The 72089-nt window shown below is 33.9% G+C and overlaps 5 protein-coding genes across 38 annotated transcripts in view; 2 read left to right on the top strand and 3 right to left on the bottom strand.

The window, feature by feature from the left end:
* Window positions 1-16158, top strand: part of LOC148228469 (tubulin alpha-3 chain-like) — an 18211-nt gene extending 2053 nt beyond the window's left edge. The window contains exons 2-9 of one of the 2 annotated variants that reach the window (XM_088200821.1): window positions 3809-3918; window positions 8466-8688; window positions 13091-13263; window positions 13573-13701; window positions 13833-14003; window positions 14079-14338; window positions 15294-15503; window positions 15680-16158. In XM_088200821.1, the coding sequence (XP_088056947.1) occupies window positions 3913-3918; window positions 8466-8688; window positions 13091-13263; window positions 13573-13701; window positions 13833-14003; window positions 14079-14338; window positions 15294-15503; window positions 15680-15863 (1356 nt within the window). In that variant the 5' untranslated portion in view covers window positions 3809-3912 and the 3' untranslated portion in view covers window positions 15864-16158. The remainder of the gene's footprint in view (window positions 1-3808; window positions 3919-8465; window positions 8689-13090; window positions 13264-13572; window positions 13702-13832; window positions 14004-14078; window positions 14339-15293; window positions 15504-15679) is intronic. The other variant, XM_088200823.1, reaches the window with a different exon arrangement.
* LOC148228470 (palmitoyltransferase ZDHHC6-like) lies at window positions 16144-19503 on the bottom strand. Of its 2 annotated transcripts, XR_015811749.1 has the most exons (9): window positions 19379-19503; window positions 18956-19137; window positions 18809-18893; window positions 18626-18753; window positions 18383-18553; window positions 18099-18314; window positions 17837-18024; window positions 16500-17473; window positions 16144-16384 (listed from the first exon to the last, which is right to left on the bottom strand). XR_015811749.1 is itself a non-coding variant. In XM_088200824.1 (8 exons), exons 1-8 carry the CDS (start codon window positions 19422-19424, stop codon window positions 17314-17316), a joined length of 1176 nt encoding a protein of 391 aa, XP_088056950.1. In that variant the 5' UTR covers window positions 19425-19503; the 3' UTR covers window positions 16144-17313. The 2 variants fall into 2 exon arrangements, 1 of the variants encoding a protein (XP_088056950.1); XM_088200824.1 differs by having other exon boundaries at window positions 16144-17473.
* A 1643-nt stretch (window positions 19504-21146) lies between these two features.
* LOC148228471 (small ribosomal subunit protein uS11) lies at window positions 21147-22077 on the top strand. Its single transcript, XM_088199605.1, has 3 exons — window positions 21147-21190; window positions 21487-21723; window positions 21794-22077. The coding sequence occupies exons 2-3, from the start codon at window positions 21487-21489 to the stop codon at window positions 22010-22012; spliced, it is 456 nt and encodes a 151-aa protein (XP_088055731.1). The 5' UTR covers window positions 21147-21190; the 3' UTR covers window positions 22013-22077.
* Window positions 22078-25297: 3220 nt separating this feature from the next.
* On the bottom strand, window positions 25298-56844 carry LOC148228472 (uncharacterized). Of its 32 annotated transcripts, none has more exons than XM_088199413.1 (44): window positions 56435-56844; window positions 56195-56338; window positions 52090-52308; window positions 51732-52017; window positions 51422-51656; window positions 51187-51359; window positions 50932-51122; window positions 50725-50864; window positions 50570-50658; window positions 50246-50504; window positions 50014-50174; window positions 49115-49367; window positions 48884-49043; window positions 48537-48817; window positions 48371-48433; window positions 48052-48291; window positions 47713-47975; window positions 47377-47653; window positions 47015-47303; window positions 46751-46950; window positions 46475-46677; window positions 45927-46031; window positions 43469-43610; window positions 42680-43381; window positions 42462-42611; window positions 42224-42397; window positions 41826-42013; window positions 41556-41752; window positions 40827-41472; window positions 40539-40761; window positions 40321-40463; window positions 37844-38023; window positions 37579-37770; window positions 36837-36995; window positions 35581-36750; window positions 35334-35511; window positions 35165-35265; window positions 34747-35098; window positions 28086-34669; window positions 27725-28016; window positions 27355-27661; window positions 27146-27275; window positions 26237-26419; window positions 25298-26155 (listed from the first exon to the last, which is right to left on the bottom strand). In XM_088199413.1, the coding sequence occupies exons 1-44, from the start codon at window positions 56716-56718 to the stop codon at window positions 26063-26065; spliced, it is 17001 nt and encodes a 5666-aa protein (XP_088055539.1). In that variant the 5' UTR covers window positions 56719-56844; the 3' UTR covers window positions 25298-26062. The 32 variants fall into 32 exon arrangements, with proteins under 32 accessions (XP_088055539.1, XP_088055534.1, XP_088055528.1 ...); XM_088199408.1 differs by having other exon boundaries at window positions 47713-47990; XM_088199402.1 differs by having other exon boundaries at window positions 48371-48466.
* Window positions 56845-62966: 6122 nt separating this feature from the next.
* On the bottom strand, window positions 62967-64246 carry LOC148228473 (uncharacterized). Its single transcript, XM_088199960.1, has 5 exons — window positions 63970-64246; window positions 63695-63900; window positions 63547-63620; window positions 63329-63479; window positions 62967-63255 (listed from the first exon to the last, which is right to left on the bottom strand). The coding sequence occupies exons 1-5, from the start codon at window positions 64128-64130 to the stop codon at window positions 63182-63184; spliced, it is 666 nt and encodes a 221-aa protein (XP_088056086.1). The 5' UTR covers window positions 64131-64246; the 3' UTR covers window positions 62967-63181.
* Window positions 64247-72089: the final 7843 nt, after the last annotated feature.

The following is a 72089-nucleotide window of genomic DNA, read 5'->3' on the forward strand; positions in this document are numbered from 1 at the left end:
AAATTTCCAACTGAAGACTTCCTTTAAATAATTAACATAAAATTATAATATGTTTATTTAAATTAAATTACACTCTTATCTTCATCTTATTATCTTATCTGATTACATGTTAGTATTTTTTTTAATTGTTAATTAAATCTATTTGCTTGTTTTAACATATTTATACAATAGACTAGCAAGATAGACGAGTTGTATTAGAACTGAAAGATTTGATTTTTTAAATTGATGACGTGTCTGGGAGATTAGAATTAATAATTATTATTTAATTATATTTCCAATCGATTATCACAGATCAGGTTTACCTAGGGTTTCCTAATCTCTCGGGTAAATTGTGATCATTAATTAAAATCGAGGTCGTACATGTTATGTATTGAAAATGAGCTACTTCAGCTCATAAAGAATATCTTTTTATTAAAATAAAAATAAAATAATAAAAATACACGTTTAACTCCACGTATTTTATTAGATTATTTGCCAATATGTTAGGATGAATTTTGAGTTTGTTCAAATATTATTAACTTATCTTTTTAATTGTTTATTTTACACTAACACAGTTCCAATCACATAAAATATACAGGTCACACTTTAAAATTGATCTCCATAAGTACTCGTCATTTTTTTATAGTGTTACATATTTTGTTTTTCAATGATGAGCCTGAATTTGATCCTGTGAGCCAATACAGCCTGCGAAGTTGAAGTTCAAATATGAATTTTCCATGTCATTTTTCTGTCGAAATGAATCCCAAGAGTTCTTTTGTGGTATCCATTTCATGATAGGGAATACTGGAGGATAACTATATTTGTTTAGCGTAAATCTAGCATGGATTGATTCAGTTTCATTGACTCTAATTCGAAATTTAAAGAGCCAAGCTTTGACTTTTGAGAGATGATCTTGCAGTCTCTTCGATGTTATTTTTGGGTCAATATCAGACGACATTATTGTTATGTCGTTGGCAAATGTAGTTTTGTTTTTATGGAAAGCAATCTCTTAATTTTGTAGAGAAGTCTAGAGTACCATACATTGTCAAAAGCCTGAGTTATATCTAAGAATAATGCTAAGCAATATTTTTTTATTTTTTATTTCTTCATTGATATATTTTGATATAAATGTTTATTTCTAAAGGCAAATTGATGCTTTTGAAAGAGATTAAGTTCCATTATTATCGGTTTGATTTTTTTAAATAGTAATATTTTTGACATACTTATCGGTCAAACACTAATTTAATATTTAAAATATAATTGTATTGTAACACAGCTTTTTTTACATATTAACTCTACAAATATGTTTTTTTCACGTATATATTATAAAAATGTAGGTATATGTATAGTATAAAATAAAAAGAGTGTGGGACCAATTTTAACTAACTATAATTGTTGTGTGAAATATAAATAATTAAACAGTGCAAAATACACGTCGCTATTTACACAAATTAAAGCATGACATTTGCATACCTCAAAAGAAAATTGCTTTGTTAGATCTATAATTTACCTATTTTATATGTATACAAAAATTAAAAATCTCATGTTATTCATCACATACTAATTACGTAAAATGAATCGTATATTTCGATCTGACAATTTATTTTTTAATATAGCGATATTTTTATATTAAATACATATCATTGTTAATCTATTGTAATTGAAAAAACATTATCAAAACGACTTAAAATAATTATAGAAAAATTATTTATTTATTTAAGTTACATAGATCACACGATTCTGTACAATTCTATACATTTTATTTAATATATAGATTCCGTTGTATATGTTTTGAATAAAATATACACGTTTATTACATATATTACATATGTTATACCCAATCACGTAATAAAAATATAATCGAAAGAAATTGAGCCCGCATTGCGGTACAAAATTTAATTCAATCTTTAGCAATACATCGTTTCAAGTGGACTAATATGATGTATATTGATTTTTTGACACTACGTACAGCCCGTGAATTTTTATTAATTGTTAAGCTCGGTTGACATGTGTCGAAAACTGACCTTATTTTCTACACACGTGAAAATTGCTATTCATGCTACTTTTATCATCTACTCCAGCGACATATTTATTACACAGGCCCCCAGAAAGGTTTACGTAACTTTTATTAATATAATTCGCAATGAAGAATAAATGATAAAGCTTTTTTAACATTGGCCTCAAAAATTTTAGCGTATAAAAAATATGTCAGTACTGAATCGGAGCTTTAACCGCGCATCAAAACATAGAAAAGCCTGATTTATAATGTTGCGAACTGTATTATAACGTGAATGATTCTAATTTGAAGTTTATAACAATATTTTTACTTCCGATGTAGTTTAAACGTTCAACTTTTCCAATTTAGCGAAATTGTCTTTTCTAAATTTGCTATATAGATTTCGTAGTTTTTGGCATAGATATATGCATCCAAAGTAAATGTATTAAAAAAATCACTGTTATGTCATACTATAGTATAAGTAATTATCTTTAGCATTATAATGATTTAATTAGATTATTTTTTAATTATATTAACTATTACAGTATGTGTAAGGTTAGTTTAAAAATGATTTTGGACATATTTGCATATATTTACTCGTTTTTAAGATATCTAAAAATGTATCTATTATAAATAATTAGAAGTGCACAAATATAAATATATAAATATAAATAATACTATATCGTTGAATTGACAATAATATTTTATAAAGCGCATTGACACGTATCGTGTAATTTTTTTTCAATATCTGTATAAGATCGATCGTCCTTTAGATGGCTATTATTGTTAGTTTATTATAATTTAGAATACTTCACACAAATAATTATCGTTTGAAGATATATTTGTATAATAGCAATTTCAACAAAACTGTAACTTTTCTTATATAAATTATATTATTTCGTATATTTATGTTATTTTAAAATATTTTTTTTATTATGATATATATAGAACTTTTTTATTTTTTTGTAATTTTTCAGATACTTTTCACGTGAATTTCTTGAGCTGAACTGCATTCTAGTTTAATCCAGTTAAATTATTTTATAATTCTGTTTTTCCAAAGTTAGCTATCGTTTTTATAGTCACATTTATATATCGCTCACATTAAACCTTATTACGTGAATTAACTTATACACATTCCGTTTCGTTCGTGTCACATAAAAGCGACATGATTGATCGCCTATGACTATTTTCACGTAACTCTTCTTTATTTTCCGGTTTATAATCAAGATTTTCGCATTCATGTATGGTACAATACGTTGCCTTGCGCAATTTTTTCATACGTCCAAACGTGACAAATGAGCTAGCTTTTCAAAGTTTTTTTTTCGGAATCGATCATGACAGGATTTCAGGAGTATTTCACCTTTCGTACCAGGCACCGATATCACTTGTTTGTTATCTGTGCATTATTGTGTTTTACTGATAGGTACCGAGGTCGATATCAGTTTACATGCCCTGTCATTATTCAAAAGCTGTTTCAGACACGAAATTACTGTATTTAATAAAAATTTTGATCCAATTGCGATAATAATAAAATTACATTCGCCCTAATTCTTGGAAACATTATTGTACAACCTTGATAAAAAAAAACTTATTTTAGTGTAATGTAAATATTACGTATACGTTACTCTATCTATAATATAGGCATATGAGGAAATGTGTTAAACAAAGCCTATCGTTATTGCACTTAATCGCTTCAAATATAATATTTATGAACAAGGCAAGCTTATTGTCAGTGTATATATTTTATTTTATTATTTAATGTTTTTAACGGAGTTTAACTCCATTTTTGTATTATTTATGTTAATGTTTTTTTATTTGTTTTTGTTTTTGCAGAGTCTTGCAAAAAACTTGTGATCAGCTATTTAATTATTTTTTCGTACAAAAATAATAAGATTTATTCGTTTCTATTTAGAAAACAGTGACTAGAATTTTCCATAATGCCTGTAAGTATAATAAAATATGTTTTTTTATTTATTTATTTGTATTTTTATATGTGTTTAAATTATAATTTATGTTAAATTATAAAACTTATAATAATAATATGCACGACTCAATAATAATAATAAATAAAATAAAATGCGAAAACGTATTTTAAAATATAAATACACAACATTTCCACTGGTGTTTCGCCTAGTTTATAACTAATATATGTATGTGACTTTTAATGACTTATAATTTATTTTTAATATAATTTAGTTATATTAATAATTATTTTTTCTAATATAATTATATTAATATATAATTATATTAGAAAAAAAATAATATAAAAAATAACAGTTTATAAGAGAAAATATTTAAAAGTCAGTACGTTTAATATAAAAGTATTAACTACTATTATATAGTATTGAAACAACTGGGGAAAAACAAAAAAGTTTGAGAAACGGGTGCCGCACGTACTGCACGCCCTATTTAAAACCATCACGGTACGATGAAATCAATGCACATATGTTTACGTTCCTTAACCTTAGTTATAAGCCTAAGTAATATTCTTTTCAACAATACTTTCTCTAAAATTTCTTGAAAAATGCAAATATTTTTATTTCCGTCATTTACAAAAAGAGAGTATTTTTAACATCTCAAAATATATTTAATTATTTATATAAATATAGCTGTAAGTCAATGCACTCAGTACAGAAAGAAACAATACATATCAATAAAACAATAACAATTAAAATATATGATATATAATAATGGCTAGACCACCATTCGTCCACTAACTGTGAGTATCTGAATGAAAAGAACTTAATGCTATCTGACAGACGTTTAAAAAGTCAAATAGTTGTCCTTTAAAAAATATTCGGAGCTGGTAATTAGGTGGCATATAAAAAATCAACAACTTCAAAAAGTGCTTTCATGAGTACACATGTTGACGCGAAAAGTCGTGGTACAATTAAGTTTAGTTAAATTTAAAAATAAGAATAACTTAATAAGGCAAAACTGTGGATAGATTTTATATTAGGATTATTTTATTATTTTTTTGCTTTTTTTAAAAAAAAATGATAATTAATATGAAAATTTTGAATGGGGCTGCATTCCGGTTTGCTCCGATTTATTTTAAACCCTCTTAAGATCATATATTGTATCACCTTCTATAAAACCAGCAAACAAGATTCATTGATTTATGTTTTAAACACAATCACAATCTAAGCCGCCAAACCGCAAACGGCACAAACTGTCCGACTTTTCTCTAAACTTTGCCAGAATATACTTGTAGTAGGTTGGTTGAACCGAATCACGTGACCTCACCTATGCGTTCATAGGTAGTATAGCCACTTTATCCGGGTTGATCAAGCGATTCGGCTGAAAGTACGCAAAAGTTACCCTCGAAACGTGGCATTATCATATTATCAACACGCCAGCTAGAAGCCCGGGGATATGGAGCATGAGAAGTTCACCACAAAATTATGGCTTCCTATCCGAACAACCTCAATTTTCATGCATAAATACGTCGGCTGTGGTATTACTAATCTCTGGCGGGGAAGATTTACAACCAAACCGACAATCATTATGGATAATTCGTTCGGATCGAACGGTTTTTTGTGATTGGTGGTTATCTACGGTGGGTGGTTCTCTATGATAGGTAGAATCTTTAGAAAAAAAGAAATCAATGTGGGCACGACATTTGATTGGATATTTATTGCTTAAGTATATAAATATTAGTTTAATAGATTATAAATATTTTCGTAAGGTTAAATATGATTGTTTAACTGAGGTTTTGCGCAATGAGAGAGAGAGAGAGAGAGAGAGCGAATCAAAAAATAGTTAGTGATTAACTAATTAAACAATTGGAATAAAAATAATAATAATAAATTTAGTGCTGCTGAAGTGATTTTATTAACTTTTTTAAAATTCAATAAAATATTTATTTGCATAGAATGGGACCGAAAAATACGCATTTTATCGAATGTTTTATCGTTCAATTATATGCTTAATTTTGTTAATAATAATTCAGATTTGCTAAGCCAATAAATCAGGCGCGTACGGTTAGATACATTCCTTTTCGCTCACTCGCGCGTTAAATATGACGCGAATGAGTGAGAAGTACTGAGCGTGCGGTACGCGTGTAACGTACGCCCTTATCTCTCACTCACTGTAACTTTACCAACCCAATTGACACAAAGCATAGGTTTATAGATCCTCATTTTGTAAAGGCTTATAGACCGCCGATCGCCTTCTCTATAAGCGATCACACTTATACTGCACGTAGAAAGACGTAAAACGCATAGCACACTAAAACATTCTTAAAAGCAAGTTCAAGTCGTGCCCATAAATAATATTTTTCAATCGGGTGAATGGCGTAAAACTCCATTTGTTTCACTTTCTTTTTCATATCCTCCATTAAACTAGAAAATAGATATTAACCAACAACTTACTAATTTGTAATGTATCTAATTTTCTATATTTTTAATCTTGTAATAAAATTGAATGTTGTCCTGTCTTTTTTGATCCGAAATTTTATATCTAGTGTTTGGACTCTGAAGTGTATCCCAAATATATGTATTTTTTTCAATTTTCTATGGTACTCCTCTATGTGGCAAATAAACTTTTCAATGTTTAATTTTAGATCATGTCATTTACAGGCTTATGTTATTATATTAATAAGCTTTTACAACCTCTCTCGAATATCTGCTAGGTATTAGTACAGTATCATCATTGTATCGCACGTTATTGAATGAAACTTTGTTTTTAAAAATGTTGAAAATCATGGAGGATAAAAAATTAAATTAAAGTTTGTCTCACTCCTCGCTGTATTTCGATATCTTCTGATGATTCGTTGTTTACTCTCGGATTATGTTTTTGTTGCCAATAATTCTACTCCCTATCGTCTGTTCCTGTAGATTACATATATTTTTTTAATGTTGTCCTTGTTTAAAGTTCATGAAACATATGTAAGCATCTACGTTATTATTGCGAAAACGTTTCATGAAAACTTTATTATACTCCTTATTAAACAAATATCACTAAAATATTATATTGCTAATACATCACACAATTTTAAAAAATCGTTAACCTCTGGCCTCTATAAATATGTTAGAAGCCAAAAAATTCATCGCTACTTAAAAGTGAATTTTAAATAATTAAATTACATAACTAGTTTTTTCATAAAATTATTTCAATTTTACATTTTCCGTGTTAATTAAAATCTAGTTAGACAGCCTTGCTAATTTTACATAATAAAAAAACTAGTATCGAATGGAACATATTATTCGACTGGAGAAATACCGTTTTAACGCATTATTAAAAATAACATTTCGCCTAGCACATAAAATTAATTACCAAAATAAATTAATAGATCGCGAAAACGATACGTCACTTCACAGCACGGTCTGAAAGAACACTTGAATTATTCATCGTGCAATGAGTCTTTAAAAAGTACGTGACATTGTGAATCATTTCAAAGCTTTCATACTTTATTAATGGATAAATAGATACTGACTTGTTATAATAACATACGATCATAAATCATATTTAATAACTGTGTCTCAAGGTTAAAACTAATATTTGAACACACAAATTTGATGATTGATTATATTTAACACTTTATTTGAAATGAGTCATGTTACTACATATTTTTTAATTTTTTTTACCTTATCGTAGTATTATTTTCGCTAACGTAAATCGCGTGTCGAAGGCTTTGCGAAGAACAAAGGGCATAAATTTTAGACCGAGCAGTATTTTTCAGTATATAGGTTATAGGAATTTTATCTTTTGATGATGTAATGGAATGATTGTGATCAGTTTTAGTTCATTGAACTTTTTTCGAGACTGGTGTATTGTATAATATACACCAGTTGCATATCACGCACATTTTGCTTATATTTTGAGTTCAAAGAACGATTATGTTGATTAGTAAGCTACGTGTTAATTCGATATTACATATACTTAAAAATAAATTGTATACAATCAAAGATAATGCCTTAATTATTTTCCTTATTACCTTAAATGCGTTCTTAAATTATTTTATAAAATATTAGTTGATCAAATATTAAATTTATTAGATCAGATGGATTGAGACTCTAGATTAATATTGCAATTATTAATTATTGCTTTAATTATAGTTTACTACAATAGATTTTATCTACCACTAGTAATACATCCTCACCTTTCATTGTAATTATCATAAAATCATTATAATTTCCTTATTATTTGCGTAAATAAATGACTAACTTTCTAATAAAGGAACTAAAACTCGAACAAATACAAATACAATATCTTTCAGCCTCTACATTATATTTATCAGTAGTCCATTGAAACTATAAAAGCATAGCTTATATTTAACTTATTTATATTATTATAAATATCGACTTATCGATAACTTTCAAAAGCTTGTTACAATATATATAATACCATTAATGGTGCCATATTTAATTTTTTTTAAATAATTAAGGTGACTGTCTCGTGCATTAATAATATTTATTTTTTGATCACTGTTATCTACTACGTATTTATTTCGGTATATTTTTCTAGACCTTTGTTTATTGTTTCACAGAGGGAATGCATCTCAGTCCACATCGGCCAAGCAGGCGTCCAAATCGGGAATGCCTGCTGGGAACTGTACTGCTTGGAGCATGGTATCCAGCCTAATGGGCAGATGCCATCTGACAAGACTCTCGGAGGCGGAGACGACTCCTTCAATACCTTCTTCAGCGAAACTGGTGCCGGAAAGCATGTACCTCGTGCTGTCTTCGTCGATCTCGAGCCTACTGTCGTTGGTAATCATCATTATATAGCACATTACTAAGTGAAACTCTGTATTCAATAATGTGGATAAAATACAACTTTGTCTCCCTCCTAGCTGTATTTCAATATCTTCTGATGATTCGTTGCTTACTCTCTGTTTTGTTGCTCATTATACTCCTTATCTTCTATTTTTTTAATTAGTGACTTCATTTAAAGTTCATGAAACATATCTAAGCATCTACATTAATACTGCAAAAATGTTGCATTAAATCATTATTAAACAAATATTACTAAAATATTGTGTTGCTAATATTATACTTTAAATTATCAAGAAAAATTAACCTCTGGTCTCTGTAATAATATTTTGCTACGCTGCGCTGGTTCAATTTTCGGTCAAAGTCAGACCACTCAAGACTAAAGTGACCGATCAATACTGCATCTTCAAAAGCATACATTGTTTTTAAGTGGTTTCTGATCTTCCCGAATAATGCATAAGCATAAAATTGTATGATACGCTAACCGGATCTCATTGCGATTCCGTTCACTTTATATCACATTCCACCAATTTGTTCTGCTTTGTACACCCAATTGGTGAAAAAATCGCAAAAAACTTTTTGGTGATGTAGCGGTATCATCGATATACACCTGTGACCGGTTTGTTAATTTATTTGCATGAGAATCGATTTAAATTTATTAAAAATATGTATATCTTATATGCGTAAATTAACCATTAACTAACCAGTATACTCTAACGCAGTGGTCGGCAAACTTATTGGCCGAAGAGCCAAATATGTACATTACAACGATTCAAAATAGTTCTGAGAGCCAAATCTGTTTTTTAATTTAGTAAACCTTTATTATAATTTTAAACCTTCATTAAATTACAGGTACACTGAATAAAACTTGATTTCACACTTAATAAAGATTTATTAGTTGATAAACAATAATATGAAAGTAAGGTATCCATAAATTTAAATCATGACAATGAATGACAAACACTTAATGCAAACAATGTCCTTGCATCTCCTTGGAAAGTTTCAGTAAGTCAGGTTTATATGTTGTTGTTTTTGATTTTAGGCATGATTCCAGGTTCTCATCAATAAGACAACTTTTCAGTTTACTCTTGATAAAGTTCATGCTTGAAAAGGTTTGTTCGCATTAATATGTAGAACCAAAAAGGGAAAGAACAGCAAACGCAAGTTTTTTCAGCGGATCTTAAGAGTCAGGAATACTATTCCAAACGTTGAAAATGATCATGACTTCATTCTCCAGGTCTTTTAAAGCAGACCACTTGTGTTGTGAACTAAGGTCACATTCGTTCTTCTCCGATTTTTCCAAATCAATACAAAGACGTTCAAATTTGGAGCTCCATATTTTCTTGTTTTTTAAATCCTGCAATTATATTTCAAAGTTACTAATGTCAATGCCAAAAGGAGAAAATTTCAACTCAGTTTATTGTAGCATTAAGAAGATTTTTGACGAATGCTAAGGTCGCTTTGAAACCTGCTGAGAAATGCTTTCCTCATATTTAAAATTGTTGTTTTGAAATGGTGTTTGTCAATAGAGGAATTATTTTCTTGGCGATGCTTCAGCAGGCTCGGAAAGTGAAACAATGTTTCCCTTTCAAAATCTTGAGCAAAAGCGTTTTAAAACGTTCCCTCTTGATAACCATCGAACCTTGTTATGAAGCAGAAAATCAGCGTACTCACTCTTCATTTCAACTAAAAATTCTCTGAATTGACGATGATTAAGAGCTTTAGCTACAATGGAGTTGATGATCGTGATCACTAATCCCATAACTTTACTAATTTCTTCCGGAAATATCTGCGCACAAAGCGCTTCTTGGTGAATAATGCAATGATAAACCAATATCTCGTAATTATTTTTTTCTTTCAAAATGGCAACAAACCCTTTTCTGACGCCAGTCATACTTTTGGCCCCGTCTGTAACCGCCAAGTACGCAGATTGACAGCTGTCATACTACTACGCTATCGGACGAAACAGATACTACGTCAACGCTCACGTACACATTCAACGTTGCATGGAAAGGACACTCGACCAGAATTAGCGCCCGGGCCCGTGGATATTTGTGCCAGAGCCGCACTCAAGGAGCCAAAGAGCCGCATGCGGCTCCGGAGCCGCACTTTGCCGACCCCTGCTCTAACGTATGTTTGTCTATCATAGTTAATGGATTTTTTTTACATCTGTATTGGGCATACTTTTAGACCATTAAACTTGCTATTGTAATTATTGATAAAGGACTACCAGTATGATAGATTTTCATGGGCGATTCGAAATTGCTTCACCTCTTTATCATAAGTGATCAACAGGTGGTAGTATAATACGAATCAGAGGTTTAGCACGAAGGAATTGCAGTAGCTTGAAATGGCCGGGGCACTGTCGTTCCTTTTCTGAGTAGTGAAAATGTGGTTGTGCATAAAACTTAACATTGAGACTCTCTTTAACCTTGTAAATTTGGAGTAATACTTACATATATTTACAAGATACGTAGATCTCCGCAAGAAGTATGTATATACAATCAATGTAGACATCTGAGTACATGTTTTTTGTTGCTACACGACTATCTTTGTTCAACGGTTGGAATGATCTAAAATCTGCACTCATCATCCCCAGTGATTTTCACTGTATTTATATAACTAAAAAAGACAATAGGGATAAGAGTAGTAGTGTAGTGAGGCCGGAACGACGCTCTGATACATTTATTCACGACCGGAACGCGTTCCGATACAATTTATTATAAGATCTATTAAATTTTCTTTGAGCTTGATTAAATAATAACAACAGCACACTGCCCAACCCAATTATAATCCAACCACAGCGCAACAAAGAATATAACCAGAGTAATTGCCTCTGGGTTCACAACTCATTAATCACCCAAAAGGTGGTATCGTTGCGATAGAAGTAGCGAAAAAATAAGTTATTATAGAACTACACCACTGAGTAAGAGCAAGAGGTGCTACATAAATAACAAGATAAAATATATTTAGGATTTTCATTTGACTCGCCTTCGTAAATCAGAGATATTTTAATCTAATAAGACTGCTATAAGCCAGTGGCTTACTCACAGAAGTTTTTTTCAATAACATAATAGTGTATGTCTACATCCTGCGTGTTTTCTATATAACGTCTTACACTCTTTGTTCAATCTAAATAAAATTTGGCATAGTTATTCTTAAGGACCCTGATCAAGCGAGCGAAGCAACCGCTTTGGGCCCCACGCGATTGTTTTTTTTTTAGCATGTTACGATTTCTAAGAAGTACATCAAGATCGAATTTTGGCCAATAGAAGAGCGCAAAAACAGTTATCCCTTCTCAGAAGCCAAAAATCCACGTCAAAAGCAATAAAATCGTGACGTCGCCGTCGCAGTTGGAACGCCCACTGCGACGGCTCCGACACGATTTTGTTGCTTTCGACTGAAATTTTTTACTTCTGAGAAGTCAAAAATTTCCGTCTTCTATTAAAATTTGCGCTCTCCTATTAACCAAAATTCTATTTGAATATACTTCGATCAATACTTAAAATAAAAATATTAAATCGCCATCACCATCCTAGTATCAATGATCAGTAAAGATATCTTTTATATTTTTAAGACATGTTGAAACATCAAAAAGCGGACAAACCATGAAGTATTGAAATGATTTATAATAAAATATTACGTTTGACTTGATATAGAAAAATATAATGACAGTTTATAGTTAATACATTCATTCCATAGTTAAATATGTGTTACATTAAGTCAGAGGGATTTAAATGACTGGATATATATGATAGAATGGTATATACACTTATCCTTCGATTTACGTGGTGCTCGTTTAACACAGTTTCACTTTTACGCGGTTAATCAGATAAAATTTTCGAGGTTATGTTCAGAACTTTTAGAAAAATATACCCGTCTTCCATCTCATCACTCAAATCTTTAAGAACTGCCCAAAATTAAGTCACCTCTCAACGATTGGAAACGCCATTGTGAGTCAATCGCAAAAAACATTTTAAAATATTTTCTGTACCCCCTTTTGAACAATAAAAATAATTCTCCCTTTCTCTAACCAATCACAGTTTTTTTCTTAATCCCAGGCAACGCTAGATATGGACCGCAAGTGGAATGGAAAGCATTTTCTACATATCACATTTACATGTCATTATCCCAGTTGTAACGAATTCGCACAATACTGTGATGCACATTTAATAACACATTAGATTATACACTGGAAAATATCACGACAACAGTATTGTTTAACCTTCGTCACGCCGTCGCACATGGAACCATTGACCGATCCGCAAAGAAATTATTATTATCTCGCTCGTTTTCAAGTGCAGTGCCGCGTTTGCAGAACCGTGACCGCCGAAATACCAAGTGTCTGAGTTTCAGTGGAAAAAAATCCCCGTTTCATGTTTATGTATTTTGTTCACAGACGAAGTCCGCACCGGAACCTACAGGCAATTGTTCCATCCCGAGCAATTAATCACGGGCAAGGAAGACGCCGCCAACAACTATGCGAGAGGTCATTACACGATTGGCAAGGAGATCGTCGATGTTGTGTTGGATAGGATCAGGAAACTCGCAGATCAATGCACTGGTCTCCAAGTAAGTTTAAATAATACATCAATTTATTTCAACCTAGATGGCTCGCCAGGATTGTATAAACTAAAGGAAGTGCGTTGTTATAAAAACATTTCACCTGTCTCTATCATCACAAAACATAAATAACTCTGGAGATCGATATATGCATAGCACTACCTATTTTAGTTTATACAACCCTATCGATCCTGTGTGATACATACTAAATAAAGTAATAATGTAGGCACTAAGCCACATTAATTGATTTAATTAATGTGGCTTAATGCCTATAAATATATTAAGAAAACTAATAAATGATACATATTTATTTTTAAGGGATTCTTGGTGTTCCACTCTTTCGGTGGAGGCACTGGATCAGGCTTCACATCCTTGTTGATGGAGCGCCTATCCGTAGACTATGGAAAGAAATCAAAGCTTGAATTCTCCATTTATCCAGCACCGCAGGTAATATTAAGTAGACACGTATTGTAGATTCGTGTGTAACGCATAAAGATAATCGCGAGTGAAATAACATATATTTTATTATTGGATTTAATCTTAAATAAAATACATTATTAATTTATTTATCATGAAAGGTCTCCACAGCAGTTGTAGAGCCATACAACTCCATCTTAACCACGCACACAACATTGGAACATTCGGACTGCGCCTTCATGGTTGACAATGAGGCTATTTATGACATATGCCGTAGAAACTTGGACATTGAGAGACCCACATACACTAATCTTAACCGATTGATCGGACAGGTGAGTTTTATGTTTATAAGATAATGAGTTTTAACATCACAAATTATTTTAACATTATGATTTATATTTTACTAGATTGTATCTTCAATCACTGCTTCATTGAGATTCGACGGAGCCTTGAACGTTGATCTCACTGAGTTCCAGACCAACTTGGTACCATACCCTCGTATCCATTTCCCGTTGGCGACATACGCTCCTGTCATTTCGGCTGAAAAGGCATACCATGAACAGTTGACCGTTGCTGAAATCACTAACGCTTGCTTCGAACCAGCAAATCAGATGGTTAAGTGTGACCCTCGTCATGGAAAGTACATGGCTTGCTGTATGTTATACAGGTATGTTTTATTACATTTGATATCTATAATAATTCTATATCAAAAATGTTCAATTATTAAGATTTGTTCCACTCTTACTATTCACAATTTATTTTTTTACCAAAACTATATACTTAATAAATTAGTACATTATTTATTTGTGTTGTACTATCTGTATCACACGATTTGAAATATTTCTGCATTCTCTTCTTATTAAAAAATATGCCACCATTTAAGAAACATTCATCGACATACTATATCAGCAACTTAGTCAATCATTTTGGTTCCCACAGCTTAAAATTACTCTCACAATAGTTTTACTACATTGCAAATTACTTATAATTGCACTTATGTGCTTAACCACCCAGGGTAGATTATTACTGGCTTTTTTCTCTATTATAAACTTCACTTTTTAGCAATGTTATATTCACGTTTTACTGTATCGTTACATTTACTATCAAAAAATTTACAGTAACTATGGCTAACCTTGACAAAATCATCGTTATTACATAAAATACACTACACCTAATAGAATAAGCATACAATTACTTAAAAGTAGTTTCAAAATAAAAATGGTTTGGCGACACAATAGAGAACTAATATTTTTTTTAAACGTTGAAGAGTTCAATAAAAATTAGATCTTCACGCGAATACTATCTCTATATATCTTAAATCTTGTTGGATGTTATCAACCCAACTATAATAAAAAAGCAAATTATCCATTTTCTTTCACCGGAAAAGCACAGTGCCTTTGAAACAATAGCGAAAGTTAAGCAAATTGTAAGAAACTTAAATATCTTAAACCTTGTAAACTAAAATTGCAGATAATTTACGTAGAAATGCCATAAAAATTAATTTCACTAATAAATTTAAAAAACGATGGTTTATTCTGCTTATATGCACTATCCCTTGATTTTTTAACAGGTACTATACTAATGATTTATTAATGCAATAAAACTTGATGATTTTATTCCAGAGGAGATGTTGTACCCAAGGATGTAAACGCCGCCATTGCAACAATTAAGACCAAGAGAACAATTCAATTTGTGGACTGGTGTCCAACTGGTTTCAAAGTCGGTATTAATTACCAACCACCGACTGTCGTACCTGGTGGAGATCTTGCGAAAGTACAACGCGCTGTTTGCATGTTGTCCAACACTACTGCTATTGCTGAAGCTTGGGCTAGGTACGTTAACAATTAATTTCTCATTTGAAGATAACTAAATCCTCTTCTGATATTTTATATTTAAAAATATTTTTGCCTACTTGTTATCTTCTGAAAATCGTTTTTAATGCTGTACTAGTGTTTGATTCGATGGTTTCTATATTTGTATGATTATTTTTTATAAAATTTCCTCACAGACTTGATCACAAATTTGACTTAATGTACGCCAAGAGAGCATTCGTTCACTGGTACGTCGGAGAAGGTATGGAAGAAGGAGAATTTTCTGAAGCCAGAGAAGATTTAGCTGCCCTGGAAAAGGATTACGAAGAAGTGGGCGTTGACTCCGTCGAAGGTGAAATTGATGACGGAGATGAATATTAATTTTTTTAATACATTGTTAGACTTAACCAACATAATTTTTACATTCATCAATAAAAAACATACTAATGAGTTGCATTTAATATATCAAAATAAAGCATTTACCAAATACATGAATTTTATAAATTATTTGTTAAAAACATATTTAATAAATTTTAAACACGAAAACGAAGCCATCTGTAATTCTACAAAAGCAATTAATGTCATTGCGTAATTATTATAAAATGTTTATTATATTTTTCTTATGTCTATGTAATTATTTAAGTGCAATAAATAAAAACGCTTTTAAAACACCATAGCTTTTATTTTTTATATTATACTTTTCATATAAAAATTGTACAAAGATTCAAATATAATATATTAATTTCTCTAGTACGCACATAACACAAATTAAATTAATAATATTACACAGTTATAACATTAAGAAAGTTAAGAATAATTGGTCTTAATTGAGGAAGAAAATAGACCTTTGAACATATGAAAAAAATACATACATTTCAGGCACGTACAGTGAGATACATTCCCTTTCACTCGCTCGCGTGTTAAGTGCGTTACATGCGTTCCATAACCCACTTCTTCTTACTCACTTTCGGCACTTAACACGCAAAGGAGCGAAAGGGAATGTATCTCACCATACACTCCTGATATGTATCTCACCGTACACTATGATCTAAAATTGTATAAGAGTATATACAAAACTATTTCTATATCACATTCAGATGATTATGTCTTTCTACAGTTGATAACATATTGCACAACAATATAATTAAGAAATATAATGGAATAAGAATTTAATTCATTTTCACCCAGCACATGAAACATTTATGAATGAAAAAAATAAATTTTCTTTGGTACGAAATAAATTCAAAATGGTCCAATAAAAATAAGATTATATATGAGGGAGATGTTCAAAAAGCTTTTGAACTTGTAAAATACTTCTGCAACGCAATGTGAAACTTATGGCAATGACTAGCCTCAATTTTTATAAGTAACTGCAATCAAATGGTTGTTTTTCACAAGCAGTAAACATCAAAGTTGTGTCAAATTTGGTAAAACAATGTGAAATAATAAAAGCAAACAGAAACTTTTGAAAAGAGGAAACAATAAAAGGACCTTAAAGTTACGTAATATATGCATGTCGTATTAACAGCTTTTAGATTTCAATCATATATTTTTTTATCAAAGCGGCAAATTATTATTTTGCTGTTACTGAAACGTAACTTCCGAACTTGATTGATTTTTGAAGCTAGAAACTACATTAAAAAAACATGCCAATAAATCTATAAAAAAAAATGCTTACGATGTGAAACTGATGTTAGAAGCAATTTATACAAAGAGAAGGGATATACTTCAAAGCACCAAAAAAACAAAAAGTAGCAATAACTTTTTGAATATCCCTCGTAAAACATAATGACTTTAAAAAAACATTAAAGAAAAATATGTTGTAATATTTTTACTGATCTTTTTTCATTGAATCACTTTCTTGCATTTTATATAATTGATCAATATCTCCCATGACTTCTACAGCTGCAGTGCGAGGAAACCAACCTCTGACTCGATCTTTCGAAGACCTTACTTTATTAGGTTCAATCTTCTCACCAAACAGCCAATATCTGAAAACAATAAATTTTAAACAATTAAACATCAACTAAAACATAAATTTTTATGGCTGAATACTTCAAGTGGGGCATAGATCTTAGTGCTTCTCACTTAGTGACCGACCAGGCAAAAACTTTACTATACGGTTACCCCCTTGGACGACTGACTCAAACAACCATTAGCAATGTGCACAATAATGGCAAACTTGTTTGTCATTAGTCTTCTAAGGGGACGTCAAGGAGCCCGCCCTCACAGTCTACGAACACAACACACGACAGACATATCCTTGTGTATTTATGGAAGTGTCAGTGTAGACACAATATTAACTGAGATATTGAGTTGTGTGAATAAAACTTACAATATTAAACATGACATACCTTCTCCATCTCGTAACAGTGATAAGATCTCCGACACCTAGAGCGATACGAGGTTCGTCCGTACAAGGGGGTCGAAACACAGTACAAAATCCATATTTTAATGGACACCAACCACCTCGTACCGGCTTTTCCACTTCGTATAATCGCATCTTAGTTCGCTTATCAGCTTTTTGAATAAGTTGTTCAATCTATAATAATAAAAAAAAAAAAGTATATGTAAATGTCATTGTGATTATATTTAAATGTATAAAATTATATGTACTGTTAAACTGTATTGATGACATCCTTCTCTAAGAGTCCAATTTATACCATCTCCTGAAGGATGATACCATTTGAATACATCTTTGAAGTTTTTCTTCCAACCGAGATCATATGGAAATAAAAATCTTTCCTTTCCTTCGCATTCTACTAATCGATGATTAGCTTTTTCTTCGATCCATTCTTCAATAGCTGTTCGATTTCTCAAAATGCTTTTAAGCTAAAAATAAATCATTATTAAAAATATAATATAAAAGTACATTTAAAAGATTGGCCTTCAAATACTACCTGAAAGTATAAAAGCATTCCGACTGCCAAAACAACACCAATTGCCAAACTCAGCGCTAATACCGTACAAATTAGCGTTACAATAGTAAACTCAACGATAGGTTCTTTTCCTGTACCATAATACAAATACCAATTCCTATGAACTCCTCGATATATAGAAGCAATTAAAATCTACAAAGAAAATATTAATTAATTCATTATAATTCAATGTTCATAATAAATCTATCAATAATAAATACACACAACTGCTGCATTCGTACAACCGAGAACGGCAAAACTTAAAAATAACGTAAAATCTAAATGATTTCCCCATCCGACGCATCCATTGATCCATGGACAATGATGATCCATTTTTTTCACACATCGACCACCTAAAAAAATAAAAAATTAAATAATAATACATTAATTCTTATCATACTTACTCACATTTACGACAGTGATGAGATCTAGGAGGTTTATAACCTTCACACACCATACAATACTGTAAATATTTACAATCTTCCTTGTTGTCCTAGGTTTAACAAATAAACAGTAAGATCGATAGATATTAACATAAAATATGTAAATACTTACAGGTGTCCAGTTAAACGGTACAAAGCCTGGACCCATTGTTAGCGCTGATAAAAAATAATACAGCGTTCCGGCAGCGAAGAATAAAAACGTTAAAGTGTTCACAGAAGATCCGATGGTAACCCAAGGCGGCCACCACATTTTCACACAATGCATGGTCATCCATGTTATAATTTTAACAATGCCTAAAAATTAAAACAAAATTTATTTTTATAAAATAAATTAATAGAAATTTTATATTTTCTAATTTTGTTCAATATTATGAGTTACTACGTTGATTTGTAATAATATATTAAATATAATCACAAATAAAATAATTGGTGGTATGGTAATTATAGGTAAATAATTGAAATATTGATGAACGTAAAACTGATGAAAATTGACATGTTGAAATATTCACGAAGAATTAAAGTAAACATTAAATACCAAGGGCTATGAGTGGACCCCAATGACACAGAGGTGCGAATCTCATTTTTCAATGATCTAAGATCCAAAAGTCACCGCACTCGATTTGACAGCAACGTTAGCCATAACATAAAAAGTTGGGCATTAATAAAAGTTAGAAAAAAAATACATAAAATATATATAATACAATAATAGTAAAAAAATATTAGTTTTTAGCTATAAAATAATTATTAAAAATAATTTTAAATAAGAATAACAAAATATATAAATTTATATATATTATTATCATTATATTTTAATAATGTACAATGTATGATAATTAAAACAAATATTATATGTTTTCACTACGAATAAATTAATTTCTGTTAAGAACGATTCCATGTGATATTCTTGCTATAGGATTAAAAAATTGAAGTTGTTGAATGTTCAAAGATATGAATTTATATATTAATATTCCTAGGACAATTCGCATAAATATAAATTTAGCTGATTTTTTTTATTTTTTGCAATTTCGATTAAAATATCAAAAATAAAATATTTATATATATTCCAAGCATTTTATTTTGTGATTTTAATTTAATTTAATTAACTTATATCAGCTGTTGCCAACTGGTGGTTCGTGAACTACTGAACCACAAAATAACAAGAAAATATAATTTGAGCTACTTGAAATTTTTATTTATTCTGAAACCTAATAGTAATCTGGATCCACGGACGCTTTGTATCGTGTGTTCTAAGAGCTTGTCTAATGAAAACGCCCAGATTTAGGTGGGTGTTTTCATGCAATGAAAATACCCAGATTTAGTTAAAAAAAACACTTGAGTATTTTCAAAGAATATGTGAAAATATGCGAAAACAAATATTTGCTTTAACAAAACTGACTGTTGAAGATAAGTCCTTATTGAAAACTTTTTATCTAATAGCACTTCACATCGCGAAAAATTAAAAGCCGTTTACAATTGGAGAATACTTAATTAAGCTTTGCAAGTTACAAGCATGTGAAGATATTTCTAAAACATGAAATGGAACGTGGAAATGTATTGGTATATGAATATATGGTGTCGCGAACATTTTATGATATCTTTCAGGAGATATTGCAAAAGTGAAAAATATTGGTCACCCAAACATATTGTCTACACATTGCATTATACATCATTAGCAACTTGCAGTGAAAAATATTTCACTAAAATTACACCAAGTAATATTAGATATTATTAAGATCACATATGAAATTTTGTTTAAACATAAAGCACTCAATTATTAATTATTTGAGACATTTTGTGAAGAAGTGGATTCCAAATATACTTACCTTCTTTTTTACGATGAGGTAAGATGACTTTAGAGAGGCAAAATACTTACTCATCTATTCACCCTACGCAATTTTTTTTAGGGATAACCTAAGAATTTCTAGTTTACAATCAAGGACGTCATTTTTTTATATTTCTATTTCATCAAGATGTAGTATTTAATTAAATTACATGCATTTTTCTGGCCAACTTCAAAGTGGGAGCAAATATCCCTACCTACCTTCCCCTAATGACGTCCCTGATTTAAACGATTCCTTAATTATTACATTTCGTTCGAAATTGATCAGTTTTCATAACTAAATTCCGAATATCGCTTATTTAAATTAATATTTAATAATTTAATTTTTTTTAATAAGAAAATATTAAAGATGAAATATATTTGTTTGTTGGATTTAAAACACGCTTTTTTCACATTTATAAAAATATATACTCAAGCAAAATTATTTACAAAGCCGTGTCATATGGCAACACTCTTCGCTGTCTCTTTTCCGAGCGGTACGGGCCAGCGACCACCGCCTCATCAGCCGTAAGTTGATTCTCCGACCCCCATAGGGCTCCGCCTCAACACATCCATGACACAGTTATCATTCTTTTACAAAATTCAGCCATTTCGGTCATCGGATGGCTCTGATGTCGGTGGATTCCGTCCCCTGACAGCGGCTTACTTTAGTGAACATAACCTCAATAGTGCACGGTGTAAATCGAACACATCAAACAATAGGGCGCCAAAATTGTTAATATATTGGCTTCACATCACAAACAACGAATTGAATGACAATGAACAAGTATGAAATCGATTGATCAATGTAATCTTGTTTTCAGATGGGACCTCGCAAAAACAAAGTAGCGAAAGAGGAGGCCCAAGTATCTCTGGGACCTCAAGTGAGAGAGGGACAGATTGTGTTTGCAGTTGCTCACATATTCGCATCGTTCAACGACACATTTGTTCATGTGACAGATCTGTCAGGGCGCGAAACGATCGCCCGCGTCACCGGAGGCATGAAAGTTAAGGCCGATCGTGACGAAGCTTCTCCTTACGCTGCTATGTTGGCAGCTCAGGTATGTCTTAATATATTAATCGATATATGCTGTTAAATGTGATTATATATTGTTGGTGTGTTATATTCAGGATGTTGCTGAAAAGTGTAAACTGCTCGGTATAACAGCGTTGCACATCAAATTACGGGCGACCGGTGGTAACAAAACCAAAACACCAGGACCCGGCGCGCAGTCCGCCTTGAGAGCTCTCGCTCGTTCTTCAATTAAGATTGGACGTATTGAAGATGTCACGCCAATTCCATCAGACACGACCCGCAGGAAGGGTGGTCGTCGTGGTCGCAGGCTATAAAATGTTATTTTATATGTACCGAGTTTCCATCTTACTATTTTCCTTAATATAAACTTGGAAATATATACAAACGTGTTTTATTCAAAAAGACCTAAAGGTGTGTTTTATTAACAGAATTTAGTCACATTATGGTTTTATATTATTTTATACGTTGCATCCGCCTTGAAACATTGAAAAGTTTGATTATTTTATATTTTTACAATAATAGACAAAGCTCATATGCAAATGATTGATTTAGTTAGTATCACTCGGTTTAGTGTCAACATTTATTTGGAAAGCATATTATATGTTTTCAGCATACGCATTCAGTAAATAAATTTATAGAATAAACACTAAGAAATCAGTAGATATAATTATTTTTCTGCCTTACATTTAAAAAAAATATTTAATACACGTACAGGCGGCCCTCGACTTTCGCACATAATTGGTTCCTGAAAATGTGTGCGAATGTTGAATGTACGAAAGTCTAGGAAAGTAAAAAAAATTGAAATTGTGTGTATTTTAAAATATTTATTTATCAAGTAAATATAAGATGTTAAAGTGCGGTTTGCAGGTGTTTCCTTTGAAAAGTTATCAAGAGTTAACTGTTTTCCACGATTCTTTTTCTTTTCTTCATATAGTATTTATAACATGCTATGTTTTTATTGATCGCCCTACGCACTTGAGATATGCGTTCTCCATTGGGATCACGATCTTCCATAATATTTAATAATTTGTCAAGGTGCGTGAAGGCTTTATTCATATTTTTCATTGTTAAAGATTTTTCCAAAATAAACCTGTCTCATCTACATTAAATATTTGGCTAGAGGAATATTCTCCATCTTCAATAATTTTGGATAATTAGGAAATAAGTTCTTTTGCAGCATCTTTATCCGCATCAGCCGATTCTCCAGTAAATTTAATATTATGAAAAGAATACCTCATTTTAAAATTGTAAAATCAACCGTTACTTGCTTGAAAAACCGTGTTAAAATCTTTTTTTAATCTATCCTTCCAATCTTTGTGCAGACTAAGAGCTTTTGCTTGAATAATTGAAATACTCAGAGGGACATCTTTTTGATGTTGGTCATCGATCCACGATGACAGATTTTCCATTTCATCCATGCTTTTTTTTTGCTGTTTTTTTGGAAACGTCTTTAAAGATTGTGGAAATATATCATTATTTTGCACAATTTTGAACGTATTTCTTAATTATATTTTTATTTTGCAAAATTGGACATATCGTAGACCTGTTTGTATCATACGAACGTCCGATTGAAGCAAAAGATTCACCGCTATCAGAACGTCTAATAATTTCCATCTTTGCCTTGAATCGTGTTAAGTTTATGAGTCCTTGATTTATTTTTGTTCGTATCAACACAAGTTTTTCCGTCTCTCACTCATTTTATTTATATTTTATATTTTATTCAATTTTTTTTTTAAATTTTTTTTTTTTTTTTTAAATATGCGAAAGTCGAGGGCCGCCTGTACTACACATTGTAGATGAGAAAAAATTATATCCAACCTATTTCATGTTATTTATTTAAATTAAATTAAGACCATTGTGACCAAAAATGTAGCTGACAGTAAATAGATCAATGCCAGTGTAGAGAACTAATTGGCTACAGCCCTTATTTTATAAAGCATAATAAAAAAATACACAAGTATCCGATACTCCGAGTCGTCGGGTATCGGATACTTGCATTGCGTTGTTTACGAAGGGTCCAAGGCTATTCGTACACAAGGCAACGCAAATAATTGATAATCGACGACTTGAGTATGTATAGTAGTGACTATTTAGATGATACTAAGAATTACATTTTGGTTATCAATCATTATAAAATGAATTATAATAAAGAAAATATACGCAAGTATCCGATACCCGAGGATTGTGTATTTTTTTATTATAATTCATATTATAAGGGCTGATTTAAACGCTTCAACGTATAATTACTTGCATAACCCTAAGAAGTACTTTGATTCGTCAAATGATTACTTGGACGTATTTTTAAGGCCAAATTGCGACCAGATGCGAAAATATATCGTGAATCTTCAAAAGTTAGGTCAAACATCGGATTCCTTGTTGGATATGTCTATGGGCAATGAGATTGAACGTCTTGGATCTGAGTATAACGAACCTGAAGACACAATTAGAAATTAAAATACAAAATAAACTTCAGGCTCAGGATAATACAATTTTTCAATTTTTATAATACGAAATTATACACTAGAATGTGAATTGAAAATCAGATCGACTTGAGAGCAAAATAGCCAAATAAAAGTTAAATATCATGTAATATACCATAGTTTCATTAAACGATTTTTGGTGTGAGATGAAAAAGAATATCCAAATTTATTCAAACCGAACACTAGTAATGATAATCATATCTGACCTATAACAATTTACAACAGGAAAATTATCACAATGTTTATGAATTGAAAATATCTTTATTTAAACAATATTTTATTGAACATATTTAAAAAAAGAAAAACATTTTTTAAATCATCGATTTTGACATTGGAATATTTATAAAATAAAATTAATTACAAAACCAGATCACATGTGATAAATATTTTCAGAAGTGTACATTAAATCTACGATTGTCATAAAATTCATATTATATACACAATACAGGTGGGAATAGTACTAATTCTTTTTTTAATTATTATTCCATAAAATTAAAAATTACATGATCATATATTAAAAATATTTTATAAACAATATTTTGTACTTAACCTAATCTTTACTCTTTTTTCAAATTACTTTTACAACCTAATTTCATTTCTAATAAAAGTAAATAGTATATAAAGCGATAATAATAACGACCATTCAAAACGATAAAGTAAAGCTTGAAAAAAAGTATTACCCGAACTGCATCACAATGACACGAATATGGCTACGTTCATACGGACTGATAAAAAATATGGTAAATATCGGTATCACTCACAAAATGGTCAAAAATATTTTAATATAGTGATCGACGGCTGTTCGTTAGCCCTCTTCTTGTGAATTAAGTAAAAAAAATATTTATCTAAAATTGATTTCTAAGTGTGTAAAAATCAAATTCTCAAAGTGTATACATATTTATATAATATATAAATTTATATTTAATATTATCATTTTACATATATAACAACAGTATTGCACAAGCCTAACATTTGGTTTTTACACTAAGATTAAATATTAATGGCAGACCGTACAAAAGGCTGTTTTATGAAGGCAGGATTATTCACAACATGACATACAGCTGCTCGCTCGCGCGCACGACTTAGAAACTATATTGTACATTTTCTTCTCAAGTATTATTTTTATATTATTATTCACGTCTAAACGTAACTCATCTTCGTTATTTTAATATATTACACATTGTACAAATATGATACAATAAATTAAAAAAATCTTACACATTACAATTATTATATTAAATTAATTTGTAAAGTTGAGAAACAAGTTGTGCAACTTGTTTGCTATGCACACACTAAAACTTCGAACAACAGTAACAAATCACAGAGTATAATTTTACACAAAAATGTATATAAATAAAATCCACGAGAGTCTATACAAACATTTTTTCTTTAATACAAACAAAGTATTTATTTTCAATAATTTATACAATATATCATCAGTCGTCGAATTTATAATATACATAAATACATATGTACCGTACAAAAGCGTGTATGTATCTCTGTATAACTATATACATAGACAATAAAATCATCATTCGAACATTTCGTTATATACATATCGCTACAACAATCCCGAAAAAAGTATGCATTATAAATATATTTTGATTTCGCTATAAGAAAATATTGATCAATTCCATTGTAAAAGAATAAATACATTTTAACATTCGTAACAAAACTATGATGCAAATCTTGAAAATACCGTTCCTACTAATTATTTTATAATTAAATGCTTTTTAAAAAAGTCTCACTCCGATTGACTGACTACACTATTAGGGGAATGTAATACGCGTGTCGTTAAAATAAATTAACAACGTTGATATCGGTTAGTTGGAAACGACCGAGGAAGTCGTATAAATCAATAATGAGTTGTTTTTTGAAAACGTTTCAATTCATCCACTTGCGGCAGTTGGGAGCGCCGCACATACAAGATATTTTGTGGGCATCGTCTTCAATATCGAATTTGTAATCATAAGCCAGCTGAAATGATTAACAACGATGATTAAATTGGTTCTGGTAAAGACTGTACAATACAACATTGTAAATATTATTGTGACTCACTTCTTCTCCGCGCATAATTCTTCTCTTAGCAAAGATGATAATTCTAAGATCACGCTCCACTTCGACGGCTTCAGCGACACAATTAGGATTGCAGGAATGGTTGATGTATCGTGCGAGTCCTCCGCTAAGGGTAGCATCGACTACTCGTTCCTCGTCTAAGCGAAACATGTAAATTCCTCGATTCTAAAAAGTAAAACAAATGTAATTAATACATAGTTACATCAGAGGATTACTTTCCTAGTTATTTAAAAATCCATTTTACTTTTAAGTAGATTAATGCGCAAAAGTTAAAATAAACGCTTTTCAGTGCTTATATCTTCAACGTACCATCACAGTACTATAGTTACAATTTATTTTGTAGGTGATAATCTTTTATTTTAAACTATTTTCGAAAATTAAGAGCGCCAAAAATCGATTGCAACCAAGGGCAATAAGGATTAGATATTTTTATTTACTATACACCCTCTGATTGATCTAAATACAATTTTCTTTGTTACTTTTTAGGCCTTTACACTTCCCTATTGCTACCCTATTTCCTTTTTTCTATAAAGTATATTGAATGGCACCCATTTTAATTATGCTCAGTTGCACTCTATGACCCTGAAAAAAAAATAGTAACTCGTCCTGCCTAGAATAAATTTTGCATGTATGGTTATTTTTTAGGACCTCAACAAAACAGACTCCTATTAAAAAAAATAGTAAGTATTTTTGTTTTTATTTCGTTGTTATTTCCTGTTGATGCATCTATGCTAAGTAAGGTTTTTAATTTGTGTTCGTTTTCTGAACTATATATTTATTTAAATATAACAATAATAGCAACACCGTTTACAGACTAGTATTAAATATATAAAATAAAACACTTGATAACTTATGCAGCTTTCAATCCAAAAATCTATAGGAGACCCTTACCCTTGCTTCATATTTCTTTTCTCTAATTTCTGAAAGTTCATGTCGGATAACTTCACCAATGTATTCAATGACCATTGTGTGTTTTTCAAGATCACGTGCGGCATACAGTCCTAATCCTTGAATTTTAGATCTAAAACGTAAAGCACTCACAATAAGTTTCACAATGAACTTTTTAATTGACTACATAAAATTTTCAAAAAAATACATACCTAGCCAAAAAAACATTATTTCTCCATTCTTGTTTCATTTTTTTGTATTGGCTGCTTTTGCTGTGAACAAATTGTTTAGAATAAGGACAAGCGTGTTCCCCTGGTGGAGGTGGCGGCGCTAGAGGTGGCGGTGGAGCTCTAGGAGCCGGTGGCGGGGCTCGGACGGCTAAAGCGCGCCGCCATTGAGCGCCCCTCACTGCCGCACGGGGCTCAGTGCGTGCGGCGCCAGATGGATTTATTGCCAAAGGTAATTCTAAGAGTGGATTTCGTCCATATTTAAAACGGTAGTCGGATAATGTCTCAATTCCTATAAAATATAACATTATTAGTGTTAAAAAATGATTGTAGATTCATTGTAAATCATCCTTACCAGGTAAGCTCTCCAGCACTCGAACGATCGCCGGTTCCGTCAAACCAAACAAATCTTCTCCGGTCAAATAGTCGGGCCATAGGCGCAGGGTGTCTTGAGCGGCACGCAGATTGGCCAGAGCAGTTAAGAACGGAGCCCAAGCGGCACGCGGAGTACCGCCCCGACTCTCAACAGCGCCAGTTTCGTTTTCTTGAGGCGTCACTATAAACTCTGGTCTACCACCCTTATCGCCGATCGAGCAAACGTACCGGCATCTTGAATTCACTCGTTTCGTCGACCAATAAAACCGTATCTAATAACAATAAGCATATTTTAAGCAATATAAACAATAGACGTAACATATAATGGATCAAAATATTACAATTTGATATCCGATGGGATAGATAAAGTGCGGCGTGTGGAAAGACGACAATTGATGAGGTAGTAGTTGTCCGATTGATAAGAATATTAAGCCGCCAACTCGCAGCAAATGGGTCGGCTCAGCCAACTGCATCACGTTCGCAACTTGTCGACTCTCATCACGCTGCACGTACACTCTGCGTTGAACGCTTAAAGTCGTTAGTTCGTTTTCTTTCTCTCCTTTAGGAATATGTGACGGACAGTGGGCCGTTTTATTTTTGTGAAACACGCATTTATCTTTAATGGCGCAGTTCAGATGATAGACATTGCTACAGCGAGTCTTAAAACAGCGTACCGTAGCTCCGATACGTTCACAAAAAACACATACAGTAGTTGAACAAGCTTGAAGTGCATTCTCAAAATTCATCAAAGCTCCGCTCTCGGTTTCGTAGACTCCGTCAGACCATAAGGCACAATTCAGATGAACCCACTTATCAACGTCAAAGTTGAGTAGCCGAGATGGACCGTCGGCGACTCCGTCGCCTTGAGCATGACATAAACTACACTGTCGGGAATCTTCGGGTATTCGTTTAGGCATCACTGTGACTCCAGCACGGAAAATCATCTCAGTTATCTCCCTATCGGTCGGCCGTTTATAACGCGTAGATGGACCAATGCATCCTGGAGACCAAAATTTGTATTGCATTCCTCGGTGAATCTTGGGTGGTGGCTCCAAACCACCTTGTTCAATCATGGCTTCCTTCAAAAGCTTCAAATCAGGTTTTACATCCAAATCGTCGTCAGCGTTAAGCTTCAATAGCATTTCATTCTCATTTCTCACCAGATCTTCATTATCTATGGCGTCGATGAACGAAAGATCCATCTTTTCGTCTTTAACAATAGGTTTAATATCAAGATCGTCAATATCGATGCTCTCGGCTGACATTGCATCAAATTCGTCCTTTGGTTTTATATCTATGATAGGTATTAAGCTCTGATCTGATTCCAATGATTTAGTAATGATTTTATTATCGGCTAATATGTTTGTAGGTGTCCACGAAAATCGTTTGTAACATTGACTACTGCAAAAGTATAGATCGCTATCGCCGTCGTTTAAAAGATCAGTGTTAGATTTGAAAGATTTTAATAATGGAAATTCTGAAGCTTTGGCTCGTATGACTGAATCTAAAATAACGACATCGCAATGTCTGCAAAATTTTGCCGCTCCATTCAAGATGCTTTGAATATCAATCGGTGTGCCTTCTTTACCATCTTTACCCTTGGAACGATATAAGCCTAATTTGTGCGAAGGCGGAGTTGTTGTTCTTTCGACGATTTGATAAGAAGTCGGTGGAGGAATATGCAGAATGCCAGCCAATTCTCGCAATACTCCTAAAATATCTTCAGCGGCACCAGATGTTAACGTTAAAGTTACCGTCACATTCTCTTCGTTACTACTATTTACTCCAGACACTACTTTTGATTTAATAGAAACGGCATCTTTATTTATGTTACTACAAATGTTTTCTTTATCAATTTCTTTATCGTTTAGTATCGGTAGTGGTTTAACTCTGATCGGAATTGGTGTAATAATAGGTATGATAGGAGACTTGGATCTTTCAATCTCGTCATCACTGTCCGATTCTTCGATGAGCCTAAGGCCGGGAAACGGACAAGGTCTATCCCAAAGGACGCACTCGGGACTAGAACTGCCGATGATCGTATCCGGGGTGTCTATGTCTCGTTCTTTACATATATATTCAATTTTCTTATCGTCAGAATCCATGTCCAAACGAATAGGCGAAAATTCCTGATCGTAAAATCCTCTTTGGGTAGAAACCGGAGGTTTATCCGGAATCGGTTCATCTTCGCCAAACGGTTTCGTATTATAAAAGTCTGTGGAATTCGGTATACAAGCATTGCCAAATTCACCTACTAGATCGCCACACCGAATATTATAATCCCTCACTTGACCAACCTTTCCCAAATCGCCAGATCCAAAAACTGGACAGACTCCGTAATTTTTACCCAATTGAGGTTCTTGCACTTGCATATGCGGTAATTGTCTCAGCTGAACCATGAGATTATCGATGAAAGTGTCATAGTCTTCGTCAACTTTGGAACCTTTTCTAGGTCGCTTCTTATTATTGTTCGCTTCCATCTTTTGATTGTTTTGTAACTGTCTGCGTTTTTGTTGATATTCACGACGTTTACGCTTCTTCGCTTCCAGAGCTGTTTCTTGATTGACTAAATTATCGATCGGATTATCGACATTCATGGGGATATCCATTAATTCCTCTTTTATCGGTGTGTCTAATTTTCCTAGATCAGAAGTAGTCGATAAACCTGACATCGCTGATTGTTGAGACGTTTCATCTATGAGTTCTTTTTTAACTTCTTGCGGCACGAATGGTTGATTAGAAGGACTTTGTTGGGGAAGAACGACTTCTTTTTTAATCACTTGCGGAGGCGGTTCGTTAGTCGCCATACAAAATGCGGATAAAGGTGGCGCTGAAGTAGGCGTCGGTGGAGATTCTTCTTTAATAGTTTTTACTGTTGGTTTTCTAATATCCATTAGAGATTGAGTCGGCTGCGTTACAGTAGTTTGAGTTGTGACTATCGGGGTAACAATGGTTGTTTGAGGTGGTTGCGGCACAAACACTTCTTTGGGTACAAAAACTTGCCTCGGTGATGTTTCCGGTTTTTCTACTGTCGGCGGCAATGGTGTCGGTAAATGAGGAGGTGGAATTGAAGGTCTTGCTAATTGGGCTTCAAGCGAAGATACGAGACCTAAACTGGGTGCGGCTCTCTGGTTTCCGAGTAAAGACGGTATTGAAGCTCGGGGTGGTATCACAGTTGGAGAATTACCACCAGAGTTTTGAAGCAATTGTTTCAACAATACATTTTGAGATTCGTCTGCTTTTTGCGGTATGTTTAATGATGAAAATTTACAACCGCTGGATTCCATGGGCAGTCCACTCGAATCTTCACAATCCATTGGTTCACTTTTAACAATGACAGATTCCAAACTATGACGCTTATTCGGTTGCAACTGTCCTGGTATAATATCAGATTTGGGATCATCTGTGGATTTTGATCTTTTTAGCGGTGAAGTTAGTTGAGAGTGCAAAAGCTTCGAAGATATAATACTGGCTGCTGTGGGCTTTGTAGTCGATTGAGATACATTCGAAACCATCGTGTTTTGCATCGTACTGGATGGTATCTGATTAGATGTTAATTGTGTCATCGGACGAGTGCTCATAATAAGTGCTGGCGGCTGACTTATACTTTTCCCATGAGTAGATAATTGTAGAGCAGGGTGTCGATTAGATTGTAGCAACGTGCTACTTAACAAATTTGATGCCATAGTTTGGTTTTTATGAACGGTAGACGTAATTGCAGTTTGTATGTTCGAATGAATCACTGAAGATAACACTTGTGATGCGTTCGGTTGAATTTTCGTCAGAGTAGGCATTTGAATGGTTTGGCTTACCGTCGATGATTGAACATTAGTATTTAGATGGTCTTCGTTGGACGTTAAAGTACTAGCCAACGGAGAATGTATCGGCGATCTTGTAGACAAAAGTGGACTATTTCTGGGCGAATTATTAGGTGAACCTATTGGAGATTGTTGTGTTCTAATCATACCAGTCGTAGATGTAACCATTGACGTGTTGATTCTAGCGCTGGGGATTGTCGTCATCGGAGAATTTTGAAAATTTTCACTTGTCGAAGAATTCATGGAGTTCATCACAGCTTTTTCTATTAATGTGCGATTCGAACTCTTCCCAGCCATCACCTCAACTTTGGTAGAAGGCAAAAGATTTTCAAAGTTGACTTGCGTAGTTGTTCCTATTTCTTGCGGATGCATTTTTTTCATCAGGGATATACTCGAAGTTGCCGATTCGCCTTTAGAAGTATTTATAGACGACATAATAGTTCTTAATTGTTGCGAAACATTAGCGATGTTATTGGTTAGCTCTGTAGGTTTAGACAGTGGTGAGAGTTGAGGCATTATCGTCGTTACTCTTGAAGTTGCTACAGTAATCGGACTTTGAGACGATTCCCTAGATCTCATTATAACATGCACTGGGATCGTAGATTTAATAGTCTCTTGGCTTGATTCAGGCTTTGGCGTAATGCTGTTGCTTAAATCTTGTCTAATGATATCCACTATGTCTGACATTGCATCGTCGTTCCTATTCAATAATCCAGATATTGATTCTATGTTGGATTCGTAGCTGTTCTCCTTTCTTTTCATGAGGCATTGCTTAGATTCTCGACTCATATTATTCAACATATCGTATACATCTTTGAAAGCCTCGACTTGCTTTTGTGTCACGCTAACATTACCCTCAGAATTATGAGCTTGTAAAGTAATGTTATCCAAATATCTGTCTTGGGTGGCAGTCGGCGATGGAATAGATATTTGTACAGACTCTTGGGCAATATCCGATGGCATGCCCATATTAGAATCTACGACAATGTTTTTAGTTGAATCTACATAATTCATTTTTAGTATATTATCCTCCTTGAGCCTCCCTTGAATGTCTACTTTATCATTTATAAATTTGTGACTTAGTGATTTTGTCGTACATGGTTTGTTATCATCATTATCAGATTTAACACTTTTTTCGTCATCTCCTTCCATAATGTGATCAGGCATTTTTTCACTGATCATTTTAGGCGATTGCGGCAGATCAAATTTGAAGAGGTTTATGCTTTTCTGCGATAAGTGCTTTGAAATTTCTGTGTGCTTGGTTATTTCATGTTCAAAATCAACTTCCTTTGGTTTGCTTAAAATGTCTTGATTTTGCGTGTTAAGTTTAACTAGAGGCAAATTTTGGTTTAGTAAAGTACACGATTTTGAAACTAAAATGTTAATCGCAGTCTTTTGCGGAATAGGATTATCAGACTCCTTACTCTTTTGGTTAAAATCCTGACTTTCATCATCTTGACTGAGAGAATTATCAGGTGAAGCTGATTCGTCATCAAATATCTTAGCAGGCAATGTAACATCTTGCTTCATAGATAAAGAAGAAAGTTTAGGGCTCGATATTGTTAAAGTTGTAGGTTTTTCTAGAGCCTTTACAATTTTTTGTTTTAAATGCTGATGCGTTAGAATCGGTATGGGCATTCTGGGATTATTGGTATTTGATGTAGCCAATGTCAAAGTGGTCATTCTCGGAGCAGCGTTCATATTTGAAGATATCACACTTATCACAGATGACAGAGATTTTGACGGTAAAGTCAACGGCGGCTGATTAATTGTAATGGGAATCTTCTTCAAATGAGAAATGGGTGAATTGATTCCTTGATTGCCTGAAGTAAGAGGCATAATAGGCACATTTAGTGTTTTCAATACGGGAACCGAGATGGTTTGATTCGCAATTGAAACGGACGCAACTGTCGCTTGAGATACTTCATTTAAGATTTTTGCATTGGCATGTGGAGAAATCACTGCAGCACTTAGTAATGGTAATCTGGCTAACGGAGCACCTGGTTTTCCTGTATTAACAATTTTGAATTGATGCAAATTGGAAGCAGATTGCGATGGTTTTGGAGCCAGACTAATAACAGCTACAGTTTTCTTTGTAGTTTCAGTTCTTGTTATAGTGGAAGAGGTAGATTCGGCTGCAGCGATGATAATTTTTTCGCTCAGGATTTCTTTGCTAATTTCTTCTTCGATAATGTCTTCGGGCTTTCCGCTGTCAATAAGCTCTTCGAAGTCTTCTTCTGTCGCAATCTGCTTTTCTGGTGAGCTGACGTTTGAGCTTATTACGACAATTTCAGAATCAATCGATTCATGCATCACTTCTTCTATTTGAATGCCTTTAGTTTGCTGGACACGAGATGATTTTTCATCTACCTGAATAGTAATATTTTCATCTTCGCTGATTTCTAAGGGACTATTATTACCCTCGCCGTTGGATTCAGATGTATGACGACTGTAACTTATCACTAAAGAGTCATCCTTAGGAATGAAGCTCAATTGTTTTAACGAGTCATCACTGTCTACAGTATAATCGACATCAGAAGAAAATAAAAGATAATCATGAGAGACTAATGGACTGGGGGCGATTTCAGATATCCCCACAGGTGGAAAAGTTTCCAAGACGGAGAGATCGCCTTGATCCGAATCTGTGGCAGCAGCGCAGAGTGAAACTTCAGCGCCGACAAAGTTTTTGTCACTCTCATCGTCATATTCAAACATTTGATGTTTGTTTTCATCGGGACTGCTTTCAATCAAAACAAACTCTTCGTCGCCAAACTGTGTACTCTCTACTATTGGTATTTTTTTCTCTTGATATCTTTTGATGTTCTTTGATTTTGATTTACCATCCGTCGACATCATGGACAATTTTTCAGTCATTTTGCTTTCACTTGCGCAATCCAACAATGTTTGAGTTATCTTATTCGGACTCAGTGGAGGCGTATTAGAACTGTCGTCTGGTTCATTGTACTCAGCATTAACTAAAGATGTTATAGGTGTGCTTTTAGCAGTGGCGAGAGCTTGTGTAACTAGCATAGCTTTACTCGGTGTTTTCTTCTTTAAAATTGAAACTTTGCTGATATGCGATTCTTTCTTGGGTTTAGGAATCAATCCTAAAATCGCAACAAAAAAAACAATAGCTATAGTATCGATTGAGATTAAATATTAATTTAAAAAATCATATACATACCTTGTTCTGATTGAGTGCTTGAGCTCTGGATAGCATCGGTGGTAATTATTCGCTTAATCGGTTTATTCTGTCCCCACATTGGGGAACCACCGCGTAATCCAAGTTTAAAATATTTGTATTTAAATCCAGGAGGCAGTGGCGCTGGATTATGCATCGAGTGCGGATTACCTCCTCCACCGCCGTCGGGTTGCGGCGATGGAGATGGAGTGTTGTGAGTTGAAACTAGGGGACTGCGCACTGACAATGGAGAGCTAGGCGGCTGGCCACCGACTAAAGGACTTCTCGACAATGGCGAACTCGGTGGCTGACCCATTGGGCTGTACTGTTGACGTTGCATCATCTGTTGTCTTTGCTGTGAAGTAAACAAAGCATTATGAAATATTCAAATACGATTTATAATATACATTTTTATACTCACTGCCTCATTTGAAGCAGCACCGGGCGACATAAGCGGCTGCGGACTTCCAAGCGGTGAAGATGACTGACGGTTGTTAAAAGCAACTCCTCGCATGCCCGCAACTAAATTAAAATAAATTAATTCATTTAATAAAACTAGTTGATAAAGATTATCAAAAAATATATATTACCTTGTTGGTGAATTCCATGGTGAGCAGGCGGTCTCACAAATCGAGTTTGTAAAGGCGATCCTTGCGGTCTAGGAAAAACTACTTGCGGAGATCGTCCTCCGTTATTATTTTGTGGGCTAAAAGAAGGCGGGGGCGTACTGCCCGTATGAGGTGATGCACCACCACTTAATGAACCACTCTGTTAAAAAAATATCCATTCATGAAAAATCGTATACAAGCATAAAATATATTTATTGTTATTAATTACCTGCAGCGATGTGAGCTGTGGTGAATGGGAGGTTACAGGACTCTGCATGGTTTGTTGTAATTGCACAGTCATTTGTGGACTTGGACTCGATAATGGCCTTTGGCTTTGATTGGTCAAAATTTGTTGGTTTGCTTGCTGGAACATGTTGACCATCTGCGGATGTTGGGTGACCATCTGGGATTGCAGCTGGGGCGAGCTGGACGGTTGATACGATTGCATTTGATTGTTTTGATTCTGTTGAATTATTTGATTCATACTATTGATGGCATTGATGCGTTGTTGATTTATCTGATTTTGATTTATTTGATTCTGTTGGCTCATCTGATTTTGTTGATTCATTTGAGATAATTGACTCACTTGATTCTGCTGATTCAAGTGGGATTGTTGAATTAATTGATTTTGCCGAACAACCTGTTGGTGGTTTTGCATGTTAACTTGCTGTTGTTGAGTTTGAATAATATTAGTTTGTTGCTGTTGCTGCTGTTGTAATACATGTTGATTAAAGAAGCTTTGAGAAGCAACATTTATTTGATGGTTCATATTTACTTGTCCGATATTTATTTGATTTCCGGTATTGATTTGCTGTTGTCTATTGATGATTATTTCTGATGCATTATTGGTCGGTGAAGGCATAGTGTTGATTTGCTGCTGTCCGACGTTTATTTGTTGCTGATCAATAGTTATTTGTTTGTTGATATTCATCTGTTGGCTGATGTTCATTTGTTGTTGGCCAATATTCATTTGCTGTGGATTCACATTTATTTGCTGTTGAACCATGCTTAATTGCTGTTGTTGGTTTATTGTCATTTGTTGCCCAACGTTATTTCCAATCTGTTGTCCAATTTGTTGCTGAACAATATTAATTTGCTGTTGCCCAATATTCATTTGTTGATTAGGGATTATCGTTTGCTGGTTGATATTGCTTAATTGCTGTTGAACAACGTTGATTTGCTTTTGCTGATTGGTATTGATCTGCTGTTCTCCAACATTCAGCTGTTGATTGCCGATATTTAATTCTTGGTTTATATTCTGAGCCATCTGTTGTGGATTGATATTTTGCACCTGGGATACGTTTCCTGTCGCTTGAGTTACATTTGTCGTTATTGTATTGGCTGTTTGTTGAATTTGCGTTTGTTGTTGTTGTTGTTGCTGCTGCTTGTTCCGGTATTCCTTAATATAGACCAACAGCCAAACAAAATGACATTAAACAAATGTTCAGTAAGAAAATCAAGTAACTGGAATAATTTTGTACCAACCTGTATTAGCATGCTATGTTGACGGAACTGTTTGCGAGCAGATTCTAAATGTTTTTGCAACACAGCTTGTTCTGCTGATACTCTAGCCAATTCGCCAGCATCATTAGCCGTTAACTCATTACCAGATTTGCGCAACTGTCGCTGCTTACTATTTAAAGACTAAAAGAAGAAAAATCTTCATTAGTTATTTTATTCAATACTTTTCTGATATATGTATGTTCATAATAAAAATATTTTTTTATGCTCTATGTTTAATACTAAAACAGAAATAGATATAAAAATCAACGTAGCCAACACACGATCTTCCGCTGTGTATTTTTTAAACATTAGTAGTTTCAATGTGACAGTTTATAAATAAATATATACATATAAAAAAGTGATCAGTTACATTAAAATTATTTATTCTAAAACTTAAGCATAGATTCATTAAATATTAATAATTTAAGATATGATAATGATTAGAATAAATTAAATTTGCCCGTCACCAATTTGCTAATAAGGTTATTTCCCCAGATTTTCATCAAAAGCAAAATAAGAAAGTTCAAAGCAGCCGATTAATTATGTGTGAAATATGGTACAACACGTATGCACCTGTCAAAAAATAAAAAATAAATTATACTCCAGGATAGACTATACATTTTGATGAAGATCCGAAGTCAGTTTTAGTGTGAGAACCTCCCTTATATATAAGTACAGAATACTGCATATAAATGGGAGGTGATAAAAAATGTATTTTATTAACCTTTCTAATTTTCCGTAATTTTTGCACTTCGGTCTCGTAATATTTTAGTTGGTGATTGAGTAATGAGTTTTGTTGTTGTAACCAGTGCTCGTAACTAAGTTGAGCTTGTCGATCAGCATCAGAAACGATACGTTCAGGCGGAAGAGGCGGAGCCGGCAGGTGAGGAACATTAAAAAGTGGTACGCTTCCGACCTATACAAATGTCAACATTATTGTTTTATGTGAGAAAAATTATGTACTGCTCGACCAATGATTCGAAAAGCACCTGTGTCGGTTGAGGCGTTGTCGGGTTTGACGCCGGCGCGGCTTGCTGCCACTGCTGACTGCTCGCGGGGTCGAGCGCCGGCGTTTGAACGGGTTCAGCGGCTTCCGTGCCTGTGTTGATCTGTCTGCCCTGTTCGCGCTTCTCCTGTTCCAACAGATCTTCCAACAGAAGCGGCTGCTCCTAAAATATAACCATAAACAATCATTAATGTATTGCATGCAAAATTATAAAATCAGAGTCCATGCATTTCATAAATTTTAATTCAGTAACTTGAGTAAATAAATATATTAATTTTTAAAGGAGAAACAGTATGTTTTGAAAATATTTATTAATTGTCTAATGTGCGAAGGATAGTGACGCTAGAGATAAAACTGATGCAACTAATACACACAGGTATATTAAATAAGAATATTATAGATAATAATAATAGTATAAGAAGGGAATAAGTGCATTTTTTCTCATTAATATTTATAAATAATAATACATATTAAATAATATTGTTATTCAATTCTAACGAGATCACTACATAATGTGTGTTAAGGTCTTAAATATATTGGTTAAAAAATATTTTCAATATGGTTTTTCATAAAATAGATTGTCATAAATGAACATCTCATTACTGTTCATATTACATAATGCATTATATAATTTTTTTTAAATAAAATTGAGATATCTAGCATTACTATATCTGATAAACACAATACGATAATATTCATTAGTAAGGAAGAGATAACCAATTTTAAGTTAATACTCTTCAATCCGCTTTGCAGGTTGATGCGTGCATCAACACTCGATATCATCATGAGTCATTTTTTTATAAATATGCATACATATAATAATTTATATGCTGATGTGGTGAAAGTTTAAAATTATTAAAAAATATTTTTATTGCTACTTGTTAAAATTGCCAATGTAATTCAAATCTACTCAAGTGAATAGCAGTACCACAATGAATTGTATTGAGTGTATTGGGTAAGCCTTTGATAAAAGCCAACCAATGAAAAGTTGGTTTTGTGTATTATTCACTGCATAATGGACAGAGTATACATAAAAAAAATATAAACATGTTATATATAATACAATAATTTTTATACACTATAAATCCTTTTCTATATATATATATATAAAAAATACATTTTTGCTCGCATACGATAAATCCATATTTTTTGTGCTCTGAGTTCAAACAGGGAATTACACCAAACAAACTAAAATCTATGATAGAATTACACAACATAAGGTCTGATTCCCTGGATTTAAACCACAGTATACAAACTAATCTACATCACACTAAAGTGGATGTGGAGCTAGATAATATATAAAACTGTGTGACGGGTGATTTACAATTGCATTTTTTAAGGGTTTGCAGTGCGTATTGCACTGACCTGCAATAGTAGAGGTCGACGCGTATGCAGCCAGTCACCCCACGGATCAACACCAAACGCATGCGAAGATGCCTCTAGCGAAATCTGCCACGCCAATCCATTTTACACAACAAATTAAACCATTCATAAGTCCCTTGTTTGCTTATTTGATTACAAAAAATAATAACATAATATATCTTCTGTCCTTAAATTATACAAGATGATATTTGAATTACATTTCTTCTATAAATAGCCAGAAAAAACAAAACCAAATAAAGTTGATGTAGCAATTTCAGCACTAATTTTTTTCTATAATTGTTTTTTAAATACTGTAGATTTTGTACTTACTTTGACGGAATATTAATAGCTCATAAATTTTGTTTTATATATTACAAAAAAGTGAAATTTGAGTATAATAATTCCTACATTTTTTGCTTAGTTTACAAAACTTATTTTAATTTTATTTTAGTGATACATTTATAAAGGCTATGCACAACCTTTGTTATAGTGGATTTTATCACTCTTTAGTTACCTGTGATACAATTTGGCTTGGATTAAATTTGAATGCATTTTTTGTCACAGATTTAAAAACATGATTTACAAGGCAAATTTTGCACTGATTTTTAATGTTATTTTTTTATAGCATGTATTTTTATAAGTTTCTTACTATAAATTTAACCCTTTTACTGTAGATGGCATCTATAGATGCCATCAAGAAAATCGCCAGTACGCATTAGTCACATAGAAGTGCCATGAACCTTTGAGCCTTGTAATATGGTTATTTTGTACAATTATGTTCAATTTAATTTGTCCAACGATATTATAAAATTAGAAACAAGTAGTTTTATGAGATTAGTTCACTGGCACTCTCAAGAAAATCTATCAAGTCTTCAATAATTTGGACAGAAGGTATATAATAATGTCACATTTCACAATAGATCCCTACAACAGCAAAAGAATCTACTGCGTTAAATATTGTTCAAATTAAAGTGTATCGAAAAAACTTTTATAAATGTAAGCATCCAACTAAATTTACACATTCACGTTGATTAATATTCAGGCCATTAATATGATCGTTATTGTAGCTTTGGACATTATATAAGTGACGAAATATACCTGTGAAGGATATGGTGGCGGCGGCGGAGGAGGGGGCGGAGCCTGTAGTCGCTGCGTCGTGCCTGGGTACGGTGGTGGAGGTGGCGGTGGACTCGGCCTTACAACTCCTCTAACTCCTAGTCCCATATTAACACCGACACGTGCTAATCGCAAAAATATAAAAATTTAATATTTTTGATAGATAATATTATAGTATGTTTAGCTGAAACGTGATATACCATGTTGAGGGCGGTTGGCAAACGGTGGATATGTCACAGTTACGGTATTATTAGCTGTAACTACACCAACAGCACCGTCAGGGGACATCAATCTTGTACCTGGTGCCATCGGTCTTCCTAACGCTAAAGCAGCTGATACTTGTGATTGCATCTGTTGTTGAACCGTTTGCTGTTGTTGTTGTTGCTGCTGCTGTTGTTGTTGCTGTTGTTGTTGTTGCAATTGCTATGAATTAATATATTTTAAAAAAGGTGATTCAGAAAATATTGACTAGATGTTGAAAAACTTACTTGATTCAATTGTGTCTGAGGCACAAACTGTCCACGTATTTGTTGCTGTTGTTGAACAAATTGAATCTGGCCTTGACTCATCTGATCGACGTTTTGACTTTGATCGTTTTGTCTTATTATTTGTTGCGATACCAGATGGTGGGACTGCGATATTGACTGGTTCTGCAAATTGACGGGAATATTGGGGTGTTTGCCCACGACGACGGTCTGCTTATTCATTTGATTGAATTGGTTCTGTGCGATGGCTTGTCCCATTTGCCTGTTCTGGATCTTTGGCCCTAGGCTGAATTGAGCTTGTTGCACTTGCTGCTGCAGCTGTCCTTGGATCTGCATATGCGGCTGGGAGAGGTTCGCTCTGAATGCTTGCTGGAATTTAATCTGATTCTGCACCAAAATAGAATTTTGTTGGGGCTGCTGCTGCATTGGTTGGATGTTTTCAGTTTTGAGCATCGCCAATTGAGTATTATTTTCTACAAGTTCCTGGTTGTGCTGAACGAGATGCATAGACTGAGTGTTAACTTCATCCAGCAATGGTTCAGTTTTCAAAGTCTTCTCGATCATTACGCTATCCTCTTTCTTTTCGGACTTGACCGCAGAAGACTCAAGTTTAACATTTTGTTTAGAATCGTCCATCGAATCTTCGATTCTAAATATATAAAATATATATATATAAAGTTCAACATGATATAAATTCGTATACAAATAATATATATGAAATTGATAACTTACGGATCCTTCTTTACATGTTTTCCTTGAGTATTTTCTTCTTCGGCCAATTCTAATCCGTCCAAAATGTGTGTATCTCCAAAGTCTGCCAATTCTGGATCGGCATATTCCAATATGTTGAAATCGTCTCCAATTTCAGCAGTCAATGACACCAACAGCTCATCTTCGTCGTCGCCCAATCCACCCAACAAGTCACCGACCTAAATAAATATAATATTTATTATTAATTACACCCTAAACAATTTGATAAATATTACATAGCACAACAATTACCTCTGCTATATTAGTATTATCATTTTCCAATTTATCTATATCCATTTCAGGTATTTCTTCAGTAGCTTGAGGTGGGACTATGGGCACCGGATTAGTAATCGACATTTTTGGCGATGTCGTAGACGTGACTACTTGATTATGGACTCCAGGCATAGGCGATGGCATAGTTCGTTGTATGTTAATGTGACCTATAAATAAAAAAAATTAATATAAGCAAATAAATTAAAATCATAAAATGTGCATACATTACATATTCATACAAATTAATAAAAAAAAACTTGTACAAAAAATAAGTAGCATAAGCACTTTTTATACTCCGTTATAAAAACAAATCAGTCACCCTTAAAACTGATTTGTAGAACGAGTGGAGATATGCGAGTTTAATGAAATATAAAAACCTTGCAAAGCCGGATGTTGATTTATTATGTCAGGATTCTGCATTTGAAGATTAGTTTCCATATTCGGTAGTCTAGGTCTAACAGCCATGACACCGTGTCCTGTGTTAATCATTTGCTGTTGTTGCTGATGAATAACTGGCGAAAGTAAACGTTGATGCTGCTGTTGATGTACACCTGAAAATAATGTTGAGAATTTTTAACCAGCTCTTTATCAAGTAGCATAAAATCGAATACATACCTTGAGGGTTTTGTAAGATAAGTCTAGTACGGGATTCGACGACTGCAACCGGTGCCCGAGCACGGATGACAGGACTCACTGGCAATGGTTGTCTAAATTGACCTTCAACTACCTGTTGTTCAACATTCTGCTGAACATTTTGATCTTCACCTTCGAAATAAATCAAAATCAATTGTAATACACATTTTAAATGTTATAGTATAAATATAAAAAATTACCTTGTGGCCACATTTTGTTTGAATTATTGTGCCTCTGTAACAAATCTCTCAACTGCCTGTTTACTTCTGCCGGTTGATGCATTGGTCCTTCGCTTCTCGGAGATAGTAGGGCTGGACTTTGATTCGGCATGAAAGGGTCTTGCGGTCTTGGAGCGTAAATAGGGTTCCTCTGAGGTACTAACGTATACTGCGCATTCGGCCTTGGAGTTCCAGGCGTTTGAGGATAGTTTTCTTGTTGATTAACAACAGGCACAATACGAGTTTGATTGACGTACGCGGGACTTCTGGCCGGATTGGGCGATTGATGGCCAAACGATCTCGGCGTTTGCGGGGAATGCAAAAAGTCACCGCTGTTTTCCGACGGAGGTCTTTGGAACGGATCGCTTTGATTTTGAGCAGGTGACACTGATCCGGGGAACTGTTCGTGCGGCGATTGCGGCGAGAACGGGCTTTGCACTAACCGTTGAGGAGCTGTAGAAGGTCGCACTTGCACTAACGACGGATGTGGAAATCTTCCCATGTTGTTAGCAGGTGGAAACGGACTCCGCGGCATAGTCGGCGACGGGGATGCCATTCCTCCGGCATGCAATGGGCTCTGATCGTTGACGGATATCTGCAATTGTTCTTGAGGAAAGCTTCCGTCGACTGTCATCTGTCTTTGTACCCTTGCCATCGCTGAAAATGTATGACGCAATTCTATGACTAAATTGCAATCATTAATTTACAAATAAAGTACTCATACAATAGGATTTTAAAACGACAAGGTTTAGTAAAAAAAATCAAACGGACATGTACCCTGCAAGCGTTGATCGTGTATGACTTGTTGTTGGTGTTGTGCTTGTTGTTGGCGAAGCTGCTGCGATTGTTTCCATTGCCTTTCTTGTTCAGCTTCTCTAGCACGACGCTGTTGTCCAGAAAACTTGTCTTGCTCCTGATTCAATACGAAATACCAACCACCAAAATTAGTATATATTATTCTATAATATATATAATATAAGATAATTTTCAATATAACACAAATATTATTATATTAACACATCTCATGCGGGGCCGATCGAGCGTAAGTTAATGAGTGACGCGGGCGTATTCGGGGTCGCGCGAGCAATTAGTCACGACAGCATATAAATCATTAATAACATTTTAAATCTTTACGATAAAAAAAAGAAGAAATATAAACACTCACCAAAAAGAAAACTAATTTATTTGCATTAGGTAAACTGAAAACGTTCGAAGAATATGCATAAAAAATATAAACAAGATCGAAGAATATGCATAAAAAATATAAACAAGATCGGGATTTTTTTTTATCTTGGCCACATGTGGCAATTACGCATGTAGGATTGGGGACAGACCCGAATTATATTCGTATAATAAAGTTAACGAAAATTTAACAGATGTCACTGTAAATCATAAATATAATAATATAATTTTCGATCTCGACCTAAACACATGTAAGGGCAAGGACAGTCTCGAATTCTACTCGTAAAAAATTTTTTTTAACAAAAACTCACAGATGTCACTGTAAACCATAAATAAAAGAATATAATAAACAGAACTGTGATCACAGTCTCCCGCTACCGCGGTAAAGATTTTGGTAATTGTAATCACAGTCTCCCGCATACAACGATTGGCGGACTGAGGACTGTGATTCTCGTCTCCCGCATGAGATGTGTTAAGAATAAAGTTATATTTAATTAAAAGTAATTACTACGCAAATATTATAACTGTATACACCAAGAATTAAAGTTAAATATTATGAAATAAGTAAATGTTAAATTCTATTTTTTAATCTAGAAAGATAAAAACCATTGAGTATTTATTTAAAGAAGCAAATTTAATTAATTAGTAAAAATAAATAACAATTAACACCACATTAAATAAGCAAATTAAAATATTTATGTCGTGTTATAATATATATATATAAAAAATAATACTAAATTTGATACTGAATAGATCTACACATAAATAAAATCTTTAGAATTTGATTATTAATTCAACAATACAATAAAAATGTATGTATTATACAGGAATGTAATGAATACTATCCCATACATTTTATATGATAAAAATCATAATATAATAAACATAGAAAGCTAAAAATCAACCCATTCAGTGCACGTATTTGAAAAATGAATTTTAAAATAAAAATAAATATTGTCGCAGTTAGAAACGGTTACCGAAAAATAAACCTCCAAGGACATAGAAATATGTCCGTTTAAAATTCAAGACTACATTGATAAGCAAGCTTCTACATTACATGTCTAAGTGGTTGTGTGATGTGTATGTGTGAATGTTTCTAACGTGGTGTACCATAAAGTTGATGTACCAACATGCTTTGGCAAACATAAGATATTCATTGTCAAAACGATCGCAAATTAGATCAAGTAAGTTACGTACATTCATTAATAAATAAAAAAAGAAAAGAAATAAAATTTTTACTTCACAACCGGCAAACAAAAATGCAGGCAATAAAGATTGTGATGCGGATTAAAGATAGAGGTACCGTGGTCTGGTTTGATGGCTCATAGGCCAGCTCCTGCGGCATAGAAGGAAGGGTGCGCATGATCTCCGAGGGTGTCAGCACCCGGATATGCAGGTCACCGGATGGACTAGGCGGAGCAGAGGCAGGGGTCGAAGTAACAGACGGTATGGAGTCAGAAACTACATCTCCGGTAGGAGACACAGGCGATGACGACCTGCTTCTATTCTCGTTATTGTTTTCTGTCATGTTTTTTTGTGTCGATCCTCCACTTTGCATTATAGAATTGATACTGTGAGGCAGTACTTGAGACTTGCCCAAAAAACTAAGCGCCTGAGAGAACAAAGCGCCGGTAATGTTATGGCGTACAATCGAAGCGGTGGGCACTTGCGATTGTGCCTGTTGGACAATGCCCAGTGTCAAATGCGGACCGAGGGTGGCGTTCGACGCGATATTACATCCTATCGTTTTATGATGCGTGCCGCCCCCGGCCGTTGTGAACTTTCCGAACGGATTGACCGTTACGTTTGGAGCGGGTCCACTCGTTCCGTGATAGAATGGCATAAATTTGTGATGAAGAGTAAATTGACCAGGTGTGAACCCCGTGACTACACTAGTACTACAGGTAATTGTATTAGTGGTTATTGGACTACTGGCTGTAGTTAGTGTGTTAGATTCTGGTGAGGTCGCCCATGGAATAATGGCAGGGGAGGGCGTGTTAGTGGCGGATGCATGTGTTATATTGAGTCCATCCTTTTCAAGAGGCACCTCTGCAGGTTGATCAGGCAGTGTGGTTGGCAACTCGGCAGCCACAGTAGACACTCCGCTATCAGGGACCGCTTGCCCTCCGACTGCAGGGTTCTCCTTGGTAATCTGTTGACGTGCCCCAAATAACTTGTCACTATCAGCGTCACACAAATTGCAATCATACTTCTAACTTAAATTATATGCACCTTAACCAACATGAATGTAATATAAGATGTCAAACATGAAATGGCATAATTCATCGTTTAGCACAAAAAGCGAAAAGCTTCAGATTAGGTTTATAAAAATTGATTATTCACAATACAAAGACCCCCGATATAACATATGTAACGATTTAAGATGCATGAATAACATAAACTGAAAAAAATTGCAACTATTATTTATATTTAACATAGGCGCGTACCTATAATATGTTATTTTGACGTCGATAATAATTATTATGATAAGTCTTTTTATAATGATGTTATTGATAAGTAACAAGATGTAAAAAAAATAACTCGTGATAATCGTGAACAATCTTCTCAAATAAAACCAAAATAGAATACACAAACCTGTTGAGCTTTCTTCATTCTGATCGCTCCTCTATTATCTCTAGCTTGCTGAAGATACGGAGTTTTCTTATCGCTAGCCAATGCTCTCCATTTTTTCAAGATTTGCTTACAACGATCGGGCCAATTTGGATATTCAGTTTTCCATTCGGGATGATTCAAGTTAGCGTATAGCACTGCAGATATCGTCGCAGATGAACCGAGCCCTGTAAATGGATATTGTTGATTATTTTAAACATAGAACCACCGTAAAATAAAATATGTCAATATCAATCATGCCTTCGTCAGCTTTCATTTTTTCAGTAGATCGTTGGTTATAAGTGGTCGGTTGTGTCAATTGATTCGAAGGCGGTTGTGACGTGCTAGAATCATTGGTGACCGAGTCGGGCATACCTGTGGCACAATTTGAACCAACTCCTGCACCTCCGGCGCTCCAGTGACCGCTGCTTTCCGAAAACGCCGGACTTAATTGTGAACTTCTGGAAAAAAGCATATTTAATAAAAACGGTTCAGTAGAATATGCATTTATAATATAAATCATACCCGCTATATTCTGTATGATAAGGCGAAGGATATTCCATTGGACTAGGTAATTGTTGTCTTTGAGGATTATAGCTACTGGATCCGCTCACAGAATTTACAAATGAAACTGACGATTCTTGCGATTCCTGAGAATCGTCAGTCAAAACACCTTTGAATATCTCCTCAACATCACGACTGTCCATATTTGGTAACGTCTCTCGAACCATAGTCTCAAGATTGACTCCCAATAGACTGCCCATGTCTTCTTTGGGTGATATTTTCGCTTCATTATTTGACAAATGAGACTCGACTGAAAAAATTTAAGCAATTTAATAAGTTTATCGCCAAGTTACATATAAACAATGGAGTTACCAAATAATCACCCTTTTGTAAAGGTTTATTAACTACGTTAGTTGGCATTTTATCCTTGGCTACCATCATGTTGGATTCCGGTATTTGTTTACCCATACTCGATTGATTGGCTAACATCATTACTTCATTCAAAGATTTGGCATCATCCATCATGTCGGGCACGTGATCTTGACTGCTATTTTCGACTTTGATAGTAGAAGTGCCGCTGCTGAAGGGATCTACGCTTTTGCCGTCTTCTTTTTCTTTTTCTTCTTTAACTCGTGTCGCTTCCATCACCATTAATTCTTCCTGAAAGACGTACAAAATTATTAATAAATGGTTTTAATTGATATTTTTAATTATCTTACTTGATTGAGACGAATCGTTGATGAAGTAGCGCCTGCTAACATGACGCCGTCTATTATTTCTTCACCTTCACTGTCTGACATTGGCAATGTATTATCAGCCTCCAATCCAAGTCGAGGTGTTTGGGTATCCAACAAATCGCGACCGAAAAACGCTTCTTGCATATATGTCGGAAACGATTCCATCAATCGAGACTTTGGTTTTCGACGTGGTTTCTTCCGTTTTTCCAAGCTGTTACTGCATGATGTAGGACTTTCTAAATTTCCTATAACATTGTTTCCTATAATTTTATGAATTAATCCATACTTAAATCATATTTTAAAAGACATATATGTATATACCAGTGGGTGTTGTGGCTTCTAAGCAATCGGGTATTACATCGGCGTCACCGTTTTTACCGATTCTCCCTTGTGAACGAACTCTAACATTGAAGCCGCCAATACCAACGCGGTTCAAATTTCTTTGACGTTTTCTTCTTAAAACAGTTGTTCCCGATTCTGTTGTATACGTAGTGAAGCCTTCCGGAGGTGGTCCATCTTGTGCAACCACCCAAATCATACCTTCTTTATATGGACAAATACCTTAAAATCACAGAATCAAAAGGTCAATTATCCATTAGATCGATTGTATAATGAGAATTATACAACAAGCAATATTCACCCTGTTCTTCCTTGATCTCGGACTCCAGCTTGATGTCTTCGTTTGATATGTCACAATCGCCACCTTGAACAACCGATTCTATTGTAGCTATTATATCTAAAAATAATATGTTTTTATGACATAAGTGTCACAAATCTAAACAACGTAAACGATAATTGAACTGTACCTGCGCTTTTGTCGAAAGGTCCATCGAATCGAGGTCTCCGTTTTTTTCTTCCCTGCAAGGAGTTGAGCGCGGATGTGCCATCTCCTTGCAAAGCGCGCATAGCACGCAAGCCTCCGGCACTGAGGCACACGCCATCTAGAAAAAATTCACCAGGAGACGGCGGCCTCAAAGACGACATCGTTGACTGTTGTGACATGACAGTCGTGGACGACGTCAACGACGGAGTGGGCAATAAATGCGGTGGAAGGACATCGCGAGGTCGGCACAATAAGCAATTGTATCTATTGGAATAACGTAATAAATTAAAAGAAGCAATTAAATACACACAAATTAAAATCTATACATACCCTTTTTGACAGCAAAAATCGGCATCTTTTTCACTGTGCACTGAATCGCAAGCTGCATGAAGCCACCGTCGGCACTGATTACAATGCATTATGAGTTCACCGTCGCCATACGGCGTTTCACAGACCGCACACATAACTAACGATGCACATGGACCACACTCTGCATAAATTAAATTTTTCAATATTCAACTTTCTTCTTTTAAACGATTTCATTTCTTTAAATTAAATTACCTGTGTAGCCATTCATCCACATATTATCTAGACCAGGTTGTGTTGTACCGCAAGTGATGCATTTTCGACATCTAGCACAACGCCAGCATCCTCTGGGCACAGATGTCAACGGAGGTCTAGCACAGTATGTGTGATAGGAAACATCACAGTCGTCGCATAGCACCAATCTAGCTTCGTCATCGCGTCGTCCACATCCTTCACAAGCGGTGCAATCTAAGCATCGCCATCCTTTCTGAACAATTACGCTAGTTACCTGCATAAAATTTAAACGAATAAATTAATTTGATTACGACTAAATGTGAAAATCACATTTTTTTAACTGTTGTCTTTTATTAATTGTATTTCGCTTAATATTTTTTTTTGAAGTGACCGATAAGCATATTGCCTCTTTTGGTTTATTGATATTGATGCCGTTCCATCATTATCATTCAGTGAATATTATATTTACATATAAAAAGCTCAGACATTGATATACATTAAATTATAGATAAGTTTTATTTCTGGAACAAAATTATAATTATAGAAAAACAATACCTTAGCGTCAACCATAAAAATTGATTACAGGTAATAAGGTTTCGTGTTTAAGCGAAACAAGCGTTTCATAAAAGATTTGCTCATTGTTAAATATGGATTGTTTCACTACATTACACAACTTTGTAGTGGTTACATAAGTTAAATTTATGTTCTACATCGCTATACACTAGAGTAGCACATGTTTTGGGGTGGAAATTTTGGTCTACGAAAGTGATCGGGAAATATAACATTTTTTTCTACACGTTATTTTCACTTTATGCCTGAGTATGCATGTGTTTATGATTTAATTTTTTCTTAGTATGATTTTTGATGTGTTTTAGAAGTAGTACAAACTCAAAAAAACAGAAGAAAGATATTTAACAAACCTTAATATTCACACAGTAAGGATGGTACGTTTGCCCACACTGCGCGCACGCAATCAAGCAACCTTCAGCATCCGTACCGACAGCTCCGCACATTACGCATATATCCTGTGATAACACAAACTTATCTTTGCTAGAACACAACACAAGTTTGTTTTCGACGCCTATAAAAAAAAAACATTATAAACCATCCTAGTATTATTTTATACAGCTTAATCGGGAGCAAGAGCGTCACCTGGTTCTTCTTCGGAAGATTTGTTTTCCGGAGCTTGCGGCTTTTGCAATCCCAATCCGGGTTCGCCAAAAATGCCTCTCATTTTCGTTTTCGTTCCGCGCTTTCGGCCAAATTCCATAAAAAAGCCACGTTGCTTTTTGTTGAAGGCGAGCTTACCAGATATGTTGCTAAACCCACATTTGGCTTTGGTCACACCTAATTTTTTCTTAGCTATTTTGGCAGCCGTAAACGGTTTCCCTTTACCTAATCCAAAATCCATCTAAAGCAAAATATAATTTAATATAAACAAATATAAACGCTCATATCATAATTTATATAACATACCTTCGTTTCAAACGATAACGGATCCTGATCCATTATAACATCATCATACAATGACTCTTGAGAAGCCGATAAACTCTCCTCGTCAATGCCTTTGAATGAAACTCACGTTAATATATTAAATATATTTAAATACATAATTAATTGAAGATACTAACTGTCTTTTCTACGCTGCGAAGAGGACATATTCGCAATCGTTTTACACACGGAACAAACATATTCATATTCAGGTATCATTTCTTTCTTTTGCTGATATGTATTGAGATCTGCATCAGCATCACACGAACCGTGTACATATCTATAATTGAAAATCAAGTTTTAACATTGCCTCACACCTACTAATATCAAATTTAATAAAATAAAACCTTTTGCAATTAAAACATTGGACCATTTCACGCTGAGCGGCCGCTCTATATGCTCGACGACATAAAGGACAAGAAAGTCCTTTATTCCGTTGTTGATAACAAGAATCACAGACCGTGTAGTGAGAGTGCCACCGGGAACTGGCGCCTGCTCCGGGACTGCGAGAACCGCAATCGGAGCAAACACGACAGCACTGAAATAAAAATGAATTAAGACATGTATTTAATTAAACATATTTATCAAAAACGGGCATTTACCTTGCATTTCCAACCGTATTTCGGAATAGTGGTCATAATGGGTCTGATACAAGTAGCGTGATACAATTTATCGCATTGCTCGCAAGCAATCGATCTACTGTCTCCTGTATCGGTACCGACGCCACGGCAGACTTGACACACTTTACATTGTTTACAATTCCAACCGGCTCTTACTCCTTAATAATTCACATTAGATTGATACAAAAATTTAAATATTATTATATTTTACACTTACCAGGTAATTGCGGTAATCCAACACAGGTGCCATGATGATGCGCGTTACAAGAGCAGCATGTCATTAAATTAGCTATATCGCCTACTGTTCCACACGTGTGACAGTCAATGTCAACAGAACACACTAACGGTATTTGATAAATGTGATCTTTGCAGAACGAAGACCGCGTACTGGCTTCTTGGAATCCTCCCGAAGCCAGCACACAAGGATAGTGAAAATATTTTACACAACTCATCTGCAAATTAATAAAATAAATTAGTAAAGCAATGAAATCAAATAATTCAGTTCAACTTGATTTGATTATACTAACCCTACACATAACGCTTGCACCGTATCGCAAGCAAAAGCTACATTTCCTCTGCAGCGAGAAAATCACGACTGTTTTGATATTTTCGTCGTTTTCGCCGCAGTCTTCCAGCTTGATTTTTTCGCCAGACTCGTTCATCTGCGATAAATTTTCTATTGGCGCGCTCCAATCAGCGCAACCTCTGTGTAAATAAATATAGCCACCGTCGACGACGGACAACAAGTCTACAAGCTCCGAATATCCAATCACAGATAGTTCATCCGTGTGCTCAGGATTGGAAGACGGCATCCTAGATAAATGAAATGAGCAATAACTTGAGCACAAAATTGCACAACGATGTGTACATTTAAACGATACACACTTGCACTTGTTTATATTTTTCTGCCTGCGGCCCGTCGAAGGCGGCAGTCCGAAAGAATACTGAGGAGGCGTCGTTAGCGTGGGCGTCGTGGGAGATGGTGAAGGCACGGAGACAGCAGGGCTGACTCCACCAGAGATGTCGCACATGGTGCGGATCATCTCCCCTTGTCCCAGTTGACTGCGCTGGCTGAGATTGCACAGAGCGCATACTTTGCCGGGCCTGAAAGAAATTCCATTTTAAATACACAACTCAAAGTTATTGTTTCAACGCAATCTGGATAGCCACCTCTTTTGATTTCGATGATTAACTATAAGAGGGAAAATTAATGATTTTCCAACCTTAAAGCTAAATGTATTATTTAAAAAAAAATAAGTTTAAAAAATAAGATACAACTGAGAACAAAAAGCAGGCAAATATGGTACAATCGGTAGTTAATTATAAATAAATAAGTATTGGCACTTTATACTTCAAAATATGCACATTTATAAAACAAGTGGGAAAATAATGAGCTTATTATGCATTTTCAATCAACAAATGAAAAATATAAACCACAGCAATTTTACATTTATATTTTAATTGAAGTTGGCTTTTCTAAAATGTAATTTTAAGGTAAAAAATAATAATTAAAATGAAGACATGTAAGAAAACGAATAATCGAGTTTATTAAGAAATAATTGCAGTTATATTATAATAAATTTATAAATAAACAAGTATAAAAAGTAAATTACTTAAGATGATTGATAATAGCAAACTTATTAAAATTTTTGTTCAAAAACCATCTCGGATTTTTTTTGTTTGAGGAGAAATTGCTGCGGGAGTTAAAAAAAAGTCATTTCGAAAAGCAATAACGAGAATTCATATACAGATATTGAATATTATACGGAATTTGGTGGTTAATCTGTTACAAAGATTTTAAAAGCATTTTTTGATATATTTGATTGTTATAATTATAGAATTGGCAATGAAAACACCGGAAAGCATCTCTATTTAATAAACATAAAATTACAAGGAAGAGTAATAATAAGAATAATATTAAAGCATATAATATCAATTAAAACTGACTTTGAAAAACAAAATTTACTACATTTTAAAACAAATTTCATCTATAATATAATTTTTATTCAACAAACATTGAAATGTTTAGTGATGAATTCAAAACCAGGTTTAGAGATTTTAAAAGTTATGAAAAAAATTTTGCAATGTTTACATCACTGTTTATTTTCCATGTCAATAATGCGGATGAAGACATACTAATTAAATTAATTCAATTGCAGTATGATTCTGTGGTTGAGTGTTGACTAGTTAAATTTATGCACGTATTTATCAACGACAATAATAAATTCGAATATGTGCAATGTTTGGAAGCACATAATCATGTTTCAAATGAAAAAATAAAATAAAATGTTCCGTATTCTCATGATTAACCCAGATATGCCTACAGAAACACGAGTAGGTCACTAAATTCATGCCACTGTATTTTACAAAATAAATATGCCATTTTTGTTACTTTCACATGAAACAAAATGTAAATCTTTTCAGAAGAGTATAAAAATGAATCATATAAAGGGTGTTTTAAAATTAACGCAAGATTTGAATTTGCCGTCATTCGTGCAGTAAATGTTAGCAACCCTGAAAAAAAAATTTGACAGCTTTGAGAGTTTAGGGTTAGTAAAAATGTAGAGTTACACGATACAACGTGTTTTCATTATTTAAAATTTAATACAAAATATGGTCGGAATAGTCTTTTAAGTTTGTCAACTGCGAAGAGATTAATTGAAAAATTCAGAGAGACTGGATCAGTTGAAGACGCTAAACACACTGGTCGTCCAAAAACAAGCGGTTCAATTGTCAATATCGAAGCAGTGCGTGAGACTTGGTGAAAATCCCGGAACATCTATTCGGCGTCGTGGACAAGAACTGCAAATTTCAAGCTCTTTACAGCGTATACTCATAAAAGATCTGTGTCTCCATGCTTACAAAATTCAATTAACACAACAACTGAAGCCTAATGACCATGCACAGCAGAGAGTTCGTTGAATTTAATTTGTTAATTTTGGGACACTATATAATAAAATCTGGAGTTTTATCAGGCTGGTGTAGGTTACTACTTTTTTCGAATTGAAATTATCAATAATTCAGCCAAAATGAGTTTTTTGGCTCGTATTTTTCGCGTCAGAATTTTAATACGGTTGTGGTCAGAATTTACATTGAAAGATCAGAATATATAATATATTAGAGTGAGCGAGATATTTTATAAGACATTTCTAAAATAATTTATTGCCTGTTTATATTTATAAATGTTATAATTTTTTAATTCACATGATCGTCCTATATTTTTATTCTGATCATATGCTATTTTTATTCTTACCATTTAATACTTATTTTGACCTTAAATAATACAATTATGACCAGGCTGTTAATAGAATTATGACCGTAATTTGATTTTTATTCCGACCATTTAATTTATTGTTGTTTTTATATTTAAAAACGTGTTTTCAGTTTACGCTCTTTATTTATATTATTATATATTATTATATAATCGTTGTAAATTGAGGTATTGGTTAATTATATTGGTGCCACGCTCAGAAACCAGATTGATATGAACATTTTCTCTGGCTTTTGGCTCTAACGTTTGCGAAAGTGGCTAGTAATGTTTTGCTGCATAAATATATTTTAAAATTTAAAACTTAGTTTTTTATCCCCCAATATCGTTTAAAAATCGCAATTAAGCGTATTTCAGTGTCGTCAATAACAGTGAATAATACACGATGACACTGATAAACGGTTAATTGCGATTTTTAGCTTTTGTTTGGGGAATAAACATGCGCATGACAAAAACAGAAAAAATGTTCATAACCATTGTTTTTGAGCATGGCGGCGATATAATTAACAAGTACCTTAATTGATTTCAAACACTGATATACAGCATAAAAGTCAATTAAAACTGACTTTTATGATGTATATCAACGTTTTTAAAGTTTAAATGACAGGAGTCTAACTCAATGACATCTTGTGACATAGAAAATAATTCACTAAAAAAACCTGTGACATAATTTTTGGAAGACGCCCATTATAACACCTTCAATATATAGTTGCAAAGATTTAATAGATTAAGATAATTGAAATTAACACAACCGACGAGTAGTTTTATCGTCGCCTGCAGCATAACAATGGGCAGTTTTAAGTGAAAAAATGTTAATTTTTATTTATAAAAAAATTGAATAGCATCATAAATTTTTAGTCGCCAGTGGGTTATAACAGCTAATGTAAATCAAATTAAATTTATTTGTCATGTTGAAAAAAATTTGTTATTTTACCATCTATGCGACAAAAAGGGAGATTCTACCCTAAATAATAGTCATCAAAATAAATAAGCATGCTTCGTAAAAATATGCACATTTTGAGCAACAATAATTGAATAACATAAATGGCAATAAAATAATTAGTCATTATTTTGAATGATAAAAAGTATTTTGAAATTTGGCTTTTAAATGGACATGTATTGGGAAAGGTATACCAATTTTGCTAAGATTACTGATAATCTGAACCTACAAAACAATTATAAATATCGAAAAGTTCTTTTTGTAAAATAAACAGGACGAGTATTATGTAAAGCACAACTGCAAACAGTTTATAAAATGTGTAATTATTTTCAGAATTGATTGATTCATAGCGATTACAACATATACGTCGACAGAAATTAACTTAAAATATGAACGGTTCTCTCATTGCCAATATTATGTTGCAACGTCGCCTATAAATACGTGCAGATAAAAATAATAATTCCAACAAAAAAATGTCGAAGAACAAACTTCAGACAGTCAATGAATAACAATTACGAGTTGATACTTTTGCATACACAATAACCGTATATTTTGTTGCTTAGTTATCAATAGGCTCTATTTACTTGGAATGCACTCAGCGCATAGAAAATAGTGAAAAAAGTTGGTACTTGACCCTGGGTGAATCTTTGTTTTGAACCCTCGACGAGTTTGACACTACACTGTTATTGTAATCGAACGTCAAAACAAACTTTCATATTTGGTCAGATTAGGTTAGCTAGATTAACATGTAACAATACAGGAAGGAGTCGGACGTAATATACCATTTTTCCGGAAAGAACGGGGGCTCTTCGAGGGTGGTCGTGAGCAATTCCACATCGTCGAAGAGGTCTTCGAGGCTGTCGTCGCGACTGGCCCTGTGCCTCTTGAAGCCGCGCTGTTGTGTCGAATTCATGGGTAGGCGGTATCTGTTAGGGCGACGTTATCGGTTAGGGCGACGTTAGTTAATCAAAGGGACGAGGCCGAGCCGACAGGGGCGATGAGGGCGATGAGGGCGAAGGTACCTGCGCGCTCTGGGAGTCTTGTGGGTCGGTTCCTTGCGCGGCCTACCCGGCCCTCGGCGCACCAGAGCCCCCGACGACGAGATGGAGCCGAAGGGGGCCAGCTGGGGGTGCGAGTAGTGGTCGAGCAGGTCCTGGTGCGGCGGCGATTCGGTGGAGGAAGTCGGAGTGGAGGCCGGGCAAGTGTCGTCGATGCACTCGCTCGAGGACGCGGGCGCGTCACCCTCGGCCTCGTCGTCCGACGCGTCGGTCTGCAGCAGCTCGAGCTCGAGCGGCGCGTCCTCCATGGGGGCAAAGGCCGAGGGGGGCGCCAGTCATAAGGCGGGGGGGCGCGGCGGGGGGGTCCGCCCCGGCGACATCGCAGCGCCACGCGCGCCAACTGCACCGCCTCCGACACCGACGACACCGACACTGATCGAAACGCGCTAACGGTAGCCGCGAGAGTAGCTAACCGATCGCTAGAGCTAAACATTTCGGCGTTATAATTTACATATATATTTTTTGCTTTTAAATGCTTTTACGGCAAATATAATAACACAATTATATATAGAATAAACTACAGAATGCTAATGTAAAGCAAACGATACCTGAAACTTCATGTTAATTTGATTTTTATATTTAACTATTAATTAATCTCAAAACAAAACAGTTCTTATAAAATAAAAATCACACATAGATTTATGAAAAATATTTCAAATATAGTAATTTTGAAATAAGGATCATTTTATGTGGTGTTTTTAGTCGGCTAGGTTTCTCTGGAGTGCGACGTCAGAGTAAGAAGTCCGGGTCTTGATTTTTATATAGCAGTCTCGGCAAATCTTGATCCTGGTCTGTGTCGGGAAAGAATCGTGGTCGAGATGTCAGCGGCGTTCGAGTTGATCCGGCAAAGCGTCGTTTGGAGTTTTTGACCCTGTATTTATATGTTTCAGCCGGCTTCTGTGATTCGTCGATTGATCTGCGTACGGAATTGGTTGATGGTGAGTTTTCAAGCGGTAGATCGTTACATATCGCTACAACTATATACATCATATTTTGCAATGTTACACGATAACTAAGATATTTTATAATTTTTAAAATTAAAAGATGACTCCTAGGTGTCACATAAATGTATTTACACAAATGCCCACAAGCTATCTTAACCCGCCAACTACCAATCACTTCCCAACTCAATATCTCAAATCCAGTCCAAGCACAACTTTAATTTAACAATTATCAATAATCAAACATCCAAAAAACTAGAAACACCAAAAAACATTAGTCGCTACACAATTTACTTCCTTTTGTACAGAATCAAGCAATATTCTCTTCATATATCAGATGCATTATTTTATCATTAATAATCGTTCGTCAATCTAAGGCATAATTAGAAGAGCAAATAATCAACTTGCTTTTAATCTATCGATTAATTTATTTTCAATGTAAAATGAAAGAGTTATAACGCGCTGTGAAACTGTAGAAGCCGTAGGGTAAGACAATAAAATTGCTGTGTTAAAGAAGATTCGCCAAAACCTACATTGATAGCATCTAAAATTGAGGGTTTTACTAAATTTAATCTCATTCGGTATGATACTTGGCATTTAGCAATTCTGTTCGAAATGATATATGATAGTTTAATCATATGATATTCACTTATATTTAAATTATTCCTAATTGAAATAGATTTCTGTTGCTTAAAGAAATCGGTGTCTTCGTTTGTCTATTGAGGATGAAATGCTCAAAGATGTTTTTTTAAATAATGAAGGTTTCATCAAATTATTTGAGATCATTTGATGACAATTGAAGCATTTGGGAAGGGTTACTTCATCTCATGTATGATATAGGTAAATCCATGTTTTATAAAAGTGGAATTATATCATAAAATTAATAAAAAACAAAGTTTGGCTAATAATAATAAAATAATCTTTGCAAATTAAAATAACATAATATTAGGAACATTGTTTACACGAAAATTGCTCTCACGGAACATCTCTATCACGGAATATTACTCTCACGGAAAATTACATTGATCCCATTTTTTTTATTAATTTGCTGCATGTACATCGGGAGTATAAATTTCAGGCTGAATTAACGTTGGAGAATATCAAGTAAATGTTTGGTTGTCGACTGGAATTTCACCAAAATTGGCATTCGAAAGACCGCTATGATATAAACACTTTATTTACGAGTGATTTGTGTGTTGTCTGTATGCCAAATACGGGTACTTTATTGCAAATATACCCGAATTTAACTATAGTGCATGTAGATTTTAATGGATATTTAATTAAACGACCTTTTCTGGAGTGCTGGCGGGGACGCTGCGTGCTAACCCTTGGCCATGGCGAGAGAGAGAGAGAGAATGTTGCCAGTTCTTAAAAACACCCACTTCACAAGTTGAGCGGTGGTGTGGCAGCACTGTGAACTGTCAGAATTGCACCACATAACATTTCTCACTTAAATGGGTGTATCTTTTGATACAATGTAGATATTTTAATGCTTTTTCTGGACATGTTAATATTATATTTATTATTTATTTCTCAATTTTTGGATTTTAAAAATAATTATTTACATTTAATAAATATTCAAAAGAACAATTTTACGCAAAGTAATAATATACTACGGTTTTAATACTCTAAAGCCGGTTTCACACGTGCCGGATGGATTTGCCCGGCACCGCTGGCAAATCCATCGCCGGCAAAAAAATCGGCCGGCGCTGTGTAGTAGTATGGGCAACGTGTTGGCACGGTGTTGTATGGGCAGCGTCGGGCCGGCGCCGGATGGATTCATCTGGCACGTCTGAAATGGTCAGTACTAGCCCATACAACACCACCCCCACTACACGACGCCAGCCCGGTGTCGGGCAAATCCATCCGGCACGTGTGAAACTACACTTAGGCCGATTTCACACGTGCTGGATGGATTCACCCGGTACCTGGCTGGAGCCATGTAGTGGGAATGGTGTTGTATGGGCTAGTACCTACTATTTCAGACGTGCCGGATGAATCCACCCGGCGCCAGCCTGACGCTGGCTGCCGGGTTGTCGCCAGCCGCGCTCACTACAAGGCCGGTTTCACACGTTCCGGACGGATTTGCCTGGCATCGGGCCGGCGTCGTGTAGTGAAGGTGGTGTTGTATGGGCAGCGTCAGCGCCGGCCCGGTGCCGGGTGAATTCATCCGGCACGTGTGAAACTACACTAATGGTTTTTAAAACTTTTACGAGTCGGATGGCAATCAAATAAAGAATAAAAAAAATATATCCACAATAAAACATATTTCAATGTATATTTTGTATGACAATTACAGGCACTTTTTCACAAGTACGCGCGAGTTTAACATTTCTTACCTATGTCGCGTGTGAAAATATATCAACTGATCGCGTTTGCATCTACGTCGCGTTTGAAAATTTTAAACCAACTGATCACGTTCGCTTCGCTTCGCGCCGCGCCGCACTGCACCCTCATGCGTTTGGTTACGTAGAACAGAGGTCCCCAACCCCCAGGCAAGGCTGGCCCGAGGGGCAGGCAGTACAGGTGATCGCCAGGGGCGCTAGATCTTGTGGGGCGCCGTGATACCAAATAAAAGCGCAATATTCACTTAAAATTATCAAACAATATTGTTAAAGAATATAATCTGATATTATTTTTTTGTATACACTACTGTGCACTCTTTAGATTATTTCACGCGTAAAAAATCGCGACGAAAATAAAACTACAAATTCTTAAATACCCACAATCGCAAAAAAGAATATGGTGTCAAATATAATATTAAATTACTTTAATTTGAATTATATTTTTGCGCTCATATAATGAGTTATTAAAGTATTAATAGGGGGGGGGGCGCAAATTTAGTTTTTGCCTGTGGCGCCAAATAAACTAGGGCCGGCCCTGCCCCCAGGCCACGGAACGCTACCGGTCCGTGGATCAAATGGTACCGGGTCGCCCAGGGCCCTGCTTAAAAATCAAAATAACGAAAAAACCGAACATCCAATAAAAAAATATTTTTTTATTGAAAAGCAGAACTGTTCAAGTCACTAGATCAGGGGTAGCCAACCCGAATGATCTTGCGAGCCACTTTGGAAATGCATCATAACTCCGCGGGCCACATATAAAATTATATATCCCCATATTAGATTTAGATACACTATAGACATTTTTTGGTGTGAAAAATTGAAACATAATGTGTTATTATTATTGTGTCTACTATTATTCTTACAAGTAAACATAGATAATATAATAATAATGATACTTAACGTACATTGTGAAGTAAAATATAACACTAAAAATTAAATTGTAAAAGTGTGATGTATCTCGCGGGCCGGAAAAATGTTCAAGCCGGGCCGCGGGTTGGCTACCCCTGCACTAGATGGTTATATATCAGGACAACTAAAATGTTTTTTTGTGTCGGCTTATGCACAGACGGAGCTGCTGCCATGACCGGACGACCGTCTGGTTTAACTGCTCGGATTTAGGAGGCTGCACCTGAGAAGGAATCTGCGCATTGTATCATTCACAGGGAAATGCTGGCAAGCCGAAAAATGTAATCGAAATTTCACAGCGTATTGATTAAAGTCGTTAAAGTTATTAACCACATCAAACCACACGTTCTTAACTTGCGCCTGTTTGAGCAGCTTTGTGAGGAGATAGATGCATATCACTAGTGGCTAGCGTTAAATACAATTAAATAAAAATTATTAAATTAAAACAAACTAAAATATAAAAAATCAACGTCCCCCTCAGCAGGCCGCGGTAAAATGATCAAACGTTGACCGGTCCTCGGCGATAAAAAGGTTGGAGACAACTGACGTAGCGACTGTTTGTTATTTTCGCGCCGCGCCGCTTCGCGTTCGCATTGAGTTCACTCACGTAGGACGCCGTCTAAGAAGTTAAATGTATTAAAAAATAGCGTATTAATATCTTATTTATTTAAAAATAATGCATGTATTTTACGATTTATTTTTGTTTTGTTTTTTCAAATACTCTGATAATTTTATGAGTGAGTTTATCAAACCTTTAAACATTGCCGGGTTGCTGAAATAACATTTTTCTTAAATTACCGGATCAGTGAGATTATATTGTATTTTTTTTATGTCTCGTAATGTGGAACTTTCGAAATTTCTTGTGAGTGATTTTATCTTCCATTACTGTGTTTTCCAAATTTCTGATTTTTCAAATTAAAGTGGTGCTTTTTACTATGTGGGAATTTCTGGCACGATGCACATCAAAAATAAGTGAAAAGAAGTTATTTATAATGGTGAGTCAACATTCTATTTTAAAATAATTATTAGTAAGTTCTTAGTGATAAAAATGTTATTTGTGGATTTTAAGGATAATACTAATATATCACAAAAATCTAATTTTATCTTGTATTTTGTAATTTGTATAAATATACGTAGTATTTTTTTTTTTAAATATTTTCAATATATAAACGTATTTAACTATTTATCTAATATATTTTTTCAAATATACACACATTAAAATATGTTTTATTGTGGATATATCTTATTTATTTGCCATCCGACTTGTAAAAGTTAAAAGAATCATTATTCTACCAAAACCGTAATATATTATTACCATGCGTAAAATTGTTCGTTTCAGTATTTTTTAAGTAAAGATAATTAACTTAAAAATCCATAAATTAGGAAATGCATAATTTAATTGCTATTTATAACGAACCACTTATTAAAAAGCAATAAATAATAGTGAAAATCGATTAATTGATAAGATATTAACATGTCTTGAAAAAATCATCAAAATATTTACATTGAATCAAAAGATACACACATTTAAGCAAGAAATGTTAAATTCGCGCATATTTGCGATAAAGTACCCGTATTTGGCGTACAGACGATATACAAACCACCCGACAACAAACTTTTTATATCATAGTGGTCTTTCGAATGATTATTTTGGTGAAATTCTAGTCGCCTATGTGGCAAACATATATTAGAGACTAGCATAGTAATTCCCTGAAGTTAAAAATATGTGTCTAGCTTTTTACAATATAATACGCGAAATATCGATAGAAAATATATTTTTCAAATCCATAGATCCTGATTGCCGTTTGTTTGAATTCTGACAAGCTAATTTAGTTTGAAATTTATACTCCTGATGTACATGCAGTAAAGTAAAAAAATGGAGAGCAATGTTCCGCAAGAGTAATTTTCCGTGAGAGCAATATTCGTGGGTGCGATCATACTGAGGGCAATAGTCACCGAACCTTCGCACCATTTCACAAAGTAGTTTAATATCGGATAGTAATGTCACTATTTTCTTTATAAAAAGTAATATTTTTGAACTACAAAATCCTTACGTTTCCCTTTCGGAGAGTTTTGGCTTACCTTTATCAATGGTATTGTTTGGGGGTAAAAAATAATAATCCCTTGAGTGTGACCACTTGTGCCACAAATAGTTTTACAAATTAATGAAATTTCTTAGTATCAAACTTATATAACTGATTATTAATAATACAATTTTTAAACCAGGTAAATAGATTTTGCCAGTGAACTATAAAAAAAACTGATTTATTGGTAAAATAGTATAAAATAAAGGCATATGTTATATTTTAGTAATATATTTTTTAATATTTTTTTTATTGAATAAAAAAAATGTTATTAAAAAAGCTATAACAAGTAATAATAATAAAAACATATATGAATGTCACAAACACATCCACATTTAAATAATAATTACTATCACATTCCTTATTTCTTCATAACTATAAAAACAATTTCTTTGGTAAAATGAACTGTAAAATTAAATTAAATTAAAGGCAACATTATTTACAATTAGCTGGAACAACTTCCTTCCACCAATTATCAGGATAGAGATATTTTTGAATTTCGATGCCATCTAGAAAAATATTTATATTATTAAGTAGTTAAAATACAAATCAAAATAGTAGATCCCAAAATAAAAAGAATACCGCGAGGCACAGGCAATATGTATTCACCGAAATTTTTCATCGGTAAAGGGGATTCAACTAAACTGGGAGGGAAACAATGCAATGAAGGTACCATTGCACAATCGGGCGGTAATAACCTTCTCTTCCATCCAATTCGTCGAGAGGTATCAACCTGAAATAATAAAAAAGTTTAGTTGACAAAAAAAATATGGGATATTTTCATATCAAGGCACACTTACCATGCGGTCTACTTCAAATACGATAAGTTCAACTTTCATACCAGGTAATTTTGGATCTTTTATTACATATAACCCTGGAAATATGCCATAATGATGGATTAAAATATTATATTTATAACATAAAAATCCACATAAAAATCATAACAACCATCCGCTGAATTATAATAAATTTGAAAACCGTTTGAGCGAAACATTTTGTTTATGTATGTTTCATCTTTGTCTAGTTCTTCATTCTTAAGGCAAATCTCTACATCTGCTTGCCAAGGAAGTGCTTTTCCTACTCTTATTTGTCCCCATAGAGAACCATAGCACAAATAATGAGTCAAACCGAGTCGAAACAATATTTTATGTACTCTGAATGAAAAATATTACAAATTAAAATTTTTAAGTATATTTTATATAAGAAAAAATCATATTGCATACCTATAAGCCAACTCGTGCAAGTCTTTTATAAATTCGTTTGAATTTTGACAATTTCTCTGAGAATCATCGTCGTTGTCAATGGTTTGCATAAAAAGCCAAGTGAATGTAAACAAAAAAATAATGATAATGACAATAATTGCTCTGTATAAGGAAAATCGCATGTCCAGTCTTGTCCTATAATGTTTTAACAAACATTAGCGGTACGTAACCATTATCAAAAGTCAATATTCGTCGAACGTCAATTTGACATTTCTTTAGTGTTGCCATCCTTAAAAATTAAAGCGATAGCAAGACGGTTAAAAATCTTACCCCAATAATAATTAATATATTTTTAAAATTATTATATAATTTTGTAATAACATTCAAATTTAGGTACTTCTTAATTAGCATGGAGCAACGCTTAAAAAACAGTAGTTGTTACTCTCCACTGCGTTTCCAGAGCTGTCAAACCCAAACCTAACCTAAACAAATTAACCATTATATTTGTTAAGGTTAGGTTTGTGTTTGAACACCAAATGGATGATTTGTAACTGTCAAATATGATAACTATAAAATATTTTCATATTCATTTTCATTCCACATAATAAATATAAATGCGCGAACGCCAATTAGCGAACAGGCGTGCATGCACATAGCAGAGTAGAAAGTAACAACTGATGGTTTTTTAGTGTAGCGCCGTGTTAATTAACAAGTACCAACATTTGAAGATAGCAAAATAGAGTAAAAACAGATCGTGTCCAGAGAATATCGTGTCCAATAATTTAAATAATATTGGGCTATATTGTAAATAGATTGTGTTTAGTAATAATTTATTTTAATAACTATTTTATTATTATATTATTATTTTATATCGGTAAGAAAATGAGTTTTATTAATCCTGCATTGGCATAATAAAAATATACCTAATATTTATTTTCACATTTTTAAAACAATATTATCTTAGTTATTTAGCATTTATAGTAACCATTATAAAAATAATTTAAATTTTAGACAAGAGATGTCTCTAAATAAAAAATTCTTATCTTTTTCATATCCCATCAATAATTCCGGTGGAAAAGGCAGTGGGAATACACATTAATTATGTATATGTCACCATTTTAAGCGTCGAGAAAAATGTATTATAAAATTTATGAATGCTTTTATAATGAATTTTGAGAAAATATAATTCAATTTCTAAAAATAATAACAAATACGTTAATATTATTAAAACAATATCAAAAAGTCACAAAATATAGTATATTGTAGTGTATCACAGATCACAGTTTAATTTTCGATTCGGAAAATATGGGTAGTTGACTCGTAAATTAACTAGTTATTCACGAAGACGTGGGAAAACGTTTCCTACAAAACATCCCTTAGATCAAAACGTGCGAAACCTTTCTTAGTTTGAATTTTTAAAAACCTTTTAATGTTAATTCGTCACGAGCCTTTAAATTTTAAACCGTTCGATTCGAGTGGGTGATTGAGACTCGCCATGCTCGAGATAATAACTAGTTAAACAGCAAATTTATTAAACGTGTTTTGTTTTTGATTCGACAATTTAACCCTGAAATAACAGAGATATTTTCTTTTGCAACCGCTCGTATAGTGCATAATTAATTTTTATATTAATAAAAATGTTGTTTTTTGTCGTTAGGGATGCTCCGAGCCATTCCTATTCATTTAATATGTACACAGGGATGCATAAGCTTTTAAAAGTAGCTCGCAGCTTTGCTGTATTTTTTTAATGCGCCATCATAAGTTAAGTGGAGGTGCTAAATTTTATTTCCCTACACTCAAAAGTCTCGGATGTTAATAATAAAATTTGTATGAAAGTCATATGATATAACTACAATATTATATATCCGAGTGGTTTTAAGGGTATAAACTTAGATCATGGGAATACTTAATTAATGCGAGGCACGAGTTCCAAATATTTAATAATACAGTAATACCTCTATTTGCACGGTAGATAGGTCCCGCGAAATTTCGCGTGAAACGAGACATAGAACTCCATACAAAATTGGGAGCTAGGTTACAAAAAAATCGCGTGTAAACGAATATATATAAGTATACTAGGGTAGGTCAATAAGTCATTACATAACAATAAAAAACACATTATTTTGGGTTGATTCGTTTTTATTTTTCAACATAGTCTCTTTTTATCTCGATACACTTTACAACTTTTTAAAGCCACCCGGAATTCGAAGGTTATTGTTTCGTCGATGACCTCCTCGTTCGATGTGAATCTTTTTCCGGCGAGCTATTTATTCTTGTTTGGAAACAGGAAAACGTTGCAGGGGGCCACATCTAGTAAATATGTTGAATGCGCTAACAATTCGAAGCGTAATTCATGCATTTTCGACGTCGAAAGTGCACATGTGTGTACCCGTGCATTGTCTTGATGGAAGAGCACTTTCTTCTTGGCTAAACGTGGGCGTATTTTCTTGATTTTTTCTTTCAACCGGTCCAATAACAACGCATAATACTCTCCATTTATCGTTCATCATTTTTCCAAGTAGTTAATGTGGATGATTTCGTGTGCAAAAAAACAGTGTCTATCACCTTGCCGGCCGATTTCGCCGTCTTCGCCTTCTTTGGAGCCGAATCGTTTCCAGAAACTCACTATTTCGACTGTTCTTGTGTTTCTGGAAGGTAGTGATGGATCCATGTTTAATCAAAGGTTATGTATCGACGCATAAGCTCGTTAGGATTGTGACGGAAAAGCGCCAAACCAATCATTGAAATGTCGACACGATTGCTTTTATTCTACACTGTAAGCAAACGTGGCACTCATCTTGTCGGTAACCTTTTCATACACAATTTTAAATTTTTCGTATAAAATTGAAACCTTAAAAACATGAGAAACGCCTATGGCCTCAAAAAGCTCGCGCACTTTGACTCGTCAAACACTCAATACCATTTCGTGGATTTTGTCGATCATTTCTGCGTAGTCACCTCAAGTGAACGTCCCGAATGATGTTCATCATTTGTGGATGTACGACCACATTTAAACTCATTCACCCAATTGTAAACAACTTTAAATGCTGGTGCAGATAATACAACATCGAACTAGGCTATGATTTATTTCTGTATTTTGCCTTTCAAATGAAAATGTTTAATCACTACGCTAAACTCGTTTTTTCCATTGTTCGAAAATAACAAAGGTCGTTTTCTTCAATCGATTGTAAAAATAAATTGACGTGATGAAAATGGCTGACAATTTGACAGGAGTATATTGACAGATGGTACTTTTCAGAAACATACTTGTTTCGATACTACTAGCGCAATCTCTTAGATTTTCTAAGGGCTTATTGACCTACCTTTGTATATATACATATACATATGTATATTCTCGTGTATCAATTCAAAAAGTGGCAGTGTGGTAAAAATATTATTTATTATTACTTTACAATAACAATATGCACTTGAACATATTACTTAACAATTCTTTATAATATGTATATAACTTAAAATGGGATAACAATTTTATTATTCTTCTTCGTTGCTGCTGTATTCTAATCTATCCTGTTGTTTCTTTAAAATTGGTTTAAAATCATTATTATCAGAGTTATATCTAGAAGCAGATATTTCTAGATTTAATCATTAAATAATCTGTTACCAATTTTGCGGTGTTTTTTTTCCAAATCCTAGTAAATTTCTTGATACTGTGTATGCTTCTCGACCAACAACATGGTTTCCGTAAATCTCGATCCACTGTCACTAATCTAATGGTTTTGTCTAACTATGTTTGAAAATCATTGGACTCTGGTGTACAAGTGGACGTCATATACACAGATTTTGAAAAAGCATTTGATAAAGTTAACCATGCTTTACTTGAAAAAAAGTTATCTAATTTCGGATTTTCTGAAGATCTCATAAATCTATTCTCAAATTACTTGACCAATAGATATCAATTCGTCAAGTATAATAACTCTTTTTCAGAACGATATAAGACCCCTACTGGAGTACCTCAAGGATCCAATTTGGGTTCATTGTTGTTTTTATTGTTCATTAATGACATAGAAACAGCAATAGAGCATTCAGATTTTTTTATTATATGCAGATGACTTGAAAATTTACAAGAAAATGCATTCGATTTCTGATTCCCTCGACCTACAGGAGGATCTCAACTTTATATGGAAATGGGCTTGCTATAACCAATTGCCTTTCAGTGTAAAGAAATGTCACACAATTTTATTTTCAAGGTCGTTAACGCCGGCAAAATATTCATACCATCTAGGCGGATATTTTCTGGAAAGGTTTTCTTCAACTAAGGATTTAGGAGTGACTTTCGAAGAACGTTGGAACTTTAGCCAGCACATTGCAGAGACTCATAGCAAATCCTTAAAAATGCTCGGTTTTATCTTGAGAAATTCGCGCTACTTCAGGAATACTTTAGTATTGCGCACTCTTTATGATACTCTAGTCCGCAGCATACTAGAAACTAGCTCCATCATTTGGATCCCAGGCGTAATGAATCAATGTAATGAATTGAAGCTGGAAAAAGTACAACGTAAATTTCTTCGATATTTATACTTGAAGGAATACGGGTATTATCCGTTCTTGTTTTCCAGTGCTTTTATTTTGGGAGCCCTGGGATACGTTTCTTTGTCGACTCGCAGAAGTGTTTATGTAATTAAACACTTCTGGAAATTGCTCAAGGGCATCGTAGACAATCCTTCAGTGCTCGAGCAGCTTCAAATGTGGGCTCCTGAAGGTGGTTATAGTTCTCGGTCGCGTCCACTATTCTTGCCTGTAAAGTCTAGAACTGGAGCACTTGCCAACTCTTCTCTGGCTAAGGCTATTCATCTGCTCAATTCTGTCCATAGAAATATTGACATTTTCTCTTGCACATATGGAGTTTTGGTTCAGTTCGTATGGGACAATGCACACCAGTTGAGGTGATTTGTGTCTGTTATTTTATCTTGTTTTTTATGTTTTTACTTATATGCTTTGAGTGTGTGTGTAATTATACGTATATGAAATTGTATGTATGCATACTATATATTTATATGTATTATGATATATTTATACTTTTGACTATCGTGACGCATTAGGTTTACCTGTCAGGTCACGATGGCTATAATTTTAATAAATAAATAAATAATACTGCCCGCAAATGATTTTTAAATTTTGTTAAACTATACCAGCATTTTCTTGTCCGCGTTAAAACGAAACCGCGTAAAACGAATACCGCGTAATTATTATATCAATGGCTCTCTATGGAAATAAGCAAAAATCCGCCACACAACTTCTACGATTATGGTTTTACATGTGACATATATTTTTAATTTGTTTTTAACGAATCTATTTAGTATGTTTCAAAAATGGTATTTTTATGTCAACCTCTAAAGAAATTCCAGGAGATTCTAAAACACTACACAGCTATTAATATACATAAATACTAAAATTATTTTATATTATTATAGTAATTCTGAAAGCGTCTTTCTGTTTGCTGTCATACTGAAAACTCGGGATATGATGTTTTTTAAATCCTTTGCAGCGAGTTTTTAGATTTTTTACAACGCAACAATCGTAAAGATTGTTGTTACAATAAAGCATGGATTTAGTAACATTCTATCTTTATATTGAATTTCTCTAATAATTCAATTTTCGGAACGTAATTGGAACAATAGTCGAAATATAAGTAGTTATAACGAGCAGCTTCCAAAATGAATAATACGATATTAAAATCTTGCGCCCAACAATAAAAAATTGATGAAAAATGGTACCTGTCGGCGGGTTGTAAAGACTAATAGCATTTTGTTTATTGTGCTTTTAACGTCTGTGTGCGAGTCATTTCGCAACAATTTCGATAAAAGCTATCCGATACCTATCCGAGCATATATTAAATATACGCGTTTAAAAATCGTTTTTATTTTTAAGGGCCATATAATATTAGTATTTGTTTCTGAACGGAACGTATATCGATACGATAGAAGTTGATCGTATCGTTATATGTTCACAGAGCTCTGTTTCTTTTAATTACGTTTTTCAACGTTTCAATTTGCGGTGTTGGGATAATTTTTGATCAACATTTCAGCAGCTATGTTCCTGCGATGATTGCGGTGCCGACCACCACATCATGCGGTGTGGTAGTTTTGTCACTGTCACTGTCACTTGTTTTGTGTTATTTATATATGTATATACTTTATTGGTATACGTAAATAACGTTTTTTACATCAAACATGATTAATATTTAATTTTTTAAGTAAATAAATATGAAAAATATAATCTATTTTTTATTGTTGTAACAACTAAATGTTACTGCTTTTTATTATATTACATCATAGAAAGTACTCAATTTTTTTTAAAGCACATGTACATATAACATAATTTAAAAATAGATATGTGGCAAATAGGCTTCCTTGAGGGACATCAGTGGGTATAGAAGATTTCGTTTTTTTACCGAGACAATTTTATTTTATTAGAAAATGAGTTTATTACTTAAATTTGTCACACGAGGGTGCTAGTTTTATTAATTTACGGAGGCTTGCTTTGAGCCAAAACGTGACAATGTGTGACCAACGATTTTTCTATACCTGTACATTTGTGTTAAAATTAACTACAATATATTCGGTTAAGTGCCTTATGTTAAACTTGAATATGGTATTTTAGTGTATTTTGTGTTTCTAATTGTAATCGGTTGAGAATGATCTTTACGAAACGATGAAAAGAGGCTAATGAGGCGATAATTTTTGTGATATTGTTTGAATCCCATATATACGATTTCATTGAACCCTATGATACGATTCTTTCCCCTAAAGCTTCAGTTAGATTATATCTCTGAACACATTTTTTGAAATCCTTCTATATAAATTCAATAAATTTGACCTCAAGATTTCCCTTATCATTTTTCTTTCTTTTTTGTTATTGTGTTGCCAATATCCGTAACATATTGTGCGTTAAATTGTCCGTGCGATCACGTATACACGTATGTTCATATATACGTATGTTCCTAATAGTACATATTCCATTTCGTCTACTAATGATTTATATCTGTGTATGTATTATACATATATTAGAATACTCAGCAAATTTCAGGACCCTTCAACCGTGACCCCAACACACATACAGACACAAACACGAAGAGGGTACGTGCAAGTGATAGATGGTTCTTGAGATTCTCTAACATCCCGCATGGACATGTCATGTCAACATAACGACTTATGTATTACGTTTGTGTGTTTATAATCGATCTTTAAATGTCAACAAAAAATGAATAAACAGCTCAGTGTTAAAAATAAAAAGATGAGATTTGTCTATATTTTTAGTGGAAAGTATATTCTGAGATTATTACTTTTAATTTTTTGGTCATATTAAATTTGCTTGTTTTTGTATAAATTTTGCTTTTATAGTAGAAAATAAAATAAATTCGTTTCGGATTCCAACCAAAGAGCTGTTAAATCCTTTGCTGTGCGACCTAATCTCCTGTTTCAAGTCTCGAGTTGTAGACTATTACGCTGACTGAATTATAAGCTACAATGTGGAAGTTACTCTCGGTTCACAGAGCTGGATGTTAACTAGCTTTAACGGTTAAGATGCTACTAATATATCTGATTGCAACGAGAAGTTTCCTTAATATAGTAATAATTTTCTAATGAATATAACAAGCAAGTATAATAATATGTATTATATTATAATGTTAAAATGTTGAAGCTTAGGGTTTTGTGCGAATAAATGAGGGCAACATTAATTAAAAACTTTGCAAACAGGAAATGAACATCAAACTTAATTTGTAGTTAAGCGAAAGTTTTTGAACCTAAATGTGTAAGTTTCGCAATGTTGTTTATGATACCAGTAGAGGTTTATTTTTAATGTGTTTAAGGCATTTTTATTTCTATATATGTATTATAATTTACCTAGCAGGACAAAGTTTATGTAAATATATAAGGCTCATCAATTAAAACACTCTTCTATATACAATAAGAACGATTAAGTCTTACTAATAAATAATAAAGAGAGGCTAGTTTGGCTTGTGAAAGCGTAAATTGTTTCATCCGTCTAAAAAATGCGTTTCTTCATTAAAATATGACACCACCGTTGACAACATTTTAATAGCTTAAGTCGCAAAGTACGGATATAAATCAGAGAGAACTAAAAATATCCGTCGCCTTGAGAAAATATAATGCGTGCAT

This window comes from Plectrocnemia conspersa, unplaced genomic scaffold, assembly GCF_051122295.1.
Source record: "Plectrocnemia conspersa isolate PC_06_02 unplaced genomic scaffold, ASM5112229v1 ptg000012l, whole genome shotgun sequence".
In the NCBI taxonomy this organism is placed as follows: domain Eukaryota; kingdom Metazoa; phylum Arthropoda; class Insecta; order Trichoptera; family Polycentropodidae; genus Plectrocnemia; species Plectrocnemia conspersa.

Bases quoted from the DNA above. Each gene is read 5' to 3' on its own strand.
- LOC148228470 (XM_088200824.1), bottom strand. From the start codon at position 19,424: ATGAGATTCGCACCTCTGTGTCATTGGGGTCCACTCATAGCCCTTG. The intron at 18,894-18,955 runs GTAAGTATTTAC...TGTTAAACCTAG, and splicing joins TACCGTTTAACTGGACACCT to GACAACAAGGAAGATTGTAA. The intron at 18,315-18,382 runs GTAGTATTTGAA...ATTTATTTTTAG, and splicing joins GAATGCTTTTATACTTTCAG to CTTAAAAGCATTTTGAGAAA.
- LOC148228471 (XM_088199605.1), top strand. From the start codon at position 21,487: ATGGGACCTCGCAAAAACAAAGTAGCGAAAGAGGAGGCCCAAGTATCT. The intron at 21,724-21,793 runs GTATGTCTTAAT...TGTTATATTCAG, and splicing joins CTGCTATGTTGGCAGCTCAG to GATGTTGCTGAAAAGTGTAA.
- LOC148228472 (XM_088199398.1), bottom strand. From the start codon at position 56,718: ATGGAGGACGCGCCGCTCGAGCTCGAGCTGCTGCAGACCGACGCGTCG. The intron at 50,865-50,931 runs GTTTTATTTTAT...TTTCAATTATAG, and splicing joins CAATGTTTTAATTGCAAAAG to ATATGTACACGGTTCGTGTG. The intron at 35,099-35,164 runs GTGAGTATAAAA...TTTACTTCACAG, and splicing joins GTGCTGCTTCAAATGAGGCA to CAAAGACAACAGATGATGCA.
- LOC148228473 (XM_088199960.1), bottom strand. From the start codon at position 64,130: ATGCGATTTTCCTTATACAGAGCAATTATTGTCATTATCATTATTTTT. The intron at 63,480-63,546 runs GTAAGTGTGCCT...TTATTATTTCAG, and splicing joins TATTTGAAGTAGACCGCATG to GTTGATACCTCTCGACGAAT. The intron at 63,256-63,328 runs GTATTCTTTTTA...ATATTTTTCTAG, and splicing joins CATATTGCCTGTGCCTCGCG to ATGGCATCGAAATTCAAAAA.